Below are 61167 nucleotides of genomic sequence, written 5' to 3' on the forward strand. Positions count from 1 at the left end.
GAGAACTGTTAACCTCAAAACATTATGAATACTTGGTTTATTGTTTGTTAAAATTCACTTAAAATTGATTTATTTTTCTTCTTTTGTCTAAAGTGAATTTATAAAGATGACTATAAAATGAAATAAGTTAATAATCATATGATTACATATAAAGGTTAAAACATTTGAAAATCCATAGGTAATAATTAATTATGAAGATTTTTTCAATGAATTTTTTCTTTTGATAGAAAAATTCGCAGGAAACTAATTACCAATGAATATTTTTGATTAGTCCCCAGGAAAGTTTTCATGGATTTTTCACTTTCATGTAATGCTACAAAGAAAAGGTTTAAGAGAGGAAAAAAGAAAAGAAAGAGTGATTGTTCAGCCCCATAAATATTATGAGTACTTGGTAATTGATTATTGAAATTATGCTTGGTAAATGACTTACTATTCTTCCTTTTGTCTAAGATAAATTCATAGAGATGCATGTAAAATAAAGAATAAGATGAAGTATTAAAATAAAGTTTCATATTATTAATCTATAATGCATAATAAACATACAATTAATTGACACATTATTAGAACATTACTTAAAAAAAGAACTTGCTAAAGGTTATTATCGACTAAAATGTCAAGCCAATCACTAACTTTTTCCCTAAGAGCATAATGACATACATATTTCGATGAAATATATCATATGTACAACTTCACGGAAAATTAATGAAAAGCAAATTCATGCAAATATTACCTTAAGTGATGTATCCATAATCTCACAGAGTAACAAAACAAAGCTATTGCTATCAAATCATATAATGAAAAAGAAAAGACAAAAAAAAAAAGGAAAGACAAAAAAACAAAATTTGAATGATACTATAGTAATTAAATTATTCAGTAAGGTTTAAAGAACCAATGGAAAAATAGAAGAAAAGAAATAGCATGCACCACAAACCGGTTAAAATTTTTGATGGAGCATCTTTCATATTTTTTTTTCAAAACTTTCTTTTATAATTAAATTATCCAAGAACGATTACATTGAAACATAACAAGGAATAATGATCGTCAAATAGCTGTAAAATTAGCAAAACACTCAGAGTAAGTAATTGAAAAAAATCAATTTACCTGATTTGGCACTTATAGTATGGTTTTGTGTGTTGCAGATGATGAGTAGATATGCTAAATTTTGCAAAATAATTTTTTAAAAAAAATTGATAATAGCTTGACGGAAGAAACAATTACTTGACTAACTTAGTTCTCCACTGTTTATGTGTGAATATGATTTAACAAATTAATAAGGCATGAGAACGGTTGATATGCATTGTATATGCATAGTTACTTCAGCTTTCCAAGTAATATTAGTTCAATTTTATAATTTCGTAGAAAGTTGAAAAGAAATCCAAAACATTAAATTGGTATTTTAAAGGTTGCAATAAGTGTTGGAATATGAAAGAAATTTCAATGCCTTGAATAAGCTGTAGTGAGTGAGTGTTGTAGCCGGCCAAGTATTAATTCATTTATCTTATTTTATTTTAATTACATTGTACTTTATTGAAAGATAGATTTACCTTTCAGTACAAAAAAATTGCAGTAGTGTTGGGCAAATTGGCCACTTAACTTTTAATGGGTAATTGAGCCATTCAACTTTCTCACGTAGTATGATATGATACGATATGATATGATATGATATGAGGATTAATTAATCCGCGGATGGTTCACTTTGCGGTAACAGGAAGAAACTAAACAAGTGATCCAAAATTATGCCTAGGAAACCTCTATCTAAAATATTATACTCACTAATAGAAAACTGTCAAAAAGCGTCTAGAAAAATCGATCAAAATCGGTCGAAATCGAACAAAAACCAATCGATTTCCGATCGATTTCAATTCATCAAAAAAATAATGGCTGCTAATGCGAGGTGACCGCAGACGATCGATATTTCCGGCCGATGTCGGTCGGTAATTTTCAACGCACTTTGACTAAATAATCTGACACAAAATAATTTACCGATTGAATTCGCTCGGTATTCTTGAAAATAATTTTTAATTATTTTTAAATTAGCGACCGATATCGGTCAGAATCTTAATTATTTATATTTTTTAAAATTGTTCATTTCGACCGATATCGATTGGTATTATTAAAATATTTAAAATTTAAAGTAAAAAATTCTGACCGAATTCGGTCAGCATAATTAAAATTTAAAATCAAAAATTCCGACGGAAGTCGGTCAGTAATTTTAAATTTCTGAGAAATTCAATTGAACTTTTCCGACTGACTTTGGTCGGCAGCGGTTGATTTTCCGGGAAGTCTTTAGCATAATACAGTTGTTTTACGGCTGCATCACCTGCCAACAACCAATCACCTATAATGAAAGCATTACATTGCTGCCATTCAACCAATAACAATAATAACAAGAATAACAACTATCAAAACTATATTAACAATATTTATAGAGTTTCAAAATATCGAACAACAAAACGTTTCACAAGTTTAAAGTTCAAACATCATTCAATGAGTGTTTTGTACTACATCATCTCCATCTCCACTACTAGAAGTTTCATCATCGGCATGGTTCGAAGGATCACGACGAGAAGTATTAGCATCTGGGGAAGACTCACGAGACCGGGGAATCGAGAAAGCACCACTAGCAAGAAGATTGGCCAGCTGAACTTGAAGGACATTAAATTGTTCGTCCCTCTTTTCTAGCTGACCTTGAAGGGTATCAAATTGTTTATCTCTCTTTTCTTCTCTAGCCTTTGCCTCTTCAAGCTCTGCTGACAACTTTGCGATCTTCTTCTCCATAGCCGAGAGAGTCGACCTAACAAGTACCTCGCCCTGGGGGGAAGTCCCTATACCTTGCAATCCAGCCCTGTAGTGCCGAAATGATCTCTCTAGAAGGCCATATGCTATCCCCTTTTTAGGACCACGACAATATCCAAGCATATCTTATGCACTTCTTCGTCTGAAATGGAAGGTCGCTCGTGTTGCTCTTTCTGTGGTAAGCTCTGAGTGTACTCCTCCACAGTAGACTTATAGCGACCCTTTATTTATAAGATAGAAAATTATTAACTATATAATATTATAAACATTAATTTGAAGTTATAGTAGTTATGAAACTTACATATGTAGTCTTCGCCCGGTCCTTGACCCATCTAGTTGGATCTGTCGGTGCCTTCTTCTTCTGGATGTGAGTCTCCAGGAAGAACTCATTATGAGTCATCTTCCTCCCATATTCTTTTTTCCTAAAAATATAATAAAACATGTTAACTAAATTAAAATATATAAATATAGTTTGATAAAAATAGATTTAAATTTTTTTAAGGAATTATGAGTAGTCTCCTCGCAGTCCCCATGCTCCTTACACCCATACAGTGCAAGGAGCCACCCTTCTCAGATGCTCGGGCCTTCTTTCCATGTTCACTCCTCTTCTCAAATTTCTCAGTGATCCACTACCTCAGAAGATCCTTCCATAAATGCGGTAGAACCCATGAAGGCTTCTTGTTCTTCTTCCGAGCAGAACAGAAGGAATCAGATAGTCTCTAATGACATTTGAACTCAAAATTTGCAAGAATGACACTGTTATGCCGGTCCTCCCAAGCACACTTAGTCTGCAAATAAATTATGTAATTTTAGATGAAATATTGTTAATATAATGCTTAAATAGATAATAATTGTATTAAAACCTTAAATTGGTTGAAAATTTGCTCCACGAGCTCCGGTAGAAATTCACTCCAAGTCGCATACGGTGCATCATACAACCGTTCAAGAGCTTTAGTGATTATCTTTGTAGTCTGATGACTAGGTATGAACCTGCAACATAGAAATTACATTAAATAAACAAGACTAGCTATTATAATTCAATAAAAAATAAAGAAGTAATAAATAAATAAATCTTACCCATTACCCTCAGGCCTGATGATCAGCCTATGATAACGATCATACCGCACTTTCTCTGAATCATCATCCTCCGATGAATCTAAAACGTGCGTAGAAGGGGAGGCATCTGGCTCAGCGAAGTCTGTGGAGAGAGAGAGAGAGACGGGGTTGCTGATGAAGATGGATAGATCTAGACCCCTGCTGCGATCCAGGTGGCTGAAATTTAGATGGATGCGATCCAGCTGGTGGTGAAGCAAATGGAGCAGATGACGAATATATCACCACTTGGCCTTGTGACTGCTGACCCGATGGACCCATGTAACTATATGCTGGATCATGTGGAGGAAGCGGGGTATAGCCCTGTGGTGGAGAATGGTAAGAATACTAATGGGAGGGCGATAGGTAGGTAGTCTAATGAGTAGATGGATATGGTAGAAAAGATGTGTGCCTAGAAGATTGTTGCCGGCCATCAACAGTAGAGGGATGCAAGTGTGGAGTGGAAGGAAGCGAGGGTGTGGCACTATCCTCGTGATCAATAGGCCTCTTATCCTTCCTAGACCTACCTCGACCCCTATCGGTCATTTGCATAAATTAAAGAAAATGTTAGAAATGAGAATATAAATCTATATAAGTTGAGAACGCTTGAAAAGACTAACATGCTAGTCGTCTTCGAAGTATCCTTCCTCTTCCGAAAATTCTTCCTCTTCACTTATTTCATTTTCATCAGCTGATTCTTCGTCCTCATTTTCTATGATTGTTATTTCCTCCATATCAACTTCTTCTAATATGCGTTGAGGATGCTCCAAGTCATTTTCTAACTGATCATCCACCATTTGGTTAACACTTGAGGTATCATTTTGGTAAGCAACATCTAGCACATTTTTAATTTTCACCCTACTAACAGGCTTAGTTTTGATTACAACCAACCAATCACCCTTATCCCTCCGCAATGGATATGGAGCATAATACACTTGCCCAGCTTATTACTGATTACAGGAATGTTCCGATTCATTTGAAATAGGTTGTCTTTCCTTAATGTGGTAGAACATAAGTCTTTTAAAAACAAACTTATCTCTGCGATGGGTTTCCAGATATTTTCAGGCAAACCACAAAATGCAATAGGGATTAAGGTTTCCATGAAGATATGGCAGTCATGACTTTTCATATGAGTCAGCTTTCCTTCAACCATATCAGCACATTTTCCCAGGTTCGAAGCATAGACCTCAAGCATCTTAAGGTTTGTAACCCATTCACAAATATGTCGTCTTTGTTCCAAAGTGAATGTGTAGCTGGCATTGGGCTTGAACACCTTACCATTGTTCGCATACTGCAAATATAATTCACGTCGCCTGCAATATTCTTGTATATTCAGTCTAGCCTTCGGTTTATCTTTTGTCTTATTCTTATCATCCATCACTGTGTTGAACAAATTGTCAAAATAGTTCTTCTTAATATGCATGATATCAAGATTGTGTCGGAGAAGATTATCCTTCCAATATGGAACCTCCCAAAATATGCTCAGTTTTATCCAGTTATGAGTAACACCGTATTCAAAAAATCTAGAAGATGGGGCCTCGGTAACTTTAGTGAAGTTCTGAATTCGAGTTCTATTAAGAATCATTAGTTCATAATTTATATCTTAAATTAATTTATATCTTAAATTATTTAAATGCATTAATTTGAGTTCTATTCCTTAATTCTAAATCTAATGTAGTTCAAATCAAAAACCCTAAAAAATATAATTTTACGTAGTTCAAATCTAAATCTAAATCTAATATAGTTCAAAAACCCTATTTAGTCACATAAATCCTAAATAGATAAAAACCCTAAAAAATTGCATAAAATTATATTTCGAAAATTAAAAATTAAAAAGCTAATAAGGTAGATTATTACTAACCTTGAATAACAATGACAGTAGTGGTGCCGTTGAGGAGGAGAATGGCAATAGTGGTGGTGGTGGCGGCGCGGAATAAGCTACGCAGTGGTGGTGGTGGCGCGCGGAATAGAGGCGGCGGCGGCTGGGGACGCAAGCATGAGAGAGAAGCGGTGGGTCTTCGATTTTGGGGTGGGTGACTTGATTTTAGGTGGGATTAGTCCAAAAATATGTGGGAAAGGAAGATGGAATAGAGAGAGAGTGAAAAGATGAAAATGGTGAAGAAACCCGTCTGTATTGGTCTAATTAACATATTTTCGACCGATTTCGGTCGAACATTTCGGTTGGAAATGTTAAAATAGTGTTTGACCATTTGACCTCATACATACCGACCGAGATCGGTCGGAAACTAACTTTTAAAAAATTTAATAATATTTTTTTATTAAATACTTATCAAATTTTGTTGTTCTTAGCATTCTACACACTTAATATATGCTTTCTTTCTTAATTTATACATTAATCAAAAATCTTTAATTAACTTGCACCACATACCGGTCGATTTTGAGTTTAAAGATTGTAATAAAATAATATATAATTAGATTTATATATAGCACTACATCTTAAGTTTTACCATAACATTACATTAATGATACACTTTATAATCTATTCACTAAGACACTAAGTGTGTCATAGCATATTGGATACAACGACTATATCAATTACACTCGATCAATTATATATATATATTGTTTATCATCTGTGTGCTTTCATATAAATTACACTTCATATTCGTATACGTGTAATAGATTATAATAGAGTGTATGATTTTATTCATTAATAATAATTTACATTTACATAAATATGACAAGCGTTGATGCTAATTTATTCTCAATTGTTCATTACACCGCTCGAATGCTTGATCGGTGAATAAATAAAAAACAAATCTTGAAGAGTAACATTTTAAGTGACTAGATGCTCCGGTATAACGAGTGACTAGATGCTCCAAGATGTGTACAATCGACATAATCTTGAATGTTTTATTTTCGATCACCTTATTAGTACTTTGCTCGGATACTTCATCAGTGGATCAATTGAAAATTCAGTTATATTCGATTAAAACTTACTATAACACATCTATAAATAAAGTATATAGTTATATAAGATGTAGTGCTATATTAATACTTAAGTTGTAGCAACAACAACATATGTATACTTATATTAATATAGCATTAATATGTATACACATGTTATTGTTTCTACAACTTAAGTACCCAAAGTGTCACGATCCAAAATCTATTATAGGCCGTGATGGTACCTAACGCCGCTGTCAGGCAAGCCAACAGTGATCTGTCGATTTAATTACTCAGTTTGATTACTTTAAAATCATAATTCCCATTAATCAAATAGTATAAAAGCTGGTACTCGTACAAAACCCATGATTTTATTTTCCAATTCATGTATAAAAATATAATTTCAAGGTGAAATGTTAATAATTACATGAACTACAATAATGAACAACCAGGTTAAACCCCCAAAATCTGGTATCACAAGTACTTGAGCATATACTAAGGAGTACAATAATAATACAACAACCGTCTGGAATACAAGTTAGACGAAAAAATAAATAACTCTGACGGAGACTCTGTATGCTGCGGATCGTAACAAGAAAATGCAGCTCATAGTAAAGTCCCCGTAAAAGCCGCGCCTCTGCACCCAAAGGACAGCCGGAAACATATATATGCTTGCACAATAAGTGCATCAAGGGTAGCATGAGTACATAAATCAACGCGTATCCAGTAAGTATCTAGCCTAACCTCATAGAAGTAGTGGCGAGGGGTCGACATCGACACTTACTAGTGATCCAATAAGACAGATATAGTAGAAGTAAATAGATATGAGACAGAGTAAATAAACGAAATAAACAAGTATAAATACGTGGTACAATCCTCCTCTCACAATAAACTCAAGCTCTCAATTAGCAATTACCTCCTCAACCGGAGTATATATATAATGGATCTCGCTAGATAGGTCATCACAATTCAAATCAGGAAAACTCACACATACACTAGCTTCTTGTCAGATATTATGCACGATTCCATAAGAGTATTTTTATAGAAATATCGAGGCGTACGGCCCGATCCCATCATAATATGTGTACTACCGAGGGTCGAACGACATGAACCATAGATGCATCTATTATACTGCCGAGGCGAACGGCCCGCTCCCATGAGAGTATGATATTGCCAAGGCGAACAGCCCAATCCCATTAGAATAAGAAGCTTTAACGGGTCCTTGACCCCACTCACGAATAAACGTGTGAGTTATACATTTGAAGGAAAATATTTGAATGAAAACGCATAACGAGGGAAAAATTCATGAGAGGAGCAAAATTATTCTGTGGATTATCAAGTAGCTCGTGACATCTCTAAAATAGCGAGTCTATCAAACTATGCAAGTATAGTCTCAAGTCGTACGCGAAATAAAGGAATTAAACGAGCAAAGATAACTCAAATAGTACAGTTATAGCAGGGCGTGAACCTAAGTCTACCCGGAAAAAATAAGGAATCCTAGCATACGCACGGACACCCATCACCTCATATGTGTGTAGCTCCCACAACATGTAGCATATAAGAATATAACACCTACGGGGTAAATTCCCACTCGCAGGGTTAGACATGAGATTTACCTGACTCCGAAGTTCCATAACTGGCTCCAACGCCACTCTAACACCTCAAACAGATGCCCATATCTCCAAAATCCCTTATTGATACGAGAACAACGCCGTAAAAAGCACCTCAACGGACCTCTAGAACTCAAGATATGCCTAAAATACTAAATTTCTCGGTTTAAACACTATCTAGATGATTTTTCTTCTTTGCCTTCGCGAAGAGAAATTTTTTGCGTTGACTGGTCAACCCAAAAATCCTTCTTCGCGTTCGCGGAACCTCTCTCGCGTTCGTGAAGAACAAAGCTTCGCACCAGAAACCAGCAATTTTGTCCGACACGAAAATGGGCATAACTCTCTCATACGACATCGGAATTCGACGATTCTTTTTGCTATGGCTCCATAATTACGATACGAATCTAATGGTTCAATCCAATAACAAATCAAAGGTCGTTTTTCAATACAATGCCCTTTATGCCTAAAGAAACGACGCCAAAACATCAAATAAGAGCGCGACACAACCCAAACACCTCTGAAACACACCCGAGGCCCTCGCGACCCCGTCCAATTACACAAATCGGTCCCAAAACATAACACGAACCTGATAGAGGCATCAAATCACACAAAACAATATAAAAACTATGAATTGATGATCGAAACCTTTCTTTAAACTTCCAAACAATCAAACTTCGACGAACGCGTCTGATTCATACTTAAACAAACCGGAATGAAGCCAAACTTTACGCAAAAGTCACAAATCACGATACAAACCTATTCCAAGGTTCAGAATCTCAAACGGACATCGATAACACCAAAGTTCACTTCAAATCAAACTTAAGAAATTCTAAAACCTTCAAAATGCCAACTTTCCATATTAAGCGCTGAAATGCCCCCGGATCACCCGATACTCAACCCGAACATACGCCCAAGTCCAAAATCATCATACGAACCTATTGGAACCTTCAAATCCCTATTACGAGGATGTTTACTCAAAAGTTAAACCTTGGTCTCTTCCAACTTAAAGCTTCCGAATTTGGAATTTTCTTTCCAAATCAACTTCGAATTTCCCGAAATTCAATTCCGACCACACGTACAAGTCGTAATACATGAAGTGAAGCTACTCAAGGCCTCAAACTGCCGAACAACGTGGTAGAGCTCAAAATGACCGGTCGGGTCGTTACATTCTCCCCTACTTAAACATACGTTCGTCTCCAAACGTGCTAAGAACTGCCCCGGAGTTTCCCAAAATCATTGTTTAACCCCTCGTGCACCTACCCGTGCCACCACAACCCACGTGAGCACATTAGCTTAAGCCAGACTGAAGATCCTCTCTTTTACCTTAGCCAACCAACCTTAGGGCCAAATTCCAACATCTGAAATCCACCACGAGGCCTGATTCTAACATACGAACATCGCATCAATCACCAGACACTGTACCCAACATGACCATCCTCCTCCGCTGAAATCACACCATGCACCGCACAAGTCGCTTCACCATAATAATATCCTTCGACCATAATAGCTGCAATTTTACGAACCCGGTGCCCGTAATACAGCTCATAACACATATAAGTCATGTACCAACTCTCGTAATACTGTCACGACAGAAGAGATGTGTAGAAACTCATAACCACTTGCCGAATCAACAAATCATGGAGTCTCTCCTCCTAACAAGAACCATTATCTCATTCTGAATTGAATAACGATATTTGCTCTTTAATATACCTTATATAAATATAATTGCATTGATTTCAGGTCCAATAATCTCGTTTCACCCAGTACAAGCTGCTCGGGCAATAAGCCATCTCAACACCGCCAAAAATCTCATATGCACCATCAATGTGCCAACAAGCTACAAACTTGAATGTGATACATAAGGAGAAACGAACTCTAGAAAAGAACTACCCGGCACGCGTAATGAATAAAACGGGTCAAAGAGATGATATGAACCCTTCTTAGAAAATGAGAAACAAAATACACAAAGATAAATATAGGGAACCATACTCAACATCTCACTGTTGCGGCATGCAACACGATCCAAACATGATACCGTTACAGCGTGCAACCCGATCCAAACATAATACCGTTGCGGCATGCAACTCGATTCAAATAACATACCAGTGGCAGCGTGCCACCCGATCCACACATAACAATAAATAAGGAAGTACCCATCATGACAAAATGCTTATACCTACGAAATGCCCGAATATCGACCACAAGCACGCCAAGTGCAAAAATACAGCCCTAGGAGACGGATAGCACCATACGCTACAAAACCCAGGCACAACTAAGGTGCGATAAATGAGATGCATCTCGAGAGCCATCATGTACATATAACACCACAAGCTACACGGGACCACAACACATGTGCAAACAATCAAGTCATCTCACAACCCACATGGCACAATAGACTATTACATGGAATAGCTGACAACGAAAATAACATCCAACGCTCGAAGACTCCTCCAGAAGTAATGTTGTGGTGAATGAACACATCCGACCTGATGTAGAGCACACATTCACATTAGACCTATCAACGGACCCCAAGCCGATTCCGATCATCCCATACTAGGCCAATAACCTTTCAAGGATCCACGATGGCCTTATTCATGACACACACGAGCAGCCGTCCCAATCCGAAATAAACTCCCATAGTTCACATCTAAAGGAATAGAGTGCTTTCTAGGCATAAACTCTCACATTAACGATAGTACCATAATCTCCATGCTTGATTTCAATCCTTAAAAATCAAGTGACTAGCATGTCACACTTATACAAATTCCACCGTAGGATACGCTCTCACAACCTTCCGCACCAGTAGCAAAGACTGCACCTCCATACCACCAACCGTACTAATTATGTAAAGCAAATCAAGAATCCGCGAATCAGTACATAAAGCCTCTTACATAGGAAATCGTTCTCAAGTAACACTAAAGAAAATGCCAGCTTACTCAGAACATCTGAATTCTTCCCTGCTCATCCGAGCTCGTGACATTCTTATCAACACTGAGTCGCAACCCTGGTCCTCAACTTCCAATTCCCATGCCGCTCACTACACCTATCATGCCGCTATGTGAGAGTCCAAGAATTTCATCATAACCCCTGAACCACCAGTAGAATAAATACTTTATTGGATAGAACCCCTTTCACTCCACTCATTTCAGAAGAACAATTGCAACACGCAACCGAATTTCCATAACTGCAAAAAATACAAACCTCAAGTCGTGGTCTAAACCACCATAACTCTTCCGGAATCCATTTACACAAAAAGGTCATTTGAATCAAATACCTCCCAAATCAATCAAATTATGATAGCTGCCAAGCCCGCACGTACAACCACAAACCACATGTATAACTTAACACGCCGAAGGAATTGATCATTGCCACAATCATGCTGATTCAACCATTACTAACTGATTCAACTTCTTCCAATTTACTCTTGACTTGCCTTAGAAATAATAATAGCTCTATTCAAAACATAACATAACCCAACAACACTCATCCCGAGTGACCCAATTCACGAGACCACATCGTCTCAATACCCATGAACCATCTTATACCCTCCTTATGCACACAATAGCACCTCCAACTGGTACACTCATTCTAAAAGATCCTCTATGAATCCGAAGTTGTTTCCTCCCATTTCTCCAATACTGCACTACAGACCCGATGATAATATAAAAAACTCCAAGTCCCTTTCATAACCCACGGCAAAAACTCGATCCTTAACCACATAACGGACCTGAAATCCTTAGGCACTGCACTTTAATTTTTGAACCCACTAGAACCATTGTTGAGAGTCACCCACTCTGACCTGGTCCCGAATATAATCAAACTCCAACACTTTACTAGCACATGAACACCCTCTCAAAGTAGCAACCGGACGAATTATTTTTCTTGTACATCACATCCACAAGAAATATAAACTCCGAGTCTTCCCAAAACCTGAACATGAACCGATAAGGCAAAATATAGCATATATTCGACAAGTTCTTTGCTCGAATTACCCCCGATGTTTTTTTTTTCTTAGTCATAATTGATCCATCAAAGCACCGATAATCAGAAACCGCGCAAGCAGACAACCACGCGATCCAATCGTAGACGGTGGGCTCCCCCACTTAGCTTTAAGCTACCATCACGTAATGTAGAAACCACAAAGATTCCTCCTTCTTTATTACCATGATCTCGCACCACTAACTCGCCAAACCTCTCAAAATCTCTCGCTAGACTATTTATAAAACATCCCGAATTATCAGCCACAATCGCGTACTCGACCTCTTGCCGGGTAGTAAGTAGAACTCTTCGTAGGAAACTCATCAAAATCGCGCAATCGCTAACCTGCTCACAGGGGATAACCCACTTGTGGAATTCCATACCGACATCTTCCAACGACGCTGCATTGGTATAACCACCACGAAATCAGTAAACCCTCATGAGACCGTGCTCGTCCACCAGTTGTAAGAGTCTGTTCATTCCCCATTGACATCAACTGAAAGTCCGACAATACATTCCAAACTCAAAGTCATGTTGCATCTGAAATGATAATCAAGTTTTCACACCCCTCTTCATTTCAAGCAAACTCCTTTATGCTATATTCAATTTTCCTCCGTACAGTAACCACCATTCCAAATAAAGTCCGTAGACCTAGTCACTTTCCACCATGACTCCCAAATCACTCTAAACTTCCTCAAGGTACGTGGCTATCCTGCCACAGAATCCATACGCCACTCTTCCACTCCCACTTCGATTAAACCATCTCCTTAGGCAACTTCTCGACCTCTGTTGTTCACACCTGACCTGCTAGTAATTCAACCACCGCGAGACACCTCCCATCATGTCCCTTCTCATCCTTCACTACCCAAATGTTGCCTCAAATCAAAATCCATCTTAGTAGCACCTGAACTAATAATTTGCTACCAACTCTAAGCCTCCTCGAAGATCATCTTTCTCGATCCATCAGCATTAGAAACACCGATTCGATTCTGAAATCGCTACAAATTGCCATCTCCAACAACCGCTTCTTAGGCACCATTTCACAACCCCCTGCCCCGAAGGCAAATCAAATAAGACCATAACAATGGCAAACCTTAATGCATTCAAACAAGGACGACGACACCATATCAAATGCGAATTCCATTAATCAAAGCTTGAACATCAACTGTTCATTACACCGCTTGAATTCTTTATCGGTGAATAAATAAGAAAACAAATCTTGAAGGTTAAGTGAATATTTTAAACATTTTAAGTGACTAGATGCTCCAAGATGTGTACTATCGACATAGTCTTGAATGTTTTATTTTTGCTCACCTTATTAGTACTTTGCTCGGATATTTCTCAGTGGGTCAATTAGAAATTCAATTATATTCGATTAAAACTTACTATAACACATTCAAAAATAAATTTTATAGTTCTATTAGATGTAGTGCTATATTAATACTTAAGTTGTACCAACAACGATATATGTATACTTATATTAATATAGCATTAATATGTATACATATGTTGTTGTTGCTATAACTTAAGTACCCAAAGTGTCACGACCCAAAATCCACTATAGGTCGTGATGGCACCTAACGCCGCCATCAGGCAAGCCAATGGTGATTGATCGATTTAATTATTCATTTCGATTACTTTAAAATCATAATTCCCATTAATCAAATAGTATAAAAGCTGGTGCTCGTACAAAACCCATGATTTTATTTTCCAATTCATGTATAAAAATATAATTTCAAGGTGAAATGTTAATAATTACATGAAATATAATAATGAACAACGAGTAGGAATCCCCCAAACCAGGTGTCACAAGTGCATGAGCATTTACTAAGGAGTACAATAATAATACAACAACCGTTTGGAATATAAGTTAGACGGGAAAATAAATAACTCTGATGGAGACTCTGTATGCTGCAGATCGTAACAAGGAAATGCAGCTCATCGTAAAGTCCCCGCAAAAGTCGCGCCTCTGCACCCAGAGGACAGACGGAAACATATATATGCCTGCACAATAAGTGCATCAAGTATAGCATGAGTACGTAAATCAACGCGTGCCGAGTAAGTATCTAGTCTAACCCCAAAGAAGTAGTGACGAGGGGTCGACATCGATACTTACTAGTGGTCCAATAAGACAGATACAGTAGAAGTAAACAGATGTGAGGCAGAGTAAATAAATAAAATAAAAAATTTTTAATACGTTGTACAATCCTAATCTCACAATAAACTCAAGCTCTCAATTAGCAGTTACCTCCTCAACCGGAGCATATATATAATGAACCTCGCCAGATAGGTCATCACAATTCAAATCAGAAAAACTCATAGATACACTGGCTTCTTGTAAAATATTACATACGATTCCATAAGAGTATTTTTATAGAAATGCCGAGGCGTATGGCCCGATCCCATCAAAATATGTGCACTACCGACGATCGAACGACACGAATCATTAATGCATCTATTATACTGCCGAGGCGAATAGAACGATCCCATGAGAGTATGATACTGCCGAGGCGAACAACCTGATCCCATTAGAATAAGATGCTTTAATGGGTCCTTGACCCCGCTCAAGAATAAACGTGTGAGTTATACATTTTAAGGAAAACATTTGAATGAAAACGCATAGCTCGGGAGAAATTCATGAGAGGAGCATAATTATTCCGTATATTATCAAGTAGCTCGTGACATCTCTAAAATAGCGAGTCTATCAAACTATGCAAGTCTAGTCTCAAGTCATACGCGAAATAAAGGAATTAAACGAGTAAAGATAACTCAAATAGTACAGTTATAGCAGGGCGTGAACCTAAGTCTACCCAGAAAAAAATCAGAAATTCTAGCATACGTACGGACATCCATCACCTCATACATGCGTAGCTCCCACAACATGTAGCACATAAGAATATAACACCTACGGGGTAAATTTTCACTCGCAGGGTTAGACATGAGACTTACCTGACTCCGAAGTTCCATAACCGGCTCCAACGTCACTCTAACACCTCAAATCGATTGGCATATTTCCAAAACCCCTTATTGATACGAGAACAACGCCACAAAAATCACCTCAAATGGACCTCTAGAACTCAAGATATGCCTAAAATAATAAATTTCTCGGTTTAAAACACTATCTAGATGATTTTTCTTCATCGTCTTCGCGGGGAGACCTTCGCATTCGCGAAGAAATTTTTTTTGCGTTGACCGGTCAACCCAGAAATTCTTCTTCGCATTCGTGGAACCTCTCTCGCGTTCGCGAAGAACAAAGCTTCGCACCAGAAACCAAAAATTTTGTCCGACACGGAAATAGGAATAACTCTCTCATACGACATCGGAATTCGACGATTCTTTTTGCTATGGCTCCATAATTACAATACAGATCTAATGGTTCAATCCAATAACAAATAAAATGTCGTTTTTCCAATATAGTGCCCCTTATGCCCAAAGAAACTATGCCAAAACATCAAATAAGAGCGTGACACAACCCAAACACCTCTGAAACACACCCGAGGCCTTCAGGACCCCGTCCAATTACACAAACCAGTTCCAAAACATAACACGAGCCTGCTCGAGGCATCAAATCATACCAAACAACATCAAAACTATGAATCGACGATCGAAACCTTTCTTTAAACATCCAAACATTCAAATTTCGACGAACGCGTTTGATTTATACGTAAACAATCGGGAATGACGCCAAACTTTATGCAAAAGTCACAAATCACGATACGAACCTATTCCAATGTTTGGAACCTCAAACGGATATCGATAACACCAAATTCCACTTCAAATCAAACTTAAGAAATTCTAAAACCTTCAAAATGCCAACTTTCTATATTAAGCTCCGAAATGCCCCCGGATCACCCGATACTCAATCCGAACATATGCCCAAGTCCGAAATCATCATACGAACCTATTGGAACCTTCAAATACCGATTCCAAGATTGTTTACTTAAAAGTCAAACTTTGGTCAACTCTTCCAACTTAAAGCTTCCGAATTTAGATTTTCCTTTCCAAATCAACTTCGAATTTCCCGAAATTTAATTCCGACCACACGTACAAGTCGTAATACATGAAGTGAAGCTACTCAAGGCCTCAAACCACCGAATGAAGCGCTAGATCTCAAAACGACCGATCGGGTCGTTACACAAAGAACCGATCATATCTATTACCTTGTTGATCCAACCTACTACCAAGTTGTACTATTTCTCTGAGTTCCATCCGAATTATCCTCATATTGACACTCCTCCTCACCATAATACCATGATCCTCACCCAACGCTCATCACAAGAGATCCCAGCATAAAATCACTCTGCCCTAAGGCCCATAATCCGTTGTATTCCCCCTTAAGCACCCCAAACGTACCGCAACCGAGATATCCATACTCTGAAGAGACCTTCTTTGAATCTAAAGTCATTTCCTTTACCTTCATGATACTGAAATGTAGAATTCATAGTGATACAGAAATACCGTGAGTCCCGACACTATCCGACGCAAATCTCGGAGTCTAGCCATATATAAATTCGAATAAACTCTCAATTGCTATATATAATTCTTGAATCTATTAGATCCTTCTTGAGAGTCATCCATTCTGCTCAAATCTCAATTGCGCCGCCCAAACGGGCCAAACGACCTGTGCCCCATTAGCACAACAACACCCAAAGAAGTAATCTACACCTTTAAGCAACCGACCAATTTCCTACTCCGCGCGCACTACATCCTTCACGAATAACAACTCAATCATCCAATGATTCCCATATACCCATAAAGTGTAACATATACCGTATCCAGAAATTTCTTTACTCGAGTCATCCTCAATCTCAACCTCTGCAAGTCATAACCGATCCACAAGTATGTCTCAGACTAGAACCATTACAATACGTAACTATGCAATCAAATCGTCGATAGCAGACTACCCTACTTAGCTCAATGCTATAGAATAGAACGTATGATAACTCACCATATCCATACTCTATTACTGCCATAATACCGCAGGGAGATTCAACTAAATCCTCCATAAGCTCACATAACACAAACCATATAGTACCTCAAATCATCTACTAAGCTCGCATACATCCACATGACGATCAGGTCGACTTTCTCAACCAAATTCAAATTTAAATCTCAACACATATACCCCGTTGGTAGAAAAGAAACTCTCTACACAACCTTATAAGGATCACACCTCTGTAGATTACTCCGCAGGAGATAACCCACATGCTTAGCCTCAAATTGGCATCTTGTTATACCCTTTCGCAGTCGCGATTACTACGCCATCACTTAATCTTCCTGAGTCTGAACTCACAACAAGACATGAAAATCTACTTCGTTCCACAATTAAACAACATGAAAAATCTTTCAACACACTCATAACTCGAGACTATACGTCACATCAAGATAGCAATCTAGCACCCAATAGTCCCCTTTTTTTTACATCTCAAACAAACTATTCTCGTCACAATCAAACCATCTGAACACATTCCGCGGTCACATCATACTCATCATTTAGCCATCCAGCCACTCATCGAGTCACCAATTCCACTCATAGGGACGCTACCGGACATATAAGTCCAAAAGCACGTGCTCACACAATCGAAATCCATGTGCTCAAGCTACAGTCATAACCCAGCCTCAAGTCCTCCAGACTGGTCCATCATCAACACACAGAAATCACATATCGCATCTCATCCATGGAATCACAAGTCGGCGATGCACGACTGATACCGAGCGATCACATGCACATACGAATACGTGGAAGAAATTCAAAGTATTACGCTTCAAGTTAAATCAATGTCGCATGATAAGGAAATAAAGATGGGAAGTTTATCCTAAATGCCTTGTAGCCTATCAAAGATAGGTATGGACGTCATCATTCCGATCCGCAAGACTCTACTAGGAACTTGCTCATGACTTGTAGAACCTATGAACCTAGAGCTCTGATACCAACTTGTTAATGATGACACATAACCCAACCCGCTAGGTAAGCCAATTAATAATAAAATACAATATAATAATACTGATATAAGTCAAAGATGAAAAAACTAAATTTTTATATAATTCCCCAAGGACTGGTAGTACAAATCATGAGCTTCTAAGATTTAGAATTTACAAAGCTAATATGAACTAAAGTACATCATCTGTTTGAACTATACATGAACAGATTAAATTTTTAAATCTACCAAGATCAAGAGGCATCTATGATCGGAACACATGTATATCTTCAAATCCAGCTCCCGTCGTGCACAGCAACATCAACATCCAATATTTGCACGAAAGGTGCAGAAGTGCAGTATGAGTACAACTGACCCCATGTACTCAATAAGTAACAAACCTAACCTTAGGTTGAAAGTAGTGATGAGCTGGGACAGAAGTCAAAGTCCAACACCAATAGCCAACAACAACTCATAACAATATAAAAAGGGTAAAGGAAATAACTCAGAGATATAATGTTCAGCTCGTTCACAGTTTCGGAAAATAGGCATGCTTTTCAAGTATAACAGTAAAAACCCAAATCTTTTACCGAAAGCACCAAAATATGAGTAAGTTTGTAAGATCGTGATTTTTATTCCAAAACTTTTCAACAGGTAAATGTTTCATTATCAAATGGCATGAGGAAAAGTACATCTCTATGCATACATGTCAATATATATGAGAAGTCATAAATGACGTGATACCGTATAGCATGAGAAAAAATGCATCTTTATGCTTGTATGTCAAGTATGCATGTCGAATGCAGTATAACATAGTGAATAACAATATGCATACTCTCAGAATATCAATCCACTGAGTCCTCCCAATCATTCAGTCCTCCCAATCACTCTGCACTCGCGCTCGGCACTCTCACTCGCACTCACTAGATACCTGCGCTCACTGTGGGTGTGCAGACTCCGGAGGGGCTCCTTCAGCCCAAGCGCTATAATGATCCAATAATGGCATGAATCCGCACGGACAACTCACGTGATATACGGATAACTCGCGTACCATAGTATCAATATCTGGATCCGCATGGACAATTCACGTGCTATAGTATCAACATCTGGATCCGCACGGACAACTCTCGTATTGCACGGACAACTCACATGCTATAGTATCAATAACCTCACAATCAGGCCCTCGGCCTCACTCAGTCATAAATCTCTCCAATCTCTCGGGCTCACAACATTCATGCTAAGCAGCCTAAATCAGTGATATGAGATGTGACAATATACAATAATAGAGACTGTGACGTGATATGTAATGATGAATATGATTGAGTACATAACTGCAATTAAACAAATAACTCAACATCAAGGAACGACCATTGTGGGTCCTAATAGTGCCAGCATATAGCCTAAACATGGTTCCTAGCATAAATTACAGCTCAAGTGCTCTAACACATATATAGAGTACAGTAAAAATATTCAGATAAGGTAGCTACACAATTCCATGGAATCGACTAAGTCATAATTCACACGGTGCACGCTCACACGACCGTCACCTAGCATGCGCGTTACCTCAACATCAATCACATAATATGTAATTCGGGGTTTTATACCCTCAACACCAAGTTTAGAAGTGTTACTTACCTCGAACAAGTCAAATCCAATACCGCGTAAGCCAAGCGATGCTCCAAAAATACCATCCCGCGCGTACAGACCTCCGAACGGCTCTAAACTAGCCAAAGGAAACTCAAATATACCAAAAAATGCCAAAGGAAACAAACCCAATCGATAAAAGTCGAATCTTTAATCAAAAGCCCAAAATCAACCCAAAAGTCCAACTTGGGCCCGTGCCTCGGAACTCGACGAAGCTTATAAAATCCGATAACTCATTCAATTACGAGTTCAACCATACTAGTTTCACTCAAATCCGACTCCGAATCGATGTTCAAAACTCAAAAACTCACTCTATGAAACTTTAGGCTAAAACCCCCAATTTCTCTTTAAAATTCATAATCCAATTACCAAAAACTAAGATAGAATCACGAAATATAATCACAAGTAAGCCAAGAAATCTTACCCCAAGTCACATGATGAATAACACTCCAAAAATTGCCTCCATCCAAGCCTCAAATCTCAAAAATATGATAATAGAACCAAAACCTCGATACACACAAGTCATAATAAATCAGACGGAACTACTCATGCCCTCAAACTATCGAGCGAAGTGCAAATGCTCGAAACGACCAGTCGGATCGTTACAGTGTATGTGTGTGTATTGTTAAATATATGTAGATATTGTAAATAACAAAAAATCTAGCAATAATACCAACTGAAATCGGTCGGTAAATTAATAATAATTATAAAAAATTATTTTTGTTATGGAAAAAACCAATTGACCCTGTGTGGGAAAAGATAATATCGAACGAAATCGGTCGTTAAATTAATAATAATTATAAAAAGTTATTTTTGTTATGGAAAAAATCAATTGAGTCTGGGCGGAAAAAAATAAATTAAAATTTCCGACCGATTTTCGGTCGGTATACTTGAAATATTTTAATTAAAACTTATTTTGGTAGATAATATGCAAGTATGACCAGGTATTGGCCAAAGATTGACCAATTTTCGACCGACGTCGGTCGGAATTTTTATATGTGACAGACGTAGCAGTGTTTCTTTGTTCTGAAATCACTGTTTCCGACCGATGGTGGTCGGTATCTTTGTGTGAAATTTATTTTTTGACTTTTGCGACCAATTTACCTATTTTCCGACCGATTTCGATCGGTTTTTCTTCCGATCGATTTTGGTATGTTTGTTGTGGACAGTTTTTGACAATTTTTAGTAGTGACTAATTCTATTACAGTTTTCACGAATAAAATATATTCACATATTATTTATAATCTTAGACTTTGATGTGAACTCTTCTCTATTAAACAACTTTTAACTATTACTTTAATATTTTCATCCATCAGTACTAATATATACGCCAATCAAACTAATAATTTAAACTCTACCAATGAAATATGTGGCATCGATCATATTAAATGAAATGGGAGAGTATTTAATTATATATTCAAGTTTTAATATCTACCAATAATATATATAAAATTTATTTTCAAGCTTTTTTTCTAAAAAGGAAATGTCAAACAACAACAGCAAATCTTTCGAGCAACAGTGTCAAATCTCTGAGACTTCTGTTGTGGTTCCCTTTTAGTTATTTATGTTCATGCACTAGCTAGGATACCCTTCAATGATGGAAAAATATTCCACCAATTTTAAACTAGAACCGTAAACAATATCTGGACAACTAAACCTAAAATATAGAACTAACCAAAATTAATTCCTAAATAGAAGAATTATTATTGAATAAAATAGAGCTACCTATAGTCCTCAAAAGAGTAAAAACTATTTGAAGCAGAGAAGGGTGACGCATTTAGAAATAAAAGATAATAGATGATGCAAAGAGGACAAGAATTGAACTGCTGAAGTTATCTAAAAAAATGACCTAATTTAGGAGTGAGTCTGATATAGATGAGCAAGCTGATGCAAAGTCCTTGTTGTACCACATATTCCAGCAATATAATTCTTTGCTCTACTTAAACTTGTGGGACTGATACTATGATATTGTCATTAATCATTTTCCACATAAAGGGGATAAGGGAACAGTCATATGATAGGTATGGCTCCAAACACCACTGTACATTACATTATAAGCTTTTATCTTTCTTTTTAGCAAAAATATGAAGCAAATGTGATTTTAAAAATATCTAGATAATTTGGTACTTTGAGTGATTAGGAGCTTGACAGGTCTTAGATTCACCCAAAAAAAGAAAGATGAAGAATTAAACTGATTATGCCATTGCTTGGCGAATTAATATAATCTAGAGTGACAAGGTGGGTTGCGTAAACACCCTCCACTTCCAACCAAGAGGTTGTGAGTTCGAGTCATCCCAAGAGCAAGGTGGGGAGTTCTTGGAAAGAAGAATGCCGAGGGTCTATTGGAAACAGCCTCTCTACCCCAGGGTAGGGGTAAGGTCTGTGTACACACTACCCTCCCCAGATCTCACTAGTGGAATTATACTGGATTGTTGTTGTTGTAGAGTCACTGAATTGAAAATAAGTGTAATTTATACATAGTTTAACGGCTTTTTGAGTCAAAAGATTGGAGAGCACCCCTTCTCCAAGTTACGGGTTTATCTTGCCGAGTTCCTTTGATATGGTTATTTCAAGAGCTCTAGCATACCTTACTTGTTCTATGTTGGTTTGGTCCGGGTACAGTAAGATCGCCCTCCTAATTCGAAGTTTTTTGCTGGAAGTCTCAACATTGCTGACTTTGACAACAGTCACGACTATAAACAAACTTGTGACTGTAACAGGGCGTTACTCGCAAACCCTACTCTAATCAAAAGACTAAAGGCCAGAAATTAATAGATTCTGAATTCACGGAACCTGCCCTAAATCCGCTTACGTGCATGACCATGAAACGACTGTGAAACGGACACTTAAATCAGCATTGATATTGTAGTAAGCCTCCTTTGTTCAATAAAAATCCTATATATCAAGTAGTACTCCTTTGGTGGATCGGAGCTAGTGGGTTTGTGTTGGTTAGTGGTAGGTGCAAATTTTTGTAAGAAGAAATGGACACTAAGATGGTGGGGAAGAGGCTGGAAACTGATATGCAGAGGCACTGCACAAAGTTTTGTCATATGAGAAGCAGACAGAGGCAATAATAGCTGGATTTTGTTTCTTCAGTTAGAAACAGGGCCCCCTCCCTCTTACACTTCTCCACTCTACTACCAAAAATTATCACTCCCTTCTTAACTTGTTTGGATACATACATGCACCATTCTCTCTTTCTCTCCTCATGTTACTCACTTTTTTGTAGTATATCTCATGCAACAAAAACCTTATTATTAGGCACATTTAACTAGCAGGATCATTAGAAAAAAAAAGGCAGCCCTCCTGCGATTCGTGGGATCCGGGAAAAACCGGACAATAAAGGTCTATCGTACGCAGTCTTAGTTGTTTCCACGGCTTAAACCCGCAACCTCCTGGTCACATGACAACAACTTTACTAGTTACGCCAAGACTCCCCTTCAGCTGGATCATCTCAATGTATTAGTACTATTATTTTTTTTGGTTTCCCACCCGGTGTCCGGTACCCATATTGCGGTCTGACTAAATCCGGTTTCGCGTCGGGAAGTCCCACATTGGGGGGTAAAACGCTTCCTAACAAAGGCCACTCCATACCCAAGGACTCGAACTCGAGATCTCTGGTTAAGGTTGAAGGAGAACTTACCACTCCACCACAACCCTTGTTGTTGTAAAGTAGTGTTATTGTTGTTAGAGTTGATGGTATACTTTTTGAAAAAGCTCAGAATAATTATGAAATGTTGTAAAAGATAGTGATGATTTTAAAACAATAGGCAGAAAAGTCAAAAGGATTGAGATGGAGCATGCAATATTATCGAATGATGGAATCAGAAAAGTCAAAAAAAGTTTCTCATGATAATCACAATTTTGGAAAGTATTATTGTTTGTGTTGTTCTACTTTACCCTACTTAACATTCTAGAAATTAAACAAGAGAGAGAGAAGAACACAAGAAAGGTGTAGTACTCACGAATGCAAGAGTGACTTTTGAAGTAAGGATGCGTTGTAAAGCAACCTATAAGAAAATGAAGAAACCCTCCACCCTCAAACGAAAAACAAAAAGCAAACTATATAGTTAATTAATATATAAAGAAAAAGAAGTGCGAAAAACCTGTCAAAAAGGAAAGAAAAAGTAAGTGAGGAAATAATAGTAGTTTGTTTGCGTTGAGTTGAAGTTTGATGTTTAAGTAATGTAGTATAGTATAGTATATGGTGATATGCTTAAACTTTTCCATTTTAGGTAGTCAATGTGTGCCCTTAAATGGTATGGAACAATTAGAAAGCTTGTTAGGTATATATATCCTTGCTCCCACACCTTCAAACAACCGACAGCACTTTTTCCTTTGTTCTCTCTCCCCTTTTGATCAATGCCAACATGTACAAGAGTACTTTAAATTTTATTTACAGAGGTCATTTATTAGGTAAATATCTTTATAAACATTAATAAGTAATTTGATAAAGATGATAAGTAACCTATTATCACATGTTAAAACTCACTTAATTATAGTACTGTAAAAAAATCTTTACCATGTTGATGTATATGTATAAAACTATAAATAGAGAGAATTTTCTCAGTTGAGACTACAATTGGGAATTTTGAGTAGTTGGAAAAAACAAAGAAATTGGGAATAAACTTCTAAGATGATACATGTATATCTCTATATTCCATATTATTATTACAAGGGGCATGATGGAAAAAAGAAGAAAAAAAACAGCAAGAGAATATATAACTAGTAGGTTTATCCTGATCAATACACTCTTTTCAAATGTTAACAATTAGTATATGAAATCCCAACGAACAATTTTTCACATCAACCCATCAAAGGGTATGGAGGGACCAAAAAAGAAAAGGAAAAGTAAAAAAAATGGAGTTAATCCAATCAATGCACAATAAGCTGGATAAATTAAGTAGTAGTAGTAGTAGTAGTGGTGGAAGGTATGAGAGGGTCTGTGTCTGTAGATTTCAGCAAATCATCTTCCTCTTTAGTGCACAAAATCTCTTCAAGATTATTATTAGCCTTCTTCTTCTTCTTCTTCTTGTCCAAATCCAAAGGCATTGTCACTGGTAATGAAGCAGCAGTTGAAGAAGATTGTGTTAGCTGTTTTGATCTTTCTACTTGAACTTTCCAATCAGTTTTGCATAGTACACAAAGCATAAGAGTTGCACATGAGGCCTGTGCTGCTAGCAAGCCAAGCCATAGTCCAGCAAATCCCATTTTTAGTATAAATCCAAGAATAAAAGCTACTGGCATTCCAACTAAATAAAATGAACCCAAATTAATATTAGCTCCAATTGTTGGCCTTGCACTTCCTCTTAACACCCCACAACCTGTAGTTTGTGGACAATTTCCTAACTCACAAAGCCCTACTATAGGCAATGCAATGGATGTTAACTTAAGAATCTCTACATCTTTTGTGAAAAAAAGACCCCATTTATGTTTCATCAAAGTTGTAAACAACATTGCTCCCAAACCCAATCCTATAGCACAAAAAAGTGACACTATCATAGAAATTCGGGCTCTAGCGGGCCGGTTGGCGCCGAGCTCGTTTCCAACCCTAGTCGAAACACCAAGGCTTAAGGCAGATGGGAAGACGTATACTAAAGAAGTTGTTTGAATGAGAATTCCCATAGAAGCAATGGTAGCTTTAGGATTTGCCAAAAGTCCACAAAGCATTATCATGAATTCATACCACCACCATTCAAGACAAACGGATACACACGTGGGAATTGCTAAACCTAATAAAGATGACCACCCACGTACACAATCCATGCTAGGAACCACCCAAGAATCTTTATATACACCCGAAAAGTAAATAAATGAGCAGAGCAAAAGGAAAAGGTTCAAATTTGTCCAAACCATTGCTAAAGCAACTCCAGCAATGCCCAAATTAAAATATCGCACGAGAAGGAAGTTGAGTGGGACATGAAGAAGAACTGAGATAGCAGAACAATAAGTTAAAGGTAATGTAATATTTTGTGTTCTTAGGTAAATTCTCAGAGGATGAAGCAAAGAAAGAAAGAAAAGGTCAGGAATTGCAAAGACAATGAAAGTGTGGGCCATAGATGAAATATCTTCATCTTGGCCACACCATAAAAGGATTCTTTTCATGTTTAACCACATGAAAGAGATAGGAATTGAGGTTGAAAGAAGGAGAAGTACTGTTCTTTGAAGAGTTATGCCTAAAAGTTTCATTTGTTTTGCTCCATAAGCTTGTCCACAAATTGGTTCCATTCCCATAGCCAAGCCAGAGATTACAGAGTAGCCAGTGATATTAGCAAAGCCAATGGAAAGAGAGCCTCCAGCAAGTTCAAGTTCCCCTAGATATCCAAGAAAAAGCATTGAGATCATGGATCTTGAATATAGTACCAACCCTGTGAGTGCTGTTGGTCCTGAAATTTTCCCTATTTCTTTGATTTCTTCAAAAGCCTGATTTTTAACCAAAGCAAAAATAAGGAGAGAGTTAGTTTTATAGCGAAAAAGAAACTTCACGTGCATATATAAGTATAGTGGTTGGAAGGACGGAGGCAAGAATTTTACTAAGGGAATTCAAAAAATGCTTTTAGGTATTGTGACCTGAGTTAACCTACAACCCAAGATAAATTTTTAAAACCCACTTTATTACTGTACTAAAAGTTTCTTCATATATCATTTTTTTTTTTTACATATGTAATTTTTCGATAAAGGAGATTCAACTTAGCTAATGTAGCTCCACACTTGGTAATTGGAGTAGGGGAAAAGGTGTTGGTTCTTTTTACCTCAGTTGGGGTTGGCCATCTATGAAGTAGTTCTTCATCATCAGCTTGAAAATCCATTGGTTTATGAGAGTTGACGAAATGAGCTTTTTCTGTGGAGACAAAGGAGGATGGGGAATTTGTCTTTGGGTTGCACATAGTTTTCTTATCTATATATCTATCTGGCTAGTTTTCTTTCTGCCTTTCTGTGAAGAGATGGTAAGCTTGAAGATGTAATAGTAGAGATAATAATATTAAGGTTTTGTGGGCGAAAAAAGAAAGAGAAATAAGCAAATATAAAGAGAAACCTTTTGTTGGAGCTTTAATTTAGTGAGGTGTGTTTTTGTTGTTTTAGAGCTTTGAATGCAAGGGTGCAAACCAAGATGAGAGTATATATACATGCAAGAATTGGACTCTACAATGGCTTCAAAAAGACGTGTCAATATATTAGGGTGCGAAAATTTCCCAATAAAAAGCGGCTATTTGGTGAGTGAGTTTTATTGAGAAGAGAATGAAAGGGGGTGGGGGCCTATCTATCTATCTTATTCTTGTCATTCTACTTCTTTTTTCTCTTATATGTACAAAAAAAATTCTATATTTGATTCTTTTTCTTACTTAAATGAGATGGAATGGACGTGTGGATTCTACCTAATGAAAAGGTAGGGCCTTGTCCATTTCAAAAAGCCATGAACGCGAGCTTTTTCCATCTTGTCTTAGTATAGTAGAAGTAAAAAGTAAGTATGAGGGAGAGTTTAGTCCATGAGAAAAAAATGCATTAGAAAGTATTAAAGAATTTGGTAATGGGAATATATTAGTTTTTCACCGTCCAAACGGTTGCACTTGAGAAACCTGCACGGTTTATTCAAGTGTCAATGCCCTATTGGCAATTAATCTTGCTGGGGATTATACCCTAGTTAAATCACCACATTTTTTATTTAATTCTTGGATAAGTTTTTATTACATCCTCTTATTAGGTTTCGATTTCTGTCCTTACCCGCTTATCCAACCCCACCCTTTTCTTCCCCCAAAGAACCTCTTTTCTTTCTCACCCATCTAAAGAAATTAAAGAAAAAGAAAGGGAATAAAAATATTATCTCTGTTATTTGCCAAGTGGTAGGAATGGATTGACAAGCAATACCAATATTGTTCAATTCTTGCTCTAGATGTTTTGATATGACAAAACACATATAACTTTTCTTTCTTCTTGATGCCTATGGATATACCTACGGATGTATATATAGGGAATGGAAATACATATACATATATACATATACCAATATTGTTCAATTCTTGCTCTAGATGTTTTGATATGACAAAACACATATAACTTTTCTTTCTTCTTGATGCCTATGGATATACCTACGGATGTATATATAGGGAATGGAAATACATATACATATATATGTTGGAGGTAGGGGGTAGGGGAACTTAGGGAGAGAGAGGAGGAAGCAAGGAATTAGCTAGAATACGGGTTACAGGGTCAAACACAGTAGTTTTTGTGTACATATATTTATTTTAAGAAACTCTTTGAATATGTACAAATTATTAATTTAGAATCCAATAATTTAGAAGGACTAGAATCTCAATCGATAAATTTTAAATCCTGCAAAGGAAGTGTGGCTAAGGAAATGTTGGCATGTTCCAAGGCAAAAGAATTACATGCATGTTACATTCTCCTCGCAGCCCATGTGATGCACCAGAGCATCGAGCATGACTTATGTTGTCTGCAACTGATTTCATTACCCCAAAACACCGTTTTAGCCTTTGGCTACTTGCAACTTTTTGATAGTGCACATCTGTTTTCTAAATTCTGTTTTGAAGGTCCCATCTTTTCTTGGCCTTTACATATAATTTATATACTATATGCCAAGAATATATAATATTTAAACCACTGTAAAAAATAATGGCTTATGCAGAAACCGGAAAACTTGTGGCCGGAATTTTCCTTCTCTTCAAGTAGTGGGAAGAGCAAAGAATGAACGATTCCTTATATGACATTTTTCATATGATTTTAATTTAATATAGATCTCCCTTTTGTAGTCTAATCACTGATGTTATGGTCGGTTTTTTGGTGGGCCATTTGGGATGGGCATTTCTTCTTTTTAAGACCTAAAAGCAAACTTATTCATTTCTCTTTTATTCAATGGGGTAACGTGAAATGACTAAAGCCAACCATCAAAGTTATTTTCTTCTCCAAAAGACCACCTTCAATCTTCAAGAATCAGCAACTTCTACACAAATTTTCAAGTGGATGAGATCAGTTTAATGGTCTCTGTTGAAGATGAGATTGTACGTGTTTAAAGCTGAGGAAATGGTTAATTTTGCCAGCGGTGAGAATGAGAATGTACGCGTCTAGGAACTTTGTTTGGTATGTTTGAGACAGTACAAGACTGGACCTCAAGATTTCTTAGTGAAACTTATTTCAATTTTCACCCCCAACTTCTCTTCACTTGATTTGTGATTGTTGGGGTGGTGGTGGGGCGGGGGAAGGTTAGGAATTTGGATAGGAACACAAGAAGTAATAAACTGGTGGGGTTTTTCTTTAAAGTGGCCAAAAGTGTCAAATCCGAGGGATCTTTTTCCCTTGCATATATTTGATCTTGTAGTTAAATAACTTATCCTAAATGCTCACAGTTTGTGGGAAGTAGAAAAAAGAAATGGGGATCGTTGGGTGGAATGTGGTGGTCGTATTACAAAGCATCATGCAAAATTGCAAAAAAGAAAAGGAAAAAAAGGGACCACTAAGGTAAATTGGGTGGAAAGTGTGACAGTAGCAGTAGATGGCCATATGGAGAAGCAGCAGATGGAAGAAGGGGAACACTGAAACAAAATCTTGAAATAAAATAAAACCAAGTACGTGCTGCATTTCCAGCCATTTAATTTTTGTATCCAATTTTCACAACAGAGATCAATGTGTCTCCAAGTGGGGGGCCTTAATGCCCTGTTTGTGCGTGTCTCTGTATTCTGCAAACCAACAGCAACAGCAACAGAAACAGAAACAGAAACAGAAACAGAACAGAAAAGAAACAGAAACGAACAGAAGCCCTTTAGCAGCAGGCAGAGTTAGCAGCAGCTTTCTTCGTCCCCCACTCACCCCATCTTGAAATAACACCACCACCAAAAAAATTTACAAAATTTTCCACAATTCTAAGTCTCAGCTAACTTCAAAAAATTCACTGAACCCTTTATTTCATTTTGCAAGGACATTATTTCCTGTCAAAAAACCCTTATCATCATGTCAGAGCACTCGCCCCCCCCCCCCCCAAAACCCACCACCTCACCAAATGACATGGACCTTTTATTAATAGGTACCAAAAATATAGGTGTGTTTTTACGGTTAAGTTCTTCAGTAATTCTTTTTTCATAAAGTTGAGTGTATTAAAAATCTGCAAGATGTATTCAGAAATGGCTCTTTCACTCATCAGTACTCTCACAAGAAAATGCAAGTTTACTACTAAAATAAACTTATCAGTCAGCTAACATACTTTTGAATACCCTGTTTTTATCCTGTTTTCTGCCGCTGTTCTACTTTAATAATACTGCTAATATCCGCAGATGGAAGGTGGGGATCCACACTTCAGCAATATGCATATGGGCTAATGCCATAAGACCGTAATAAAAAAATTGACAGTGTGTTAGAATCTAAAATTGGATCTGATTCACAAGTACGGTTGCCCGTTCATCGTCTGTAAATTCATCTGTACCAATTTATTATTCTTCTACAACATTCAGCAGCGAAACTCTTAAGCATCACAATATGCCAAGTTTAGTACGTCGAAATCACCTTTTAAAACAGAAAAAGAATTTTTAGCTATTGTCATCTCGTTCCACCAGAGATGTCACACCTTTAAAATATGTTCAACATTTTTCCAAGGATGATAGTTCTGCACACTACAGAACAAATTCACTGATTCTAATTCTCGACTTTTCTTCTCCAAAAACAAAAAAAGGATGGTAGCTAATCTTTTCTCATTTCCAGTATCTTTTCTCCTATTATTTCTCTAACCCCCACATCACAGATTGCAACCACAATCTACAGGGGTCTTTCAGTGGAAAAGGAATCGCAATGGATTTTTTTTAGAAGGAATTGCAATGAACGTGTGATTAAACTTCAAAATCTTTCACATTAAGTAGACAATGATGTGATCTAGCCATCTTACGTCTACTAATGCATTGCATTTTGTCATTTCAGCTAAGCAACAGTTAAAATTCCAATGGTGTTTAAATGAGTCGTACCAAGGAACACCTTTATTAAATGTTTCCATCTGCACTGGTAGGCAGCATTACATGGAGAGGCAATGAAAGCCAGCCAAGCTTTTATAGATACTGATAATGCAATAACAATAGGAATTTATTCTCAGGCACCAAAAAAAAAGTTAAAAGAAAGAGAGAATATTAGAAAAGGGAACCTTTCTTTATCAACCAAGCTTCACATACACACAAAAAATCATACTAGTAGTGAAAGATTATGTCTTAATCGAGGTCTCAATCTGCCGGAAGTGATAGACTCCAAACACAATATATTAAGTGAATTAACCAATATCATGCACAAATTGCATGGGATTCCGAGGCACCTAGATAAATCACCAAAGCAAGTAAGCTTGCTTGGTAAACATATGATATTTTTGGTAAAAGAATAAAGCCTAATGACAGACAAATATCTTATTGGTAAAAGTCTTATCTCGTGGCTGATCGTGGGTTCCTAGCTGCAACTTCACCTCCTTTTAAGGATTATTAGCTATGGACACAGGTTTCATGACCATGATTAGCTGACAAAAGAACAAACTTGATACCAAATAGAATATCAGACAGACACAAACTTGTGTTCTGCTCTGTTTGTGCAGAATAAGATGGAAAATCTGACGCGAAACTTGTTCTCATCACAGCTAGTGAATAATCTTTGGCACTACCTGCTGTCGGTAGCTCAAAAGCTTCAGTAAAGATCTAGTTGTACAAATGTTGGACTTGAGGGTTTTATATGCTACCGAATTGCCTATTCGTCATTGCTTGCAGGAAACAGTGTAATATCCGGACAATCTTCAGCATGGGAGTAGGTAGCAGTAATAGTTTTCACTGTTATCATATGAGCAAAAGATTTTGAGTTCTTATACGCCACTTTCTAAGCACTTAGGAAATAATAGTTGGTGCAAGAGATGGTTTATTTAATGAGACATGAGGATACATTTGTAGTTTTGAGGTACCGAAAAAGATGGTCCTGATAATGTTCCACAGCAGTTTTCCATGTATTTATCTTCCATCTTAGACATCATGCATCTAAAACCAGGTTATTTTACTATGACATCATGGATAGGTTCTTCCTTCCAGAGGTTGCTTGGGCAGAAACATCAGTCCGTGGAATCAAAAGTTTGGTGCCATTATGTGTACACGAGATTGTAACTCCAGAATACATTTATTACTATTGGCGCACCTGCCATCCTCTTCACTTGGCTGATTATAGGTTTTTGTTGCATGTCAAAGCTAAAAATTTATAAATGGCTGGCAGCAATATGGATGAGACAAGTTTTGTTATAGCCTTGAGGAAATTTGCAGCTGAAAAAAGATTGTCCTATTTGCAGAGTACAATTATACTTGGAGATGTATGGAAATGCACAAAGAATACGCACTTTATAGACTGAACATTTATTGAACAGTTGTACTGATATTTGAAATTTGCTTTATCTAGAAAGTAGTGAACCACCAAAAGGAATTGCACAGCAGCAATTTGAGCAACTAAGTAAATGATGGAACAAGAACAACAATCTTGAATACAGCATCTTGAATGCTAGAATCAATACCACGTGAGCGAAAGATCTATATTTACAAAATGGTAATACAAATTGTGGGTTGATCAGAAAAATGCAAAAAATAGGATACAAGGATATACCTCCAGGAACTCTTCAACCTTCGGATTGACGAATAGTCAAAATGGCCACAACAGAAAAATTAAGTACCTGCCTAGGCCAATGTTGGAGAATTACCAGCACCATCAATCTCATCTCTCAACATGACATCAATAACCTACCCAAAGTACAAAATATTATGATCCAACAGCTCAAGAAAAAGTTAATGATGGTCCAACAGGAAAAATAAACTCAGACGTCCCTCTAGAATGAAAACAAGTGTTAATAAGCACACGATAAAAGTTTTTTCCCGATCACAAGCTTGTAAGCATGTGCATAGAGACTACATGAGGAAAAGTTGTCATTTTTTTATGCAAAGATGCTCCAAAGTATTTCTTCAATAACATGGCTGCAGATGGAACTCTTAAAAAGATATTACTCAATCCAGTCTACTATGACTTTGTAGATTCTTTTCAATGATAAAAGCCTTGTATGATCACAACTTTGTAAGCATGTGTGTAAATGAGGAAAATATTATTATTATTATTATTATTATTATTATTATTATTATTATGCACCAATGTATTTCTAAAATGACTTGGTTAGAAAATGATTCTAAAAAAGAGATTAATAAGTATAGAGCACTCTTCGAAATTGTAATTTCTTTTCATGCTGACCTCTTCTCTTTTCTCTTTTTTTTTAGAAAACATTTGTCAACTGTCGCAAGTCATTGTTTTTTAACCGACATTCCTTACTTATTTTCCTTGCTTTCTCTTTGACTAAATTTGTGCTGGCGTGGTTCTTGACTTCTTAGTAATAACTCGTCAATTAATTATACCTCAATACGAAACTAGTTGGTGTTGGCTACTTAATATCCATTGAGTTCTTTTTTTCTTTTCTTTTTTTTTGTGTGTGTTATAGGGAGATATTGAGAGTTATTAGAAAGTAAGAAGAAATAGCATACTTTTGAAATTAAGGTAAGACTATGTTCTTGCCTGCAAAGCATTGGTCTACTGGTAAGAGCAACTTGTGATGTACCCTGCCGCAGAGAAAAGCCTGATACTTAAGTGGAGAAAGGTAGAGGCAGGAGAGGTCCTTTATCCGCCGAGTTATGGATCATGCATCAGCAATGACCTGTTTTCTTTCAAATGTTCATGACACAACTTGATTTTGATATTTGTATATAAGTGGGACGTAGTTCTTGACATTTGTTGTGATCACAAATATTTCTCCTCTTTAAAAGCACACTACAAACATGACTGCTCTTTCCGCCTAATTCTCATGGATATATTAGGTTCAACATTTGTTAGGGGTTGTTAGGAGTCTGGTATTAAAGAATCCCAAGTTTTTAAAAGTATAGTGCACTTGGCGCAGGGCTCGAACTTGTGACCTAAGAGGATTTTATATCTTTTTTAATGTATTAACACTATTCAATCTCCATAAGCTGAGGAAATAAAAAATGTTCGCTGAAGCTTCTTTTAATTTATCTTCATTCTTAATCTTGTCTCTTCTAGTATGCCCACACATCCATCTCAGCTTCCTCATTTCCAGAAGATGCCGAGTAGCAGAAATGATGATGCTGAGATAGATGTGGGCATACCAGGAGAGACAAGATTAAGAATGAAGATATTCGGGACAAGATGGGAGTGGTATCCGTGGTGGACAAGATGCGGAAAGCGAGGTTGAGATGATATGGGCATGTGAAGAGGAGAGGCGCAAATGCCCTAGTGAAAAAGTGTGAGAGGTTGGTCATGGTGGGCCTGAAGAGAAGAAGAGGTAGGCCAAAGAAGTACTGGGGAGAGGTGATTAGGCAAGACATATCGCAGCTTCTACTTACCGAGTACATGACCTTGGAAAGCAGAATGTGGAGATCGAGAATTAGGATAGAAGGATAATGAGTAACCGAGCATAGCTTTTTACCATATCAGTAGTATTAGCAGTATTTTTTGTTTCCCTATCTTGGTAAGGGGGGTAAGAGGGCTAAGGGAACTACTAGGCGGAGAGTAGGTCTTGGAACATAGGAACTTTGACTGGAAAATCTGTAGAGTTAGCGAAAATTCTCGAGAAAAGAAAGGTTAATATAACTTGTGTACAAGAGACTAGGTGGGTAAGAGCTAAGGCGTGAGATGTGGACAGGTTCAAACTATGGTATTCTGGGAGGGTGGGGGGCAGGAACGGGGTAAGTATCTTGGTTGATAAGGACCTTCGTGAACTAGTGGTGGAGGTTAGGAGGGTGAATGACATGCTGATGACTATTAAGCTAGTTGTGGGAGGTTTTACTTTGAACATAATCAGTGCGTACGCACCCCCAAGCAGGCTTGGATGAGGAAGTCAAGAGGCGTTTCTGGGAGGATTTGGATGAGATAGTGCGTTGTATCCCGCATACCGAGAAGCTTTTCATATGAGGAGATTTCAACGACCATATTGGAGCGATATTAGGGGATATGATGATGTGCATGGTGGCTTTGGTTTTAGAGATAGAAACGGAGGAGGAACGTCTCTGCTGGACTTTGCTAGAGCATTTGATTTGGTGATAGCAAACTCGAGTTTCTAGAAGAAGAGGGAGCACTTGGTCACCTTTCGAAGTTCGGTGGCCGAGACTCAAATTGATTATTTACTCTGTAGGAAGTCCGATAGAGGTGTTTGCACGGATTGCAAGGTCATCCCGAGTGAGAACCTCTCAACCCTTCATAAGCTCCTAGTCATGGACCTTGAGATAACGAGGAAGAGGAGGAAGAGGGTGATGTATAGCCAACATAGAATCAAGTGGGGAGCCTTGACAGAAGCTAAAGCGCAGGAGTTCGGGGTCAAGTTGTTGACTATGGGGGCTTGGAGGAGTAATGGGGACGCAAGTGCTATGTGGACCACGACTGCACAGTGCATTAAGGAAGCCGCGAGAGAGGCATTAGGGGTCTCAAAGGGTTACTCTGGTGGTCACAAGGGAGATTGGTGGTGGAATGGAGAGGTGCAAGGAAAAGTGGAAATCAAAAAAGCAACGTATCTGAAGCTAGTGGAAAGTGTAGACGAGGAGGAGAAGAGGGCGAATATGGAGCATTATAAGTTGGCTAAGAAAGAGGCAAAGCTAGCAGTTACGGCGGCCAAAGACTGTAGCTTTTAGTCGTTTGTATAAGGAACTCGAGGGCCGAGGTGGGGATAAGAGGTTGTTCAGGTTGGCCAAGGAGCGAGAAAGGAAGGCGCGTGACTTGGACCAAGTGAAGTGCATCAAGGACGAAGAAGGTAGAGTTTTGTTGGATGAGGAGCTTATCCGTCGAAGATGGCATACCTACTTCCATAATCTCTTGAACGGGGAGGGGGACAGGAGCATTGTACTGAGTGATTTGGAACTCTCCGGGAGTCATTGTGACTTTGGGTATTGTAGGCGGATTAGAGTTGATGAAGTTGAGGGGGCTATGAGTAAGATGAGTAAGGGCAAAGCAACCGGGCCGGATGAAATCCCGGTGGAGTTTTGGAAGAGTGCGGGCAAGGCAGGCGTGGAGTGACTCACTAAGTTATTTAATGTCATTTTTAGAACAAAGAAGATGCCCGAATAGTGGAGGTGGAGTACGATGGGTCCTGTATATAAGAACAAGGGTGATATCCAAAATTGCAATAACTATCGGGATATCAAGCTGCTTAGCCATACTATGAAAGTCTGGAAGAGAGTGGTAGAGCTACGGGTGAGGAGGAGTGTGTCTATTTCCGAGAACAAGTTCGGGTTTATGTCGGGGCATTCGACTACAGAAGCTATCCACCTTGTTAGGAGATTGATGGAGCAGTATAGAGAGAGAAAGAAGGACTTGCATATGGTGTTCATCAACTTAGAAAAGGCGTACGATAAAATTCTGAGAGAGATTTTGTGGAGTTGTTTGGAGGCTAGAGGTGTACCTGTTGCCTACGTTAGGTTGATTAAGGACATGTATGATGAAGCAAAAACCCAAGTGAGGATGGTGGGTGGGGACTCAGACCATTTTCCAGTTATGATGGGGTTGCATAAGGAGTCGGCACTCCGCCCTTTTTTGTTTGCTCTGGCGATGGACGTACTGACGCGCCACATCCAAGGGAGGTATCGTAGTGCATGCTATTTGCAGATGATATTGTATTGATTGACGAGATGTGAGATGGTGTGAACGCGCAATTAGAGGTATCGAGGTAGACCCTGGAGTCTAAAGGTTTCAAGTTGAGCAGGACCAAAAGTTCAGTGGCGAGACTCAAGGAGGGGAAGGGGAGGTGAGGCTGGACTCGCAGGTCATCCCTAGGAGAGGAAGTTTTAAGTACCTTGGGTTTATTATTCAGGGGGATGGGGAAATTGATGAAGATGTCACACATCGTATTGGGGCGATATGGATGAAATGGAGACTCGCTTCCGGTGTTTTGTATGACAAGGAGGTGCCACCGAATCTTAAAGGTAAGTTCTACAGAGTTGTGGTCAGATCAACGATGTTGTATGGGGTTGAGTGTTAGCCAGTCAAGATCGCTCATGTCCTGAAGGTGAAGGTAGCAAAGATGAGGATGTTAAGATGGATGCGCGGGCATACCAAGTTAGATAGGATCAGAAATAAGATTCGCGATAAGGTAGGTATGGCCCTTATTGAGGACAAGATGCGGGAAGCGCGGCTTAGGTGGTTTGGTCATGTGAGGAGGAGAAGCACAGACGCCCCGGTGAGGAGGCGTGAGAGGTTGACATTGGAGGGCCTATGGAGAAATAGAGGTAGGCCAAAGAAGAGGTGGGGAGAGGTGATTAGACAAGACATGGCACAACTTCTGCTGAGAGTGCGCATTACTGTGCACAAACTATGCTCAACCAAAAGGATAGACAATGAATCTTTGTGCACTCTTTCGGTTAGTGGCGGAGCCACCTTGAAGAAAGATTGACACACCTTCGTCGGAAAATTACAACATAAAGATAGGTTAAATTTATTTTTTATGTATATATACATGTTGAATTTGACTTTACCGTATATTTACTTTTTTATATTATGACACCCCCTGAATGAAAACCCTGGCTCAGCCACGGGTGTCGGTTAACGGCACATGAACAATAAATTAGGAGTGAAGTGCTGACAAAGATATCCCAAGGATGAAAACATTTGGAAACTGGTGCTCAGAATCTCCCGTGTTCATTTCCCATGCTTTCAGAGATATGTTAAATGTTGGAAGGAAAGAAAAAAAGAAGTCTGAGTTCGAGATAATGAATCTAGAGATGGTACAAAAGATTGAGGGGGTCACCCTTTGCATGGATGTTTGACTGATTATAGAAACTGAATTACAAGAAAGTGGAGAAACTAACAGCAAGGAAGAGGTAGAGGCTTCATGAGTTGCAGCACAATGCAGAAGCTCTGTTTACCCTCTATTCTAGTTCTAAATTGGAAAGGAAGTGAGCGAAGCAAGTATGAAATAGAGCCCTATTAAAATGTCCTCAAGTGGAAAAAGATGGTTCAAACAGCTTACTATTCAGAGGACCGTACATAGATTAATTTATATGCGGTGAACAAATAGACAATAAAGGAGTTCAAACAGAGACAATAGCAGCAGATACCTCATGGAAGGATCTTGGGCCTCTCAACCCGTGTTCGAGGAATTGCCAAGATGGCTACAAGTCCACCAGCAAATGCTGAAAGTGCAGCTACAACAAAGGCTGGTGAGTTGCCACCACCAAATAGCTCATCCCATGGTCCACTTCCAAGTGAAACCACGATCTGTGACCAATAACAAAATCTTTCAATCACTGGCCTATATAACTTTAGGAAAATGATAAGATACATGCTGCAAAAGGTACAGCGGACATTCCTCATGGAAACACCTATGAGAATACTAATGTTCAGTATTCACTTGAATGATACTATAAATTTCCATCACTTGTGGCATTCTGCTCCTTCCCTCATTTTCTTCTAACTCAAAACAAACGGCTAAACAGAAAACAGCTACAAGATAAAACTGAAAAGATGCAACACAATGCACTTGTGGATACACATCCATCGACATAAAGGCTTTGATGTTTAATCAGACCACCTTTTGGGGATTGTTCTTGTTCCAAAAAACCCATAGAAAGAGACAAGCAAACTTATACCTGTGGGAACACAATAGCCAGGTTCAGAACGCCCATTGACAAACCTGCAAGGTTGAAGTAGTAATTGAAGCACTACTTTCTATTTGACCTACAGAATAATGATCAAAATAGACACAACTCAATCTACCTTGTCCTAGCCCAAGAGCTTCAATCCTTGAGGATACCAGAGCATATGGAACACTGTATGTTATCTGCAGAAAATGGCTTGCATTATACAATAATATACCTAAATAAAGCTCTCTTCTAAGCCCACATGAACCTTGTGCTTAAACTGAAGCCTTTTGAAACAATAACCTTGCTCCAATTTCCTTCCATATCATGTTACATTTGACAGGCATATTACATGAAAAGAATATTTCAGCCAGATTGAATACCTATGTACATTTTTCAACAGTAACAAAATCTGAAAAGGACAGTTCACTTGTACATCTAACTTTTTTGTTAATCTTTCTTAAGAAAAAACAAAGTCAAAGAGCTAGTCTTAGACTTGGTGATGAAATCTCACAAGTAGAAATGAAAAAGACAGATAAAGGCTGGCTGTCCATAATAAAATATCGGAGAAAGAAAATTTGATGTGGTTAAGAGGTGTTCTAATTTCAGTAATTCTACACACAAAAATTATGTGTGGTTTAAAGGTGTTCTAATTTCACTAGTTCTACACATAAACCTGTGTGGTCGTGCAAAATAATTTATAGTTGCAACTTGAAAATCAAGCAACTTACAGCCAGTGGGATCCCAAGAAGAGCAAACACTATTAGCGCAGCAATAACTATGCCATCCGGAGGAAGACCCTGGCCAATGTCTATGTTACTCCTAACTGCAGTAATTATAAGCATTGCTATAAAGCAGAGAGACATGACAACATTTGAAACTCCCCATGTGAATCCAGCCCCCCATTTTCGACAGAGCTTCTCCATGAGCAATGAAGTTACTCCAAGAAGCACGGAATTCAACATTAGACCCAATGAACCCATTCGGACTCCGGCACTGTAATTCTTTCCATCATTTGGTTCACCACCATAAATTTCTCGACCAAACCAGTCAGTATCGAACAACAGAAATGGAAACCAGCCAATCCAAGTCAGGGCAGTGACAAGCAGGATCACCCAAACAATACCTGGGAAATACTTGAAAGTTCCAAACAATTCCCAGAGAAAAGCTTCTTCTTGGCCATGGCTTGTTTCGGAAATCTCTTCTCCAGTATGAGAGGAGCAATGATTGGGATCTAGAGGCTGCTCATTCGCTGCCGATATACTGATATATGTAGTTGTTGCAATAAAAATAATGTCAAGAATAAAAGCGGCCTTTAGATTGGCACAGTTGATGGTGCACGCAGAGTTGAGGGTGAAAGGGAAGATCTTGTACCAGCTACTGTAAGATCCAGTTGCAAAGCCAAGGATGTTACCAATGGCCATAAATAACGAAAAGTATGCATTTGCTACCCGAGTTCTTCTATGATCCTTCACTGCATGTTAGAAAGCATAGAAAATGTCACTAGCTTCAAGGCAACTTCCTGATATAAATAATCACAAAGCAATGACAATGGAGTCTATGGTACAAAATGGTAAAACTGATACATCTCAGCCCTGAAAAATTAAGCTCTGCCAAGCATTTTCTTTTGGTCTCCTGTATCAACTCTGCAATAGCACTATCTCTCCATTCATTCATCCGTGGAGGCCCTCTATTTCAAAGCATTGTTAGACTTAGACCGAAGCCGCCATTTTCACCATTTTGGCATTCTTACACTTTAGTGTTATTTTATCCCAAATGGTTGTAGCTAGGGGCCAAATTCAATAAAATGTAATTTCATTTTAAAATTTTGGTTACGCTAGTTAGCATCAATGATGATGCTATCATGCAAAGTAGGAGGTTTTACTAGCTCCTTAGAAAGGCTATAAAATACTTTTAACTAAATTAAGCACACTTTTATGCTTATGTAAGCAAGGATTTTAAATGCAAAAGCAAGCCGAGCTTTTCAAGACAAAACCCAATGGAAAAAGGAAAAGAATAGGTGCACCTCTAAAGGCCAGTATCTGTAGACTATTGGATATCTACTGCTTGAGTGATAATAACAAATTGATTTCGGACCCTATGACACCATCTTATTTTCAACTACAGAAGCAAAGATCAATAAAGTCGTTCTCAGAACAAGTGGGAACTAACACAGGATTTAAGAATAAAGCTGCAGCTTCAAAGCTTCTTATTTTTGGAGAGCAATCATCTTTCAACAAAATCCCGAAGAAAGATAGCAGACGTTATTTCTCCTTTTTCGTTATTCTTTTCTTGAAGGAAAAGGTGGAGGATGAGAGAGAAGCTAGTTCAGCAAGCACACAATCTCTACTTTTAGCCATAATTTGCTTTCAATTGGAGATTGAGCTCATCACAATGTTCCAAAATTTTGCTTTCCTCAGAAGTTCTAAATATGTAAATTTGTAATTTGATTTTTCTTATATGGATAATTTCTTTTGCTTCTTTTCAAACTTTCTAATTTAATTTCCAGCAGACACTCAAGATGTGATGATCCAATCATGCCATCAACCTTAAAATGCATATAAGAATCCTTGGTCAGTAATTTTCTCTTCTTATATTAGTTCTTAGTACAAAGTCTCAATGCCATATTTTTTTCAAATTATAAAAGCTTTTCAAGATGAACCAGGAAACTGAACGCTTATGTAGTACCCTCTTGCACGTCACCACAATATAGAAAATGGTGCGTATGTCCCTCATATTACAACTAATTGTATCATAATTCCAAACTTTATCGACTAAAGATGTCTAAACCTGAAGTTACCAAACAGTACGATGTTTAGTTTCTTCTACTTATCAAAAAGACTTCTGATCTCTCTTCAATTTGCCGTTAACTTTTGATAAACAAAACCAAGAGCAGAATTCGCATGTGGTTAGCCGCTGAAGATGGAGGAGCAGCTGCCAAACCCTTCCTTTTTGAAGGAAACTACTTTAGAGTAATAAGGACATCAATATTTTATCAATGAAAAGTTTTCACTTGTCCATAGGAAGAAAAACCCAAAAATTTAACTTTTGACAAAGCACTACACCACAAAAATGAAGCCTAGTGCAAGTGCGCAAGGAGGTAGAATTACGAGCTTATCCAATAGTTTTCGAATATAAATTATTTGCTACTTCTTCCAATTCTTTTAGTATCATATGTGTGACTTGTACTGCCATGGCATTTGCTTCTATTATAGTATCTAATTTTGCATCTCCTGATAAAGCTAATTAAGCAAATTTGGATTGGTGATAGGAGCAAAGTCATGTGATGTTGAGCGGGAGTAGTTGCACTGACCTTCCCAAGCATGCTAAGCTAAACATCAGTAAAAGGGCAATCTGGTGCACTGAGCTCCCTGTAAGCGCGAGGTACGGGAAAGAGCTGGACCACATTGGATCTATCGTATTTAGCCTTACCTTGCGTTAGCTAAACAACAGTATTTAACCTTATTTACTTGATCTTATACCTTTGCCCCTGTTAAACTATGCAATGATTTATCAAAAGTTCTCATGTGTAGCTTCAAATTTTTCATCATTTTGTGCAATGTTGAAGCTTCTAAATTTAGAGAGGTTGTCTAAAACCTTATTGACATATACAACATATTCATGAAGTATAGGGTTTTAAGAAATTGGGAAGTTGTTATGCAAAGTTTTACATTTACCTTTAAGCATGCACCATAAGTATGGCAAAAACAATTACTAATTCAAAACACAAGCTTCATATCTTAAGAATGAAAGATATTTTACTAAGAAAATTTAAATTATTATCTAGATATTTTTAAGTGGAAAACTGCAACTTCTTTTTATTTCATGTTATTTTTTCAAGGATGAAGTACTCTATTCCAATTTAGCAGAGAAAATTTGTCAAAATGGTCACAAAACATAGGTATTTTCATTGTTAGGAGTACAAAAACTAATTGACCAGTCTATTTTAATTTTTTTGTGGCACGCATAGTCCTCATTTGGATTAAAAGGAAGAGATGTACTTCTCAAAAATGCTTGCTCCCGCTGAAAATAAATTCTAGATCTGCTCTTGACGGGTGATATAGCTAGTCCATATAATTAATTACTTATCAAAAGGAAAAGCTAGTCCATATAATTTTCCATTCAATTCCATAGCCTAGTTAAATTACCCTTCTATAGGCTATAGCTGGTAAAAAATCATCAAAATGCAATATCAAATATCAAATCACTGAAATTCATCGGGAAGGATACAATATTATACTACTTTATAGTAGAGTCCGGAACCAAAATGTGGTTCTTTTGGACTCAAAGAACCAAAATGTGTGAAAAAAAAAACTGGTGACCATAATATATATAACGCCCTTTTATAAGGCGCTATACCTTAACGGCCGTTTGCCCAGTTAAGTATAGCGCCCTTATTTAAGGCGTTATATTTGAACGCAAACTGGCGGGATTGTATAGCGTGCTCACTTAAGGCGCTATAGTATAACGCCCTTACCTAAGGCGCTATACTTACATAAATAATCGCCCCTCCCCCTTCCCCAGCAAAACAGAACGGTCCCCCCCCCCCCCCCCATTGTTAACCAAAAAAACCCCGAGTGGAGCCCATCGGTCCCACAAAAAGTGTAGATTCTTAGTCCCACATCGTATCTAAGGCGTTATCTCGTAGTGGGTTGCTTGTTTCGGCTCCAAATCACCAAATCTTCAACTTTTCAAAAACTGTAAATCTAGGTATTCCGACTTATTTTATGTTAAAACTCATGTATAAAAAATGCCTATTAGTTGTTTTTTCTGTGTTCTATGTTATTTTGTGATTGTTTTGCGATATAATTAATTTATTATTTTTTATCCGGATTATATTAATAGTGTGCTAAAAAAATTAGTAAAATAGAGAAATTGTTATTATTTGTTAAAAAAGATGTTAATTAGTTACTTTTTACTGTGGTATATGTTTTTTCGTGATTTTTGTGATTAAATTAATTTGTTATTTTTATCCGATTTAGATTATTTATTTGCTAAAAGACTAGTAAAATAGATAAATTATTATTTTAGGAATAATTAATTTTATTTATATGTTATTGTTGTACATATATGAATATATAACTTTAGTTCCTTGTAGTGGTATTTTGTGCTCTAATGTAGTACTCATATTTGTAATGTAGTGCCCTTTTAGCGCAGTAAAATGTAGTACCCTTTAGCGTAGTATCTTTGTAGTTATTTAAATTAATCATTTAAGTACCTGTTAAACCCAAAAATATCTCAAAAAAGCTAATAGTTCAAGCACAATATCTCTCCAAACATATAAAATAATAAAACAACATATAAAATATATAATTATAATATAGAAAATGTATCAACCTAATTAACAATATAGTAAAAATATCGAATAAATTTTAATATTAAAGATATTACAATATATTTAAAGATGTTAAGCAATAAAAAACAAAAAATACTTTAATTAATATTGTTTAATTTACACTAGTCGTCATGGAGGTTACGCCTGTGCATCCCGGACCTGCCTCGCTAGAGTTACTGTTGCTACAGGCCGAGCATAGGTCTTCGTACATATGGGAGGGGGAGTTATTAGCCCAGACGTTCCGTGCTAGAAGAGTAGACGATATGTGGGACTTTCTTAGAGCCCACCATCTCCATCCCCTCCATCCCCGTATAGTCAGACGCCTTCAGGATACGGGTTTCTATAGGATTATTGAGATCGGCCGGCTGCAGCTGGATTGGTCGTTGATCACGGCTTTGATAGAGCGGTGGCGACCGGAGATGCACATATTTCATTTACCCATTGGCGAGGCTACTATCACGCTTCAGGACGTGGAGGTTCTGTATGGGCTGCCGGTTGATGGACATCCTGTAGCTTTATCGCATGCTACCAGAGATTATACGGGATTGCAGTACCTGGAGATGCTGCAGCGGCTCACCGGTTTCCAACCAGCGGATGAGGTTGCATTGGTTGGGGCTAGTCGCCTGCAGTTGACGCCCGTCCGGCTGCATCTGGAGGCGATGCATGCGAACATTATGGATGATACACCGGATCTTCATATTAACCGGTACACGAGGTTGTTGATGCTGCTTATCTTTGGAGGGGTATTGTTCGCGAACACTTAGGGAAATCTAGTCAGCTTGAGATTTTTTCATTATCTTGAACGGCTAGATGATTTACATGATTACAGCTGGGGTGCAACTGTTCTAGGTTACTTATACAGGCAGATGTGCCGGGCGAGCATGGGCACGCAGCGGGACGTTGCCTGATTTTTGCCGCTGATGCAGGTGAAAACATAGTCAATTATTTTCATGATTATAACATACATAGTAAAAATATACCTTAAATTTTACGTCCACGTTGTATATTAGGTTTGGGCCTGGGAGCGATTCCTGCAGTTGCACCCACCTCTACCACCCTTCGCTCCGGATGCATCACCTCCACCGTTTCTCCCTTTAGCTAGGAGGTGGGTTGATAGGCGGGGATACGGACGCGAGTACGAGGCTCGACATAATCTCCCCTATTGCAGGAATTTGTTGGATTTGTTGGAGGGCGCGCAGGTAAATGTATACTTAAGTTTACTTGGCCTGGCTTTATATGTGTTGCGTATACTCACAGTTCCTGTTTTTACTTAATAGTTCATTTGGAGGCCATACAGCGATGAGTTAATAGCTGGTTTGCCTGATTATTGCTCGACCGGCCGAATTATGTGGAGCTCTTCCGTCCCGTTGATGTGTCTCGATATTGTCGAGCATCATGCCACCGAGCGAGTCCTTTGCCAGTTTGGTCGACCACAGCTTGTACCTCCACCGCCCGCTTGGCATAGGACACATTACCAGCGGGATGATCGTTCCAGGGTTGACCAGACATATGTGGCATGGCTAGAGGTGCAGATCGATATTTGGGACTAGCGGCATGACCTGATTCCGCCACCCCCTCCACCTGACTGTATGGATGGTGAGCATGAGTATATGGGCTGGTACCGCAGTGTTACCCGACTTTTCTTCGGGAATCCCGTTCATCGCGCTGGCGGTCAGTACGTTCCATACGCCGGGAGGCACGAGGCACCGGTATGTTATGTGGTATACTTACTTATAACGTTAACCTAGCGTTCCGTAATTAATATTTTACATGTTGTGCAGGCTATTGGCCTACATCTGTTCTACCAGTTGGGACTGCAGATGCAACAGCATACCGGAGAGGGAGCGGCCGCTTTGCACGAGTATGGCCGGCAGGTTACAGATCTGGCTTCCCGGACATTGAGGCGAGCCCGAGATGATGAGCGCTTAGGATACGAGGCTGAGTATGTGCCGCCAAAGCAGTACCATCGTGGGTCACCAGTGGAGCCTGAACGTGGTCGACGTGGCAGGCGTGCCCAGAGAGGTAGGGGTGTACCACGAGGTCGTGGGGGTCGGCGAGGACGTGGTCCCCAGCAAGGGGGTGTTGAGGCACCTGTTGAGGATGTTGGAGTTGATCAGCCGGGTGACCACCATGAGCCAAACCATGCTCCTAGAGATATGCTGTCATTCAGCCTTCAGCTTACTCCGGGGACTTCGCAGATGACCACGTCAGCTCCATTGTTGATCGCGAGCACGGCCATTACGCGACAGGAGTGGGATCAGTATTTTCCTTGCCTTCCAGAGCCATCGACGGTTCCTGATGATCGTCCGACACGAGATGTGGATAGTGGGCGCCGACTGAGTTATGGCTCATCATCGAGGGATCTTTCACATGATTTGGTTAGTTTGTATTACTATTATTTATATTTGTTTTTATCTCATTGATTAGTCATAAATATCTAAAGCGTTGTTTTTTTTTAAGGCATCATCCTCGCCCGTCAAGGAGGCCACTTTGTGCGATACTGACATGCCTGAGACGGATGATTATATTCAGGAGCCCGCCGAGACCATGGTAAGACAATTTAAATTTTTTTAGCTAACACGTACATTACTAATATATATTTCATATACTAAAATATATTATTATTCTGTAGGTTACTGCTGGACCGACGACCCCTTCTACCGAGCCTGCCAGCCTTACTGATGATCATGTTGCAGCGCATCCTCCGATAAAGAGGTGACGTGATGAGAATGATCCTAATAGTGTAGCCGGGCTGGATGGGATGCACCTCAGGCCAGTGGCAGCTTTAAAGCGTACAGGTTGCGGGACACATTGACTTTTTTTTATTTTATGTACATATGACATTCAGTAAATAATAGCAACATTATTTATGGTTTACATTATATGCGCATTATGTTTTTATTTCTCGGGTTCTTTGTTATTTTAATACTACAACACAAAAACAAACATAACAACTTAACATAATTTAAATTCGGTAAAACTAATGAAAATACATGATACGGAAAGCATAAAGATAAAATACTATACTCAAAGAACCAAAATGTGGTTTCTCCTGCACTGCCGCAAGTTGTCGTTGTAGTTTATGAATGAATTTTTACAAAATCCTTAACCTCTTTAAATAAGGCAAAAACCAGTCCCGGGGTACAATTATTTGAGGTATAGCGCCTTAAATATGGGCGCTATACCCAGTTGAATTATTGTTATGTCAGTTAAACCCAGAAGAATCATTGGTGAGCCACATAATATATACATAGCGCGGTAAGTTAGGGCGTTATATATAACGCCTTAAATAAGGACGTTATACTTAACTGGGCAAACGGCCGTTTAGGTATAGCACCTTATAAAAGGGCGTTATCTATATTATGGTCACCAGTTTCCACACATTTTGGTTCTTTGAGTCCAAAAGAACCACATTTTAATTCCGGACTCCTCTACAGTACATTATATATATATATATATATATAGAGATGCGTATGCAGAAGAGTAAAGTGCAATTATATTCCCGATGCCTTAACTACTCAACTCAATAGGCGTACATCAGCCATTTAGCCGAACGAAACAGAATTCAGAGGGTCCCACCCGCATCATTCGGCCCAAGGGCATCATTGTCCATTTGAGTTAAACGAGTGCCTAATACGTTTAACTTTACCTTCAAAAAAAGTATCTATCGCGTTTCCATTTTTTAAAATCATACCATGAAGAAAGCTATTTATTCCATATGAACAGGAAACGCTACTTTAGAAAAAATACTTTATTCAAAGAAAAAAGTAAAATTAAAGGAGATGTTTTAAGCTTCATCTTCCTTAGAAAGCACTTAACAAATGCATCAAAAATATGCAGAAAAACAGAGTAATTCACAAGCAATAAATATACATATTTAAATATTAATCTGTAAAATTGAACTGAAAAGCTTACTGGTAAGATCAGCTAGAAGAGCTCTGCAAGGACCTTGAGTCATATTATTAGCAACATCGAGAAGCCAAAACCCTACAATAAACGCCGCTATAGCTCGGACTTTTATTTCACCTCGATCACCTAAAAACCAGCCAATATCAGCGGAGAAACCGATGATCAGCACCGCAATCATGATCGACACTGCTCCGGCGACAATAAACGGACGCCGGCGACCAAACCGACTGGTGCACTTGTCACTCATATGACCTACTAATGGCTGAACCAGTAAACCTGAAAGCGGTCCACATAACCATATTATGCTTGCCCAAGCATGCGGTATTCCGAGCTCTTGCACGTAAGGTGTGAGGAGTGATAATTGTAGTGCCCAGCCGAATTGAATTCCACCGGCTACTGAAGCTACTCGAAGCAGGAGTCTCAGTGGTACTCTGGCTTTTGCTGGTTCTCGAATCGCCGCCGGTCGGTTATGCCTTGTTCTCAGCCTTTCTATCTCCGGCATGGTACAAATAACAAAACGCCGACGTATTGACGTGCGTTACACGCGTTTCAGTTTATATTTATGTGTGTGATACTGGAGAATCGGGAGACAGAGAGCGGCGAGGTGGCGGGAGAGGGAGGAGAGCGGGGCGGTGCTGAAAATGTAGGAGTGTAGAAAATGGAAAGAAAATGCCCTTGTAGAAAGATAAAATTACGAGATATATTGCGAATAGTGAGCTGGAAAATAGATTATTCTCGGGGCAAAGTTGTAATTATGCAAAAGGAGCGGGGGAGAATAGTCGAGTTCTAATTATACTTCTAATTAATTGTTTAATAATAATAATAATAATAATATGGGTTAATATTGGAGCTTGGTATATATGCTTTACAACGTTTAGGTGCTGTCATTTCCTACTTGCTTTTAATCAATCAAAAGAAAATGTCCGCTTTCTACATTTTGACACGCCTTTCGTAATGAAAAAAAATTGCGTGTTCTAGTTTTACTATTTTCAGTAACAAAAATCATAATTTCCTTTATTTAAAACCCAAATTAATTTACATTATTAAATTATTCAAACAAATAGTATACTATGCATATTTTAACTATTTTTCTAAGAGGCATGACAAGTCGAATGAATACCATTAAATTAAATACAGTAGAACCTTTCTAAATTAATACTTGGTAAATTAATAAACTCTCTAAGATAATATTTTTCTCCGGTCCCTACTTGGACTTGTGAAAAAAATACTGATTTCGATAAGATAATAAGATAATATATTTTCGGAAGATCACTATATAAATATATGGTCCCATTAATATTATAAATTAATGATTTTTTAAAATTACAAAAATATCTAATACAATCTAGTGAAATATGATTCTAGTGTTTTTTTGTTTTTTTCTTAAAAGTTAAATATGGTTGAAGTTCATCTCTAACTTTTCTTATTGCATCCAAAAATTCTGGTGTTGTCTTCTCGAACTGCACCCAAAAATTGTGAAGAGTTCTAGACATTATAAGTGCTTTTTTACGCGTAATTAGTTCCAAAGGTATTGTATCGTCTTCAACTTCATCATCAACATTGTTTTCTCCGATGGTATTCATAATTTCTTCTAAGCTCTGGACCTCTGAACATGTATCATTTTCACCCGGATAATCCGACAGGCTATTGGCATCCATTTTATTGCACTAACCGAGATCATTAATCATGACCTCAAGTTCATGAATGTCGTTTTCACAAGTAGGTTCATTTAAATTCTTTGAGGCTTCATCCACCGAACGAATTTTGCAGTGTCGAAAATAATTTGCTATTGTCTCTTGCTGAACATTTGTCGTCCAAGTCGCGATCGCAAGATTGATAGCATCCAAAACATTAATCTTTCCTGTATCAGTTTGTCCCAACTCATAGTCTTATAATATCCTACGGTAAAATTTACTGCGATAATGCATTTTGAAAGCTCTTATTATCCCAGCATCACAAGGTTGAATTTTTTATGTCATGTTGGGTGGCAAGAAAAGCAACTCAACATTTTGTAGTCCTTCAATATGCATTTTGTGATCAAACCAACGAATATATTCATCAAAAGGCACACTTGTCATCCATGCTCTTTTGTTTGCACGAAAGCGACTGTTCAAGTTATTCATGTTGACATTCTTGAAGTAATGTGGCTTTGCATATTTTCTAATAATCCCTAAAGGAATTTTTTTTAGATCCATCCTCATTGCATCAAATAACAACCATGAGCTTTTCTTTGTCCTGTTTTTTTCCTTCAGGTTGATTTGTAGCAAGAAAAAGAACAGCTTGTAACCTGTAAAACAAACAAGTTTCATCCATATTAAAAATATTTTTCATAGGGAACTGGTCTATTTTTTCCCTTATTGACTCTAATTTCGTCTCCATGTCTTGTATATCAACCGAACCACTCTCTCCGAAACGACGAAATGACTTGATATCATATCTTAACTTGAATTTCTCAAGCCAACCTTGAAAAAAGTTGTGCTCAAAATCTTGTTGAGGATATAAAAGTTTTATTGTATTCTTACGGTCCTGGTATTGGAGAAACCATTTATAAACAACCTTCTCCTTATCTGAAAATTTTACTAGCTTGTACCGCTTGATATCCCTTCCTTTTCCTAAGTTAGCCGAAAGACACTCAACTGATCGTTTAAGTATGTTACATTGTACATTGACTAACTTTCAAATGAAAATTTTTATCAAGCCGCAACTGCAAATCTTTTTGAGTGCATGTGGAAGGACCTCTTTTGTACTCACATAATGCTTTACGTATTTGATATGTGATTGTTGATTTTGTGACACCTTTTAGATGAGAAGCCATTGTTGGGTACGGTTTGAAGAAATTTTCTATGTTGCTTAAATATTTTTTTTACATTGAATGTTTTTAGTAAAAATATAATGAAATATTTGATTATTAAGAAATAATGAACAATACAATGCTTCATTAATTACAATGAATAAACAATGAACGTTACAATGAATTATTTAATAAAAGAAAATATTACAATGAATCATACATCATACACTGTACTTTATGTATAATGAATTTATTTTTTATATTAATTCGATAATTATGATACATAAATTAATAAGATACAATGATTTTGATATAATAAGATACAATGATTTTGATGTAATCAAGCTTAACCTTCGTTGAATCTCGAAAATACTTTTTAAAATAATAAATATTAATTTATTCATTAAATAATACTTCCAAAAATAATAATATTTTATGGTCCTGCAATATTAATTTAGGGAGATTCTAGTGTATAACGGATAGAACCAAATGCCAAAAGAGAATAGAACGAAAGTGGTTTTTTTTTCTTTTAAAGTATTAAGTTAGGCACATTATTAGGTAAATCATACAAAAATCTAACCTAAGTGACATCTAGTGCCCTAAAATAAAGATTAAACGACGTTAACGTCTTAGATAAATTTTGCTTTTTTGCTTTTTGATCATTGTGTTTTACCTACATAACTTTCGAGTGCACTTGATTAAAACGTTATTTCATGCTAGTAGCTTTTCTTCCCTCCTACTTTTAGCATCTATGAAAAGACAATTTCCATAGAAACATTTGTAACACGTTTGTAAATTTATCTCTTGTGCTGTGCAAAGCGAATTCAGAATTTCAAGATGAAAATGTGTACCGCTATCAAGGATAACAACTTGACGTGCAATTTTGACGAATATCGTGATTGACCTCTATTGTCACGACCCGGAATTTTACCGTCGGGATCGTGATGACGTCTAATATTTCACTTGCTAGGTAAGCCAACGTAGAGAATCATTAAACCAATCATTATTCCATTTAATAAATAACAGCAAATTAGCTAAGGTGAAATATAGTGAGTGCGAAATAATATAAAAACTGCATTAATTACTACCACCCGGATCTGGAGTCACAATTCACGAGCATTCTAGAATTCACTACAAGTAATAGTGTAGAAGAAATACAACTGTTTGAATGAAAGAAATAGTAAAACAGAAAAGATAGACGGGGACTTTAAGGTCTGTGAACCGAGACAGATCTACCTTGAGTCTCCGGATAGCGGTCCAACAGCTAAAATCTCGATCAACCCGAGCTGGTACCAAAATCTGCACAGAAAGTGCAGAGTATAGTATCAGTACAACTGACCCCATGTACTGGTAAGTGTCGAGCCTAACCTCGACGAAGTAGTGACGAGGCTAAGGCAAGGCACCTACAAATCAACTTATACGATTTAATAGTGTATATATAAATAACGATAATGAAGAGCTAAATAGAAAATATCGGAAGGGGGAAACATGCTGTGGGAAATACGTGGTAAAGAACTACAGCAGAATGATAACTGGAACAACCAATATACTATGAATCAACAGGAACAGCGAATACAGTAAAAGAAAAATGCACGGTATCACCCTTCGTGCTTTTACTCCCAGCCTCACCATAACATAAATAGAAACATCACGGCATCACCCTTCGTGCATTAACTCTCACAATATGGCACAGCATCACCCTTCGTGTATTAACACTCACAATATGGCACGGCATCACCCTTCGTGCATTAACACTCACAACATGGCACGATATCACCCTTCGTGCATTAACACTCACAATATGGCACGACATCACCCTTCGTGCATTAACACTCTCCCTTACCATAATGCAATTAACGATTAACAACAGAAATATAGAATAACAAGTACAAGCCTTACTTCAACATTTGGTTCCACAATATCAATCTCAACTTTGAAATAAATACTCAGTTATCACCAGAAAATCTGTAAACATGATAAGAACGATTGTTTCAATAACACTAGTCTAAATACGTAGCAATTAGGTATAAGAAAGAGACAATATGAGAAATATGGGAGAAAACATGGAAAATAGGAAAAACAGGTAAATTGGTCGCGTATAAGTACTCGTCATCTCACATATACGCCACTCACATGAATTTCACATAGCAAATAATCTGAGGTTCCTAATTCCCTCAAGTTAGGGCTAACCATAATACTTACCTCGCTTCGAAGGTTACTCAATACTCAATCACAACTTTTTCTCTAGAATCCATCTCCAAACCACTCGTATCTATTCAAAAATGATTCAATAATATCAAATATTGCTAAAGGAATCAATTACATTGTATAAATTTAGATTTTTTAAATTTTTCTCCAAAAGTCAAAAATTGACCCCGGCCCGCTTGGTAAAAACCCGAGGTTCAGACCAAAATTCATTTACCCATTCACCCCCGAGCCCGGATATATAATTGGTTTTGAAATCCGACCTCTATTTGAGGTCTAAATTCCCAAATTTTCGAAATCCCTAGTTTCTACCCAAACCCCCAATTTTACTATGAAAACTCTAGATTTTAGGTTGAAAATTTATGAAATAAAATGGGTAATTGAAAGAAAATGGTTTAGAATAACTTACCAATACTTTGGGGAAGCAAATATCTCTTGAAAATCGCCTTTAGCCCGTTTGGTACTTGAAAATGTGAAATAATGGCTAAATACCGTTTTTGATTTTGTTTAAAGTGCTGGGCGACAGTGTTTATCGCGATCGCGTGAACACTGTCGCGTTCGCGAAGAACAACCTCCTAAGGACTTACGCGATCGCGGGAGGCTTTACGCGTTCGCGAAGGTTTAGCCCGCCTTACCTTCGCATTCGCGAGACAGGGCTCACGTTTGCATAGAGTTTCCCAGGTCCCGTACCCAGCCTAGCTAAAGCTATGCATTCGTGTTCGACGGGTCGCGTTCGTGTAGAGCAACTCCCCCCAATGCTCCGCGTTCGTGACCATGGTCTCGCGTTCGCGTAGAGTAAAATCCTCCCCATCCCAGGTTCCCCTTCACAATCGCGAGAGTGACTACGCGACTGCGAAGCACAATATATCAGATACCAGATACAGCATAGACACACTAGATTTTCTAAGTCTAAAACATCCCGTAGCCTATCAAAAACTCACCTGAGCCCTCGGGGCTCCAAACTAAACATGCACATAAGTCTAAAAACATCATACGAACTTACTCACGCGATCAAATCGCCAAAATAACACCTAGAACTACGGATTGAACACCAAATCGAATGAAATTTTCAAGAAAGCTTTAAAATTTCTATTTTCTCAACTGGATATCCGAATCACGTCAAACCAACTCCGTTTCTCACCAAATTTCATAAACAAGTCTTAAATATTATAATAAACCTGTACCGAGCTCCGAAACTAAAATACAGACCCGGTACTAACAATGCCAAACATCAATCAATTCTTAAAAATAATTAAAATTTCAGACTTTTAAATTTCATAAAAAATTCATAACTCGAGCTAGGGACCTCCGAATTCGATTCCGGGCATACACCAAGGTCCCATATTTTGATACGGACCCACCGGAACCGTCAAAATACGGATCCGGGTCCGTTTACTAAAAATATTAACTGAAGTCAACTCAACTGAAATTTTTAGGCAAAAATTCTTATTTTTATCGGTTTTAACATATAAGCCTTTCGAGCCAATACCGGGACTATGCACGCAAATCGAGGAAGACTAAGATGAGGTTTTTGAGACCTCAAAACGCAAAGTTAGATTTTAAAATATAAGATGACCTATCGGGTCATCACATTCTTCACCTCTAAAACAACCGTTCGTCCTCGAATGGACATAGAGATGTACCTGGGCTGGTGAAAAGATGTGGATATCTACTCCGCATGTCTGACTCGGACTCCCAAGTAGCTGCCTCGACGGGTTGACCTTTCCACTCAAACTGAAGGATAACTCTTTGATCTCAACTGGCGAACCTGCTGGGCTAGAATATCCACCGGCTCCTCTTCGTAAGTCAAATCCTTGTCCAACTGGACAGAGCTGAAATCTAACACATGGGACGGATCGCCGTGATACTTTCGAGGAACGGAAACATGGAATACCGGATGAACAACTGCTAAACTAGGTGGCAACGCAAGCCTGTAAGCCACCTCTCCCACTCTCTCTAGAATCTCAAAAGACCCGATATACCTAGGGCTCAACTTGCCTTTCTTTTTGAACCACATTACACCCTTCATGGGTGATACCTGAAGCAACACTCTCTCCCCGACCATGAATGCAACATTACAAACTCTGCGGTCAGCATAACTCTTCTGCCTGGACTGAGCTGTGCGAAGTCGATCCTGAATAATCTTGACTTTATCTAAGGCATCATGTACTAAGTCTGTGCCCAACAATCGAGCCTCCCCTGGCTCGAACCACCCAACTGGAGACCGGCACCGCCTACCATATAGTGCCTCATAAGGAGCCATCTGAATGCTCGACTGGTAGCTGTTATTGTAGGCGAGCTCTACAAGGGGAAAGAACTGATCCCACGATCCTCCGAAGTCTATAACACATGCACGAAGTATATCCTCCAAGATGTGAATAGTGCGCTCGGACTGTCCATCTGTCTGAAGATGAAACGCTATGCTCAACTCAACCTGCGTGCCCAACTCACGTTGTACTGCTCTCCAGAAGTGCGAGGTGAACTACGTACCTCGATCATAAATGATAGACACGGGCACGCCGTGAAGACGGACGATCTCACGGATGTAAATCTCTGTCAACCGCTCCGAAGAATAAGTAACTGCCACACGAATGAAATGCGCTAACTTAGTCAGCCTGTTCACAATGACCCAAACGGCATCAAACTTCCTCTGAGTTCGTGGGAGTCCAACAACGAAATCCATAGTGATACGCTCCCACTTCCACTCAGGAATCTCTATCTTTTGAAGTAAACCACCAGGTCTCTGATGTTCACACTTTACCTGCTGGCAATTTAGACACTGAGCTACATATGCAACTATGTCTTTCTTCATTCGCCTCTACCAATAATGCTGATGCAAGTCCTAATACATCTTGGCGGCGCCAGGATGAACAGAATATAGGGAACTGTGGGCCTCCTCAAGAATTAACTCATGAAGTCCATCCATATTAGGCACATAAATACGACCCTGCATCCTCAAAACTCCCTCATCTCCAACAGTAACTTGCTTGGCATTACTGTGCCGCACCGTGTCCCTAAGGACAAGCAAATGAGGGACGTCGTACTGCCGATCTCTAATGCGCTTTAACAAAGAAGACCGAGCAACTGTACAAGCTAGAACACGGCTGGGCTCAAAAACATCCAACCTCACGAACTGATTGGCCAAAGCCTGAACATCTAGTGCAAGCGGTCTCTCACCGACTAGGATATACGCAAGGCTGCCCATACTTACTAACTTATGACTTAAGGCATCAGCCACCACGTTGGCCTTCTCGGGATGATACAAGATGGTGATATCATAATCTTTCAATAGCTCCAACTACCTCCTCTGCCTCAAATTTAGCTCCTTCTGTTTGAAAAAATACTGCAAGCTTCGATGATCAGTGAATACCTCACATAACACGCCGTAAAGATAGTGCCTCCAAATTTTCAGCGCGTGAACAATGGCTACCAGCTCTAGATCATGAACATGGTAATTCTTCTCGTGAATCTTCAGTTGCCGTGAAGCATATGCAATAACCTTGCCACCCTACATCAATACCGCACCCAGACCAATACGGGATGCATCACAATATACTGTATAAGATCCTGAACCTGAGGGTAACACCAATACCGATCTCGTAGTCAAAGCTGTCTTGAGCTTCTGGAAGCTCGCCTCACACTCGTCTGACCACCTGAACGGGGCACCCTTCTGGGTCAACCTGGTCAACGGGGATGCTATAGACGAGAACCCTCTACGAACCGACGGTAGTAACCCGCCAAACCCAAGAAACTACAGATCTTCATGGCTGAAGTAGGTCTAGGCCAGTTCTGAACTGCCTCAATCTTCTTAGGATCCACCTGAGTACCCTCTACTGATACAACGTGACCCAAGAAAGCAACTAAACTCAACCAAAAATCACATTTTGAAAACTTAGCATACAACTAGCTGTCTCTCAGAGTCTGAAGCACAATCCTGAGATGCTGCTCATGCTCCTCTCGACTGCGGGAGCAGATCAAGATATCATCAATAAACACAATCACGAAGGAATCCAAGTAGGGCTTGAACACCCGGTTCATCAAATCCATGAATGCTGTTGGGGTATTTGTCAACCCAAATGACATCACTAAAAAACTCATAATGCTCATACCGAGCCGAAAAGCTGTCTTAGGGACATTGGATGGCCTAATCCTCAACTGATGGTAGCCAGATCGCAAATCGATCTTCGAAAGCACCTTGGCACCCTGAAGCTGATCAAATAAATCATCAATCCTCGGCAATGGGTATTTGTTCTTGATGATGACTTTGTTCAACTGCCGATAATCTATACACATCCTCATCGATCCATCTTTCTTCTTCACAAACAACACAAGTACACCCCAGGGTGAGACACTAGGTCTAATGAAGCCCTTATCAAGCAAATCTTGCAACTGTTTCTTTAATTCTTTCAACTCTGGCGGGGCCATGCGGTATGGCAGAATGGAAATGGGCTGAGTGCCCGGAGCCAAATCAATGCAGAAATCAATATCCCTGTCGGGTGGTATCCCCGACAGGTCTGCAGGAAACACCTCTGGAAACTCACGAACAACCGGCACTGAATCCATGGAAGGAACCTCCACACTAGAATCGCAGACATAAGCCAAATAAGCTAGACACCTCTTCTCGACCATATGCCGAGCTTTCACATAAGAGATAACCCTGCTGGTAGAATGGCCAGGAGTCATTCTCCACTCTAATCGAGGCAACCCCATCAAGGCTAAGGTCACCGTCTTGGCGTGACAATCTAATATGGCATGATAAGGTGCCAGCCAATCCATACCTAAAATGACATCAAAATTAACCATATCGAGACGTAAAAGATTTACACGAGTCTCGAGACTCCCAATGGTGACTACACATGAATGATAAACACGATCTACAATAATAACATCTCCCACAGGTGTGGACACATACACAGGAGCACTCAAAGAATCACGAGGCACAACAAAATATGAAGTAAAATATGATGACACGTAGGAGTAAGTAGATCCCGGATCAAATAGAGCTGAAGCATCTCTATTGCAAACCGAAACAGTACCAGTAATAACTGCATCGAATGACTCGGCCTCAGGCCTGGCTGGAAAAGCATAACATCGGGGCTTGGCCCCACCACCCTAAAATACGTCCCTGGGATGGCCTCTAGCTGGCTGGTCTCTACCTCTAACGGCCTGACCTCCACCTCTAACAGTCTAGCCTCTACCTTTGGATGCCTGACCCCTGCCTCTGGCTGGCTGAGCAGGTGGTGCAGCAACTGGTGCCGGAACCATGGCACGAGAACTATGATACTGTGAGCTGCCTGTTGCCCGAGGGCAAAATCTAGCAATGTGCCTCGGATCACCACAAGTATAACATAACCTCGGCTGCTATGATTGTTGACCCTGAAACTGACCCTGTCGACCTGAGTAACCACCCTGATAACTCTGGAGTGGAGGTGCACTAATAGGAGCTGGAGGTGTACTGTAGGCTAGCTGGTCGGAATAAGGCATATGGGGACCACAACCACCTGAGGCACCGTGGGATGCCTGGAGTGCTGAATGAAACGACTTGGGAGGATGGCCTCTACCAAAAGTACCCCTGCCTCTAGGTGAGGCACCGCTAAACTCACCGGAATGACGAGGTCTCTTGTCAGACCCCTGACCTCCCTGAGCAAGAACCATCTCGACTCGTCTGGCTACATTGGCAGCCGCCTGAAAAGAAATGTCACTCCCAGTCTTAGCCATCTGCAATCTGATAGGGTGAGCAAGTCCATCAATAAACCTCCTCACCCTTTCTCTTTCTCTCTCTCTCTCTCTCTCTCGATGGGAAGCAAAAGAATAGCATGACGGGCCAAATCCATAAAACGGGTCTCATCCTAGTAACAGTCATACTGCCCTGCTGGAGATGCTCAAACTGACGGCGACGCTCTTCTCTCAATGTGATAGGCAGAAACTTCTCTAGGAAGAGCTGAGAGAATTGGTCCCAAGTAAGAGCAGGTGACCCAGCTGGTCTGGTCAACAAATAATCTCTCCACCATTTCTTGGCGGAACCAGTCATCTGAAATGCAGCAAAATCAACCCTATTGGTCTCCACTATACCCATGTTCCGTAGAACCTCGTGACAACTGTCAAGATACTCCCGGGAGTCCTCTGAAAAAGCACCGCTGAAGTGAACTGGAAAGAGCTTGGTGAACTTGTCCAATCTTCATAAAGCCTTAGAAGACATAGCTGGCCCATCTCCGGCCTATGCCGCAATAACCGGCTGAACTACTCTGACTGGCTGAGCTGCTGGAGCCTGATAATGGGGAGCCATCTGCTCCAGAGTGGGAGTAATGGGAGTCTGGGCTCCTCCTCCAGTCTGAGAGATGGCTGGTGCCATGGGAAATGTGCCAGTCTGGGCCACACTCTCCATAAGGCCCACCAAACGGACCAAAGCATCCTGAAGTACTGGGGTGGCAATGAACCCCTCCGGAACCTGAGCTGATCTGGCAGGAACAATCTGGGCTGGAACCTCCTCGTCAAGCTCAATCTGAGGCTCCACTACTGGGGCTGCTGCTCGGGTTCTGGGCTGAGCCCTGCCCCTACCTCGGCCTCGACCTCTGCCCCGCGTAGGAGCTGCCACTGGAGGCTCTGGCTTCTACTCAGCTGAGGAAGCGGTACGTGTTCTCGCCATCTGTGAGAGAATAAGAGAAGAAGAGTTCAATCAGTATTGAGAAAACAAAATCGCATGACAGAGGAGAATAAAAGTGAAATTCGTTCTTAAACTTCATAGCTTTTGGAAGATAAGCACAAACGTCTCCGTACCGATCCTCCAGACTCTACTAAGCTTGCTCGTGAATCGTGAGACATAGGGAACCTAGTGCACTGAGACCAACTTCTCACGACCCGGAATTCCCACCGTCGGGACCGTGATGGTGCCTATCACGACCAAAACTAACCCCTGTCATGATGGCGCCTATCGTGGAACTAGGCAAGCCGACTCATTTCCAAAACAAACCGATATTTTCATTTCAAAGATAATTTCAATGTTATTTAACATAAAAACCTTCGTAAAGGAGTTCCAATCAAAATAAAAGTGTGGAAGGAAAGGCCCGACATCGGGGTGTCACTAGTCAAGAGAATCTACTACAATCTGTCTAACAATATCAAGGCTAACTCAGCCTGAAAAATAGCTAAATACAACTAGAGGAAGATAAGAGGGAGAAGAGCAGGGGCTGCGATCGCCAAACAGCTACCTTGCTATCTCCAAGAAAAATCTGCAACCAGAATAATCAATAACTGCTACCGTTCCCAGCTACACCTGAATCTGCACACAAGGTGCAGGGAGTAACGTGAGTACGCCAACTCAGTAAGTAACAACAATAAATAAAGACTAAGCAGTAGTGACGAGCAATAAAGCATATCAAGTTCATATCACAAAAATTCAGTAAGTACAGCATGTTTTAAAAATCAGTGCTTGAATCAAATTATCTCGTTTAAACCTGGCTCCAGTAAAAATCATTTAAAGATATTTTCAACAGTTTTTCAAACAGAGGAAAAATGCAAAGGTGAGCAAAAATGAAGAAATCATAAACAACCCCTCGGGCAAACCTCACAATCACTCTTGCCACTCGGGCATACCTCACAATCACTCTTGCCACTCGGGCATACCTCACAATCACTCTTGCCACTCGGGCATACCTCACAATCACTCATGCCTCCCAGTCACCCAGCACTCGGCTCGCACTCAGTAGGTACCTACGCTCACTGGGGGTGTGTACAGACTCCGGAGGGGCTCCTTCAGCCCAAGCGCTATATCAAGCCAAATCATGGCATAAATCACTCAGGCCCTCGGCCGATATCAAATATGCTGCGGTATGTAGCCCGATCCCATAAATATGCAACATGCTGCTGCGTGCAGCCCGATCTCATAAATATGCAACATACTGTGGTGTGCAGCCCGATCCCATAAATATCCTCACAAATCAGGCCCTTGACCTCACTCAGTCATAAACCTCTAAAGACACTCGGGCATTTCAGTAAAAATAGGGCATTCGGCCCTAAACAACATTTATATGCATCAAAATAGAGTCATAAAACTGAGTTATGCAGTAAACAAGTATAACCATGACTGAGTATAGATTTTCAATCGAAAACAACGATAGGATAGTAAGAAAAGGCCCCTAAGGGTCCAAACAGCACTGGCACAAGGCCCAAACATGGCATTCAGCCCAATTTACAAAAACTCTTTCTAAAACATATAAGTATCATATAGTTTCAACAAAATATGCAACTTTACAGTTGCTACGGGATGGACCAAGTCACAAATCCCCAATGGTGCACGCCCATACGCCCGTCACCTAACATGTGTGTCACCTCAAAATAGTAGAATGATACGAAATCC

At 38.9% G+C, this 61167-nt stretch overlaps 2 protein-coding genes and 2 long non-coding RNA genes across 7 annotated transcripts; 2 read left to right on the forward strand and 2 right to left on the reverse strand.

Annotated features, from left to right (window-relative positions):
* Positions 1-24667: 24667 nt before the first annotated feature.
* Positions 24668-27011, reverse strand: LOC104107803 (protein DETOXIFICATION 48). The gene is made up of 2 exons (XM_009616706.4): positions 26698-27011; positions 24668-26368 (listed from the first exon to the last, which is right to left on the reverse strand). The coding sequence occupies exons 1-2, from the start codon at positions 26830-26832 to the stop codon at positions 24845-24847; spliced, it is 1659 nt and encodes a 552-aa protein (XP_009615001.1). The 5' UTR covers positions 26833-27011; the 3' UTR covers positions 24668-24844.
* Positions 27012-32380: 5369 nt separating this feature from the next.
* Positions 32381-48595, reverse strand: LOC104107806 (sucrose transport protein SUC4-like). 4 transcript variants are annotated; one of them, XR_011415586.1, is made up of 7 exons: positions 47822-48592; positions 39303-40045; positions 38708-38771; positions 38581-38624; positions 38050-38209; positions 33509-33647; positions 32381-32691 (listed from the first exon to the last, which is right to left on the reverse strand). XR_011415586.1 is itself a non-coding variant. In XM_018774688.3 (6 exons), the coding sequence occupies exons 1-5, from the start codon at positions 48315-48317 to the stop codon at positions 38051-38053; spliced, it is 1506 nt and encodes a 501-aa protein (XP_018630204.1). In that variant the 5' UTR covers positions 48318-48592; the 3' UTR covers positions 32381-32624; position 38050. The 4 variants fall into 4 exon arrangements, 3 of the variants coding, with proteins under 3 accessions (XP_018630204.1, XP_009615002.1, XP_009615003.1); XM_018774688.3 differs by lacking the exon at positions 33509-33647 and having other exon boundaries at positions 32381-32624; XM_009616707.4 differs by lacking the exon at positions 33509-33647 and having other exon boundaries at positions 47822-48589.
* Positions 44967-45974, forward strand: LOC108947131 (uncharacterized). The gene is made up of 3 exons (XR_011415588.1): positions 44967-45105; positions 45184-45615; positions 45688-45974. It is a non-coding gene; the product is annotated as an uncharacterized lncRNA (long non-coding RNA).
* LOC138909074 (uncharacterized) lies at positions 46047-46809 on the forward strand. Its single transcript, XR_011415587.1, has 2 exons — positions 46047-46456; positions 46539-46809. It is a non-coding gene; the product is annotated as an uncharacterized lncRNA (long non-coding RNA).
* Positions 48596-61167: the final 12572 nt, after the last annotated feature.

The sequence above is a fragment of the Nicotiana tomentosiformis genome, chromosome 4, assembly GCF_000390325.3.
Source record: "Nicotiana tomentosiformis chromosome 4, ASM39032v3, whole genome shotgun sequence".
Lineage (NCBI taxonomy): Eukaryota > Viridiplantae > Streptophyta > Magnoliopsida > Solanales > Solanaceae > Nicotiana > Nicotiana tomentosiformis.

Coding starts and splice junctions, on each gene's coding strand:
- LOC104107806 (XM_018774688.3), bottom strand. CDS start 48,317: ATGCCGGAGATAGAAAGGCTGAGAACAAGGCATAACCGACCGGCGGCG. Junction 40,046..47,821: donor TCTTCTAGCTGATCTTACCA/GTAAGCTTTTCA, acceptor TCTAACATGCAG/TGAAGGATCATAGAAGAACT. Junction 38,772..39,302: donor TTCTTGGGATCCCACTGGCT/GTAAGTTGCTTG, acceptor CATTTTCTGCAG/ATAACATACAGTGTTCCATA.
- LOC104107803 (XM_009616706.4), bottom strand. CDS start 26,832: ATGTGCAACCCAAAGACAAATTCCCCATCCTCCTTTGTCTCCACAGAA. Junction 26,369..26,697: donor GATGGCCAACCCCAACTGAG/GTAAAAAGAACC, acceptor GTTAAAAATCAG/GCTTTTGAAGAAATCAAAGA.